The 58496-nt window shown below is 38.0% G+C and overlaps 5 protein-coding genes across 8 annotated transcripts; all 5 read left to right on the top strand.

The window, feature by feature from the left end:
• The first annotated feature begins 5373 nt into the window (after positions 1-5373).
• On the top strand, positions 5374-6093 carry LOC104415855 (histone H3.2). The gene has a single exon (XM_010027241.3). It carries the CDS (start codon positions 5465-5467, stop codon positions 5873-5875), a length of 411 nt encoding a protein of 136 aa, XP_010025543.1. The 5' UTR covers positions 5374-5464; the 3' UTR covers positions 5876-6093.
• A 137-nt stretch (positions 6094-6230) lies between these two features.
• Positions 6231-8028, top strand: LOC104415856 (probable pectinesterase 8). The gene is made up of 5 exons (XM_010027242.3): positions 6231-6662; positions 6746-6917; positions 7002-7208; positions 7290-7549; positions 7679-8028. Exons 1-5 carry the CDS (start codon positions 6259-6261, stop codon positions 7818-7820), a joined length of 1185 nt encoding a protein of 394 aa, XP_010025544.2. The 5' UTR covers positions 6231-6258; the 3' UTR covers positions 7821-8028.
• A 4233-nt stretch (positions 8029-12261) lies between these two features.
• Positions 12262-13987, top strand: LOC104415854 (neurofilament heavy polypeptide). The gene is made up of 2 exons (XM_010027240.3): positions 12262-12734; positions 13497-13987. Exons 1-2 carry the CDS (start codon positions 12498-12500, stop codon positions 13749-13751), a joined length of 492 nt encoding a protein of 163 aa, XP_010025542.2. The 5' UTR covers positions 12262-12497; the 3' UTR covers positions 13752-13987.
• Positions 13988-21788: 7801 nt separating this feature from the next.
• On the top strand, positions 21789-30971 carry LOC104415853 (probable cinnamyl alcohol dehydrogenase 9). 4 transcript variants are annotated; one of them, XM_010027238.3, is made up of 6 exons: positions 21789-21968; positions 22204-22327; positions 27804-27917; positions 28761-29274; positions 29546-29699; positions 30444-30971. In XM_010027238.3, exons 2-6 carry the CDS (start codon positions 22263-22265, stop codon positions 30641-30643), a joined length of 1047 nt encoding a protein of 348 aa, XP_010025540.2. In that variant the 5' UTR covers positions 21789-21968; positions 22204-22262; the 3' UTR covers positions 30644-30971. The 4 variants fall into 4 exon arrangements, with proteins under 4 accessions (XP_010025540.2, XP_018717443.2, XP_010025539.2 ...); XM_018861898.2 differs by lacking the exon at positions 21789-21968 and having other exon boundaries at positions 22187-22327; XM_010027237.3 differs by lacking the exons at positions 21789-21968; positions 22204-22327 and adding an exon at positions 26472-26745.
• A 22368-nt stretch (positions 30972-53339) lies between these two features.
• Positions 53340-55221, top strand: LOC104417842 (tyrosine N-monooxygenase-like). Its single transcript, XM_018860526.2, has 2 exons — positions 53340-54311; positions 54592-55221. The coding sequence occupies exons 1-2, from the start codon at positions 53346-53348 to the stop codon at positions 55219-55221; spliced, it is 1596 nt and encodes a 531-aa protein (XP_018716071.2). The 5' UTR covers positions 53340-53345.
• The last annotated feature ends 3275 nt before the right edge of the window (positions 55222-58496 follow it).

Below are 58496 nucleotides of genomic sequence, written 5' to 3'. Positions count from 1 at the left end.
AGTCAAACTGCATCAACGAACTTCCCGATGGCGTCCCTGCTGTGAAGTCCTACATGCGATGACACGTCTCAGGGTGTGGACTTCATAAGGACAGACGCCGACGTCTTCAATTGGTCTTGCCTTGGGATTCCCTTGGTTCTAAATTGCGAACGGTATCTCGTGGTGTCGCGTTGCAGCCCCCGTGATCTCTCGCCGGACCTCGCCCTGCTCCAAACGGCGACCTATCACCTCCCGGTGACCCACCGTCACAGCCACCATCCTTAGCCGTGCCTAGTTTCCATCGTGGTTCCCTGATCTGAAAATTTCCAATTTAGTTAGAGATTTACTTTATTTTTAGGTAGATTTATTTTATATTATTTAGTTTTTGATATTTTGTCTCATTGTTTAAAATATTTCTCCATGTCTAATTGAAATCCCCGATGTAGCATCCAATTTGTAGCCACATGAATAATTATTCCATCTATAAGGCTTTAGATAGAATAATTATTCACGTGGGAGTAAAATTGATATCTTGATATTTAAGGCTTAAGATTAATTTATCGATTTTATTAGTGAAATAATCAAATTTCAATTTCAATTTGAGTGGTGGATAACATTTTCAATGACCATGGATAATTTAGTGTTTATCTCTTAATTGTTCTATTTATCTCGAAAATACAAAAAAATCGCATTTGCATCCCATCTAGATTAGAATTGACTGCATGATAGGTTAGTTAGCTTTTTCAAAATGCATATTCAGAATGTATCTAGAATAGATAATATTTCACTTTAGTTAGATTTTTATTTTTAATTACAAATTTTCATTAAAAAAAATACAAAAAAAAATCAACGTGTCATGTAGGATTAGGTTTATGAAATGCATGTCATTTAGTAATTGTTGCTAGGTTTATTTAATTTGAAATTGTCTGTCATTAGAATCAGGTCATTTGGTTAATTTAGATTGCACATTTAGATCACAACTTTCCAATGTTGAATTTCATGAAAAAGGAAAAAAGAAAACTTAGAGTTAGGGCATTCTTTGTACGTCATTGCATATTAGGATAGACTGCATGTTTATATTTTATTTATGTCATATAGCTTTGGTCATATTGACATGCTATATCATTCCATGTTAGATTAGTAGCATTGCATTGCATATAGATTAGATCCTCGTTAATTAAGTGAAAAAAAAAATTGCGTGTTAATTAAAAATCATATTTAGGACTGTCGATGTGAATTTTGATTTAATATTGCAGATGCTTTCATTGCTATAAGGTAAGTCTTGTAATTTATTCATTGCTTTATTTGAGTGTTAAATTGGTGGTTTGCAAACCCACAAATCACTTCACATGTTAGAGAAGCAAATTAAATCAATTCAAGTTGCTTGCCAAACATTTATTTTTCAAAATAAAGGAGAAAAGTATCGAAAGGGCGTTAGAGAAATCTAGAGTAATCAAGTCTTCGAACTTACAATCTCTAGTTTGTAGGAGTAAAGTAAATCTCCCGTTACTTTACTTGAGTTTCTAATCGACCCACCGAAAATATATTAGTGGTGACTCTTGATTGAAAAAATCATTTGTATGTTAAAATTTGAACTTGAGTTGCTAATTGGTATGGGCTTGAGAGAGTCCAAGTTAAGTCTAGGCTTAATAATCCATTAGCCAAACACTAGGTGGTTCACCCAAAAATTTGGTCGCAACACATAGTATTAGGGGTGAGCGGTTCCCGGTTCCGGTTCGGTTCCGCCTAGAATCTGGAACCTACCCTCAGGTACAGGTTCCTCATTTTTTGGAACTTGGAACCTACCCTGTCACAGGTTCCAAGGTCGGTTCCAGGTTCCAACAGGTTCTTTTTTTTTTTTTTGCATTTTTAATTTAAAAAACGAAAATGAACGCAGCAATAATAAACAATCTTATACCTCTTAATCCTCACTTTTTTTTTTTTTTTAGCTTATCATTCAAATCATAATTAACACAGAAAAATAGCTTGAACACACCATAATGGGGTCCGACATCTTGACAATCCTTCAAGGAGCAGTACTTTAAAACTGTAGATGTCTAATTTTTGTGTGGGTTTCCTAGTTTTCATGACTTCAGGAGCCCGATAACCTACCCTTCTAGTTCTAGGAGGCACTACAGGAGTGTAGATCAAAGGAGTCAGGCCAAACTCTGGGATGCAACCTTCAAGGTATGTTGCCATGGATAAACCTCTCGCCTCTGGCCGAATGGATGTGCACAATGCCTTTAGCCACTCCTAGTGAAGATGCCCAGTCCAATGGTTGTCTCCCACCTTCTGCAAATCATTATCAGAAGGTAACGGTCAACAATGTAGCGAATAGGAGACAACCTACACTTCTTTCAACAAACCATTTCACAAGTCACAAATGAATAGAAGGAAAAGCTTGTGCTATACTGAAAGAAAAAGCAAGAAGACAAGCTCAGTTGAGACCTGTCGAGGGGCATTATGGCCAGGAGGCACTCAGAAAACATTGCTATTTAGAGGCATGTCCACAGTTTTCTCTACTTTATGGACAAAAGTGCTGGTCTTCCCTCCATTGCACAAATAAGCCCTATTCAAAACCAGAACAAGAACAGCCCCAACAATAGCCACTGAACAGCAAGATGGAGATCCCAGAACAGCCATCTTGGTCTTATTAGGATATGGAAGAGCTTACGTGACACAACCCCACAAATTCCCTTCCCTCACTATGTATGTACTTGGATCGAGGCACGCAAGCATGACACTCACATCTCAGAAATTGACCAAATAAAGCAGCTAAAATGTTAGAATATATCTAACAGTTAAGAGCAGAAATAACAAGAGATTAGACCTGTGATTGAAGTTGGAGGAGGCGAGTTTCTTTGGTGTCGAGGGCGGCGAGCGGTATTAAGGGGATGTTAGGTGGCGTCGAGGGGGCCGTGCGGCGTCAAGGTGCTAAGCGGTGTCGAGGGGGTGTCGAGGGGCCGAGAGGCGTTGAGCGAGCATCAAGGGCATCAAGGGGGCCGAGCGGGCGTCAAGTAGCATCGAGGGGGCCGAGAGGCATTGAGGGGCGGCACGGATGGCACGACAGCTCGTCGGGCTCAATGGCGAGACGGCTCATCAAACGAGCGGTGGGTGGTGGTGGTTCGGTGGCCAAGAGGTGGTGGTGAGTAGGGCGTGGGGCGGCGGTGTGGTGGTGGGTGAAGCAGCAGCCATCAAGAGGAAGGAAGAAGAAGAAGAAGAGGAGGAGGAGAAGAAGGGTTCGGCTGAGAGAGGGGAAAAGAGAAGAGAGAGAAAGAAGAAAAGAAAAAAGTTGGGGGGCAGGAAGTGATGTGAGAGGAAAAAGGGGATAAAAAAGAGAGAGAAAAAGAAAATGGAAGGGGGAAGAATCGGCAGAAAGGGAGGGAAATTACGTTGGGGGAAGTGAGGGGCTAGGGTTTTTTTTTTTTACTTTGACCGGTTCCGATTCCGGTTCCGGCTTCCAGTTTCCATTGGAACCGAAACCGGTCTCTTTAGAACCGGGAACCGGAACCAGTGTCTTTAGAACCGGGAACCGAACCGGACCCTTTGGTGCGGTTCTTCGGTTCCCGATTCTACCTGGGAACCATGCTCACCCCTACATAGTATGTTCATTGTTCGGTCACGAAACTGGCCTAATGTATGGCACACAACGTTTATCTATTCAAATAAGAAACTTTCAATTAATTAAATTTTGGTGGGAAAATATTATTGAAAGCTATAGTGTATTGCCAAGCCATATATTCACATAATAATAAATAATACTATGATTAATATTTCCTCAATCGTGTGAAATTATTATACTTTACTTAGACCAGTCAAGATAGGTTTTAAACTCATATAGGACCCATTTAAAACATAAATTAGTCACTCAATTTTGAAGAGCCTACCTTAAAAAGGTTTAAAATTTTAAAAGCTAAAATAAATTTGTTGTAAATGGGTTGAGTTTATAACCCATTTTCAACCCACTAAGCTCACCCATACTCTCTCTCCCTCTTCATCCTTCCAAAATAATTTTTAAAAAATCAAAATTATTATTATTATTATTTTTGTTTCTTTTTCCTCTTTGCATCTTCCTTGGTTAGTGGCCAACCATAGCAATGATGACGGCTGACCAAACGAGGGACGCAGCAAAATAATTTTTAAAAATCAAAATTATTATTATTATTATAGGAGGTGGCCAACAAGCTTGAGCTCATCGGTTTAGTGAGCAAGCTCACCAACCTTGGGTGAGCTTGAGCTTGTTGATCTAGCTTGTCGAAATTGGACGAGCTCGGGCTTGTTGGCAATCACCATGGTTGGCGACCAACTAATGAACAAGGAAAAAGAAAAAAAGGAAAAGAAAAAAAATCAAAATTTAAAAATGAAAATAATTAAAAGATTGATATTTTCAAATTAAAATAATAAAAAAATTAAAAGGAATACAGAAAGGAAAATCAAATTACATTTTTCAAACCAAACAATGAAAAATGTTTTTCAATTTATTTTCAAATTTTAGATAAACATAAAAAAATATTGTTATTTTCCTAGCAAATGATCCCCTAAAAAATTTTAAAAAATGAAGCCTCATTTAAAAAAATAATTATAAACATTGTCCACTGAATTTGTACTGAATGAAAGTGTTTTAACATTACTTTTTATTTTTTTTAAGATCAAAAGAAATAAGTCTGTCCTAGATTTAGAAGTATTTTAACAATATAATCTTTAAAAAAATCATAAGAATAATTTCTTAAATTGAGTTAAATATGAAAGTGTTTTAATAATATAAGTCGGGTTGGGTATGGCTAAAAAATTTACATGCATAAATGGGTTATAAATGGATTTTTTTTTTGTCTAGATTATAAATGGATTAATAGGTCAATTTGGGTCTAACAATTTATGATTCAATCCAAACCTGACTTAGCCCGACCCACCCATTTAACAAGTCAACTTTACTCAATAAAAACGCTTGGAAATTGTATGCCAAAAAAATTAATTCAAAAGGGAATTAGTTTTGTTGGATCTCTCATTAAGAGATAATTAATGCGAAAGTAAATTTTAAGTCAAGAAAATTTTTGATTTTGGTAATTACAACTGTCATTGTCATGCCAAATGCATAGGTTAATCACTAGCGAAGTCATCATTAATCGATAAGCACATAAAGAATAAAGCAATTAAACATAACGGGCTAACCAACACAAAAAAAAAAAGAAAAAAAAAAAGAGCAGGTCAGGGCCGTGCCAGCGTGGCAATCCGCGTGCTTCGCCTGACCCGAAACACGCTCCGTCCATTTGGTCCCTCAATCAACGGCCGCCATTTAATTCCCAAACGCCGCCCGCCAAATCCCCCGAAATTTTCATCGTACCCCCCGAAAATTTCAAACCTCCGTTCCTGTCCTATAAAATCCTCGACGAAACCCTCCAAAATCAGTGCAATCTCTTCAAGCTCAGCTCTCCAGTTACTCATCGAATTCCACTTCTCTCTCTATAGCAGAAGAATCTCCGGAGAAATGGCGAGAACCAAGCAGACGGCGCGGAAGTCCACCGGCGGCAAGGCACCGAGGAAGCAGCTCGCCACCAAGGCGGCGCGGAAGTCGGCCCCGGCCACCGGCGGGGTCAAGAAGCCGCACCGCTTCAGGCCCGGGACGGTGGCTCTGCGGGAGATACGCAAGTACCAGAAGAGCACGGAGCTGCTGATCCGGAAGCTGCCGTTCCAGCGGCTGGTGCGGGAGATCGCGCAGGACTTCAAGACGGACCTCCGGTTCCAGAGCAGCGCCGTCTCGGCGCTGCAGGAGGCTGCGGAGGCCTACCTGGTGGGGCTTTTCGAGGACACCAACCTGTGCGCCATCCACGCGAAGCGGGTCACCATCATGCCCAAGGACATCCAGCTCGCGAGGCGGATCCGGGGCGAGAGGGCTTGAAGGACGGCTGCTGCTCCTTAAGCCCTTTTTGTTACTATGGCGAGTACAGTAGGGAGAAAAAGAATGAAGCTTTAGGCGTTTTCTAGCTTTCCTTTCCTTTGGGCTTTTCTTCTGATGTGATGTATTTTTCATGGCGATTAAGGAGATTGATAGGAACATGTTTCTGGGTTTCTTCTTCAAGCTTTCGAAGTTTGGTAGTAAAGATTGCTGTTTTTCTTCTGGAATTTACAAGATTAAAAGGGGCAGGGTGATTTGCAAGGCATGCAACCAATCCGTGCACTTCAAGAGCATGTCTCTTGCATTTTCTTCACCAGTCCTTATAACTGGACCCCCTTTCACCAACCTCCTCAAATTCGATCTATCTTTCGCCACCCATCGTGGCAATGGGGTCCAAAAAGACAAGCCTTGCCGTCCTTATTGCTGTTCTTGCCGTCTTTTCTTCCACCAATTTCATGGTCCCGGTCTTGCTCTCTTCCCTTAGGGATCTTTCCCTTGATGCAGAGCTCTTTACCTGTCTGTCGAGTGGTCTTTCGCCCCTTTTCGGGTGGCACCTCGGTCGCCATCACCACCGGCACCGCCACAAGCACCCTCATGATAGCCAGAGGACGGTCTCCATCTGCGACAATTTCCCACCCGACATACCCCCTCCGGAGACTAACACGACGGTGACCCTCTGCGTGGACCGGAACGGGTGCTGCAACTTCACCACGGTTCAAGCGGCTGTGGATGCGGCCGGCAACTTCAGTCAGAAAAGGACCGTGATCTGGATCAACAGCGGCATTTACTAGTAAGAATAATTTGGTTAGCCGTTTAGCTTCCCTTTAGACAATGGTGTTCGTAATCTGGTGAATTGATTGTTTGTTCCGGCAGCGAGAAGGTGACCATCCTGAGGACGAGGCCGAACATTACGTTTCAAGGACAAGGATACTTATCAACTGCAATCGCCTGGAACGGCACGGCTAGTTCTTCTGGCGGAACGTTCTATAGCGGCTCTGTGCAAGTCTTCTCGAACAATTTCATGGCGAGGAACATTAGCTTCATGGTGAGATACCAGATCGAATTTTAGGAAATCAATGTTCAGGCTATGCTGCGACTGTATTGTAATTGATATGCATTACCGTTTTAGAATATTGCTCCAATCCCGAACCCTGGAGATGTCGGCGCGCAAGCGGTGGCAATTAGAATCTCGGGCGACCAAGCCTCCTTTTGGGGTTGCGGGTTCTTCGGAGCCCAAGACACGCTCCACGACGATAGGGGCCGCCATTACTTCCGGGATTGCTATATCCAAGGTTCTATCGACTTCATCTTTGGCGACGCCAGGTCTCTGTACGAGGTACGGGAGTCCTTTCTTACGTAAATTACGTGGCCAAAGCAATGTCAATGATTCTAGGATGACCTTTCCATTGAATCACAGAACTGCCAACTGATTTCCATTGCGGCTCCAGTGCCTCCGGGGCAGAAGGTGATCAACGGGGCGGTCACGGCGCACGGCCGAGCCTCCAAGGATGAGAACACGGGCTTTGCATTCATGAACGCCAGCATTGGGGGCACGGGGAGAATATGGCTTGGCCGGGCATGGAGGCCGTTCTCTCGGGTTGTCTTTGCGTTCACGACCATGACCGACATCATCGCGCCCGAGGGCTGGAACGACTTCAATGATGCCACTCGAGACCAGTATGTATTGGAACGATGATCGCGACCCTTAGCACAAATTATCTGCACCATGATTCATCATTTTCCTCTAACAAGTTGAGTGGTTGATCGATTACCAACTTTTTCACCGGGCTTCTAATTAAAATGCAGGACGATATTCTATGGAGAATATAATTGCTCAGGAGCAGGAGCTAACATGAGCTTGAGAGCACCATATGTTCAGAGACTAAACGATACTCAAGCTTTACCTTTTCTCAACATCTCCTTCATCGACGGGGATCAATGGCTGTGATGACCTCTCATTACAATATTGATGCTATTTTTCAACTTCCAACCGAAGATTTATTTCGCAGGTCAAGAAAAATAATCAATAATTCCCACAAAAAAGTGTTCAAATACATTGATTCATGTACATTCTATTGACTGGTGAAGTTCTCTTCTTCAAGATTGCTTGTGCAGACAACTTGTTAACTTTAATGTAATTTGTCTCGTCACATGCTGCAATCTGTCCAGGGGTGGTGGTTACCTACGAATTTTCCCAATTTGGCATAAATCAATCAAGACAGGAGGATTATCACTTGTCTTCTGATGCACTGAGAACGTACCTGTCTTGGCTTTTTCCTGTCGGGAAGAGCTTTTTCTTTCCCGGGATGGTGCGATTTTGCCACCAGATTAATCGTTCGACTACTAGGGCTTCTTGGGTTTTCAATGATGATTGTTCGTTCGCTGGGATGCGTACGATCAAAGGAAACCAGCTCGCGGATCTTAAACCTCAAATTAACCACCTCCTTTGAGGCCTCCTTTACAATTCGTTCATAACATTGTGAGATAAACGGGGATTAAGGGTGCGTTTATCTTACTGAAGATTTTATGATAAATAAATGTATTTTATAATATTAATTTTTATCTATTTAGTGATTTAGAAATAGTTATTTTCTTCTTATAAAAAGGGAAGTTGTTTTCCCACCATCAGAGCTTGTTTTTAGTCCATGCATAATGATTCCATAGATTGATTATTTTCTATCATCTGAAAAAGTCAGGAAAAAAAAAGAACTTTCAGAAACAGCTTTCCTTTTAACAAATAAACCTTAAATTCTAACTTGCTTGTGCCAATGTCATTTGGTAATGTATGACGCCGAAAGATGACACAGTAAATGCATTGATTAGCTAGTTCACCATAGTAGGATGTGTTTCTTTCGAGAAAAAAACATCATAATGAAGGAAAGTGCATTCTAGGAAATCATTTTAAAAAAAAAAAGTGTTTTCCTCTTTTCAAATTGAGGAATTCATTTTTCTGACTTTAAGCATACATTTTTTTTTTTTACCATAAATGAATTTCGGTTGACTAATCATTTTAAACAAACTAAAAGGGTGAACGTTTAGAAAATTAATTCACGAAAACAAAAAAAAATCACCAAACAAATGCACCTTTGAATTCCACTTCTCGTTGAAAATTGTTATATAAATTCAGTCTCATCTTCTCCGAAGCAAGTAAATGCCATGTCGCTTTCCTTTCACATATGCAAGCGACGTGTGATATGCGCATTAGGTGGGGGCCCTCCCTAATTAAGGCTTGGATAGTGACGGAAATGCGTGATTAAGAAAATGATTTATACCGGATACATCGCCAGCGCAAAATATCTTTCAAATCGAATAAAACCGATCCTAGCACCCTTTTTCCGGAAGTCGCCAGATGCAATAACCATGCTAAATATATGGCCTTCTTTGACTTTATATAGACCAAAATCGAGATATGAATATCCATTTTTGGCAATTTAAAGGTAACACCCAAATAAGTTCTAGTCAATCTAAGTAAAATGGCTAAGGGTTTATTTGGTAACCATTCAATTTTCCGGAATAATTTTTTATTAGAAATCATTTTTCTGGTTCTATTCCTAGACGAGTTTCTGAATATTCAAATGTGTTTGGTAATTATACAAAATTTCCATTCCTGAATAGAAAAAAAAAACATAAATGCGTTTGGCATAACCCTCATATGTTTTTTTTTTTTATTGTACAATTTCTTTTGATTTTTAAATAAATTTATAGATTTTCCTTCCCCTTTTTTTTTTTTTTTTTTTCCCCTTTTTTCCTTCTCTTCTTTCACCTCTAGCCGACAACTTTATCGAGCCTCGAGAGAGCCTTGTCCACCCCCAACGAGGTTGTGCCTTGCCTGATCTAGGTGAGCTCGAGGCCCACCCAACCAAGGTGAGGTCGATCTCGCTCAGCCATGACGATGCTTGACTTCATCTAGCCATGGTGAGGTCACCAGATCTCATCTCAGCCAAATGCCAGTCATTGTTGAGCTCGGTGATGGGCTAGAAGAGGAAGAAGAAGAATAATAATAGAAAAAGAAGAAAAGAAAAGAGAAAAAAAAAAGAAAGAGAAGAAAATGGCTTGATTTTACAATTGTTTCCAAGAATAAAGTTGTTTTTTTTTTTTTTTTTTTTTCTGTCTTGATTCTATTTCAAACCTCTTCCCATGAACATATCTGTTCCTTAGGGTAGAAAAATTAATTAACGTTACCAAATAAATTTATGTTTTTTTTCATAGAATAAAAGAACATCAATAGTCAATAATCGGCAAATTACCAAATAGGCCCTAAAAGTACTATCCAATCATATGCCCACGTGAATAATCTTTATATAAAAATGAGCATCATGAAATATAAGTGATGTCATTGAAATTAATGCTTATGGTTGGAGTAATATCACCTTTTTAACCGCATAACCTATTGGTAGACACCAAGGATCAAACCGCGCAGATAGAATATGATAGGAAAAAGGTGATGCTAAAAGATGTATATGTAGCTCTTGTTGAATGGTACGCACGACACATTTATTTGGACACCACACTTGCAAAGTATTTTTATATATTTTTCTCTTATAATAAGATTGATCTTTGGTCGTCTTACATTATATTATTCCCATAATTTTAAAAAATAATCTTATTATATGTGTCCAGTCTAAAATATGTATCGCCTCAAGATTCTTCGTATATCAAGTCTCCCCAAATGGAAATGAGTATGGCCACGTCCTTGATCAACCGCCGGCATTCGCTAAGTGCTAGATGTTGGGCCGCACTTTATGAGGCTTCAAAATAAATTTTTATGTGAACGTACTGTTGATTTTTCTACTTTTCAATTTCTAAATGCTATTAGCGACGGTCTATATTGATTAAAAGGTTATCCTCCCAATAGATTGGCTAGCAATTCACTTAACCTCTATTTATTTTATGGAAAATAAATAATTTAAAAAATATTTTTCGAAAATTAATTACTAATATTGCTCGAAATAACTAATTAATGAAAAGTATTTTTATTATTGACATAGTTTGGTTGATATTAGAAATAATTTTCAATGTTTCATTTTTATACTATATCATTTTTTCGAAAAATATTTTTAAAGTTGTTCATTTTTTTTAAAACCAAATACAATTTTAATTAAGGTGATATCTCATGCAAACTTAATTTGACATGCCATGTAGTGGACATGTTCTTATCAGTCAAGGTGTGACATACGATGATGTTGCAAACGTGAAGTGATGTATCTAGAAATGTACCTTATAATGCTCATTCAATCCGGCAACCAACTACACCAGACAAAAATTGATGATCTGCACATAAACAATGTCAATCCCTGAAAGGAATATATCACCCCATCCTATTCTTCTGTTTTTTTGTATAACTGGACACACACACACACACACACACACACACACACACACATACACAGGTGCGTTCTGCCACTAAATGAAAATGCCTGCAAGTTCTGTATGCAATCAACCCTCTTCATTAGATAATAAATCTAATGCCAAGATATGCTACGGTTTTTGTATTCTCCACATATAATTTTTGACTACTGACCATATAAAAACTCATATAACATCTGCTATGTGTGCAAAACAATGTAAATCTGTTTGCCGTGTTAAAAAAACCAACCCAAAAATCGAACATGATGCAGCACATGAAATTTGGGATGGACGTGCATTGGCGAAATGGGTATTATTGGCTCCAATAACATGTTAAAATGTCTCATCTAAAAACTTAAACTATTAAGTGGAGAGAGGCCACGTGTATATAAGGAACACATAAGATCTGTTGTCGAATGATGTTTCAATATTTGAGATGAAGTGACACATATATATTCTCTTAATTTAAGAAATTTATCTATTTGGATTTACCCTTTGAGCTTCGATGCCAAAAGAAGATAATTTGCTTACCCAGTTTTCCATGGACTCTCATGCACCACCACCTTCCTACATCGTATGAAGAATACAAAGGCAGAAGACAACGCGAAAAAGACAGAGGCCATAAATTACCGCGAAATGACGGGTCATTTTCTATGGTCCCCTAGCTAACGAAATATTCCTTCATGTTGTGCCAAACATACCTAGAAAATAAAACATTGAAAATACTTAAAAGACTAATCTATATATTGATACTTTGAGTGATTAATAAAACATCGCTAGATGTTGATAATTCACTTGTCAATCTGTCCATCACATCAATTAACATGTCGATATCGCTGATTAACATTAGTATTTTATATCTAGTACTGTTCACCTAGAACACGGCTATCATTTTTTGTGCTTGGATAAGTTATCGTGAAGTGCATAAAATAAAGTTTGATCTCTATTCTAATTTAAAAACTTGTGAAAAGCCAAATAAATTCCCTATTGTTAACAGGCTGTATTGTCAAGCCTCCATTATTAGGTCTTGTGTACATCCAGCACAAAAGAACTTGCAAAGCAGCTACCAACCATCAAATAGAACCCTCCCAGGGTTTTAAACTTCCTCTGTTTCTCTGTCTCCAAAATATATCATATATTCAAATCCCACTCTGAATCGGCCCACGGCCGGACTATAAAATCCTCCATAGCCCCTCTCCTCTGTTTCAGAGCTTCACAGAGAGAGAGGGAGAGAGAGAGGGAAGAGACGGAAGAGAGAGAGAGAGAGAGAAAGAAAGAGATGGGAGCGTGCGCCACGAAGCCGAAGGTGTCGATCTCCGACAAGGCCGCCGTCGATGCTCCGGCTCCGGCACCAGAGGAGGTTGTGGCAGGAGCAGAGTCTGAGACCACGGTCGAGACAGGGAAAGTGGAAGAGGTGGTGGTCGCGGCTGAAGCAGAGCAGAGCGAGAGTGTAAAGGAGGTGGTCGATGTGGAAGGAGACAATAAACCCCGTTCTTTGAGTCTCTTGCTCGATGAGGTAAATGACCTAGTTTCAGTTCATGAGACTCTCCCTATTTTCGCTTTTGTCGCCTTTTCGCTTTCCTTCGAATTTAGATTTTGATTCTTGCAAATACATCATTCCTAGTCTCGCTATACTCAGAAGAGTTTCGAGAAGCAAGATCCTGCTGTTCTTGTCTTGGTTGAGCGATTGGTTTAGGTCCGAATCCTTTCATGTTCTTAGTCTAATCTCTTCTTTAAACGGGTCGATGACAAAAGAAGACTTGGGGATTAGGCCAGGAGAAGATATTTGTAATCTGACGCCTCCACGCACATCGGAGATCTTTTTGCTAAGGATCTCCCGGTAGCTTCGACCGATGCAAGGAATCCAATGACATTCTCTGCACTGTTCCCATAGCTTTGGAGAGATGGAACGATTTCGCTGTCGACGGACCCACCGATTTAGCTCTCTCGTCGTCTCTTACTGGCCTGCACGTCGCGATTTCACTGTCATGTCTTGTTTCTTTCCCTCGGATGATGTCCCTATCATGCGTTGGGAGACAAAAGTAGCAACGCGTTTCTCGGTCCTTGTCCTGTCTTTTGGAGCGTTGCTCGTCTTGCTGTCATCGCTCTTGGGGGAAATGATTTGTTTTAAACGAGAGAGAGAAGTCGAATCCTGATCTCGTTATTGTAAACGTCGACCCCATGATAACGAAGAGGTGACTAATACTTTTGACAAGGACGTGTTCTCATGATTTGTCAATGGATTGAGGAGATAACCCCATCTGCTCATCCTTCGCAGGACGATCAAAAGGCCAAAGCAGGAAGCGAAGTGACGTCCTCCGAGACGACAAAGCCACTGGAACCGTCGTCGGAACCCCAACCCGAAACAGAAGAATCGGGGACCAAGCCACCCGAACCGCAAGAACCGGCCCCTGCCGTTGCTGCCGTCGAGAAAGAGAAAGCAGCTGAATCTTCACCTGCTCTGGCGAAGGCGCCCACCGAGAAGAAAACCGAACCGGCCGAAGCGATCGCCAAGGAGGAAGCCAAAGAGTGATAATGCAGGGCTTACTGGTTGGCCGGAGGAGCCCCTAGTCTTGAGCTTGTGGGTCCATTGCTTGTTGTCAAATATTTTCTTTATTTCTGGGATTGATCATAGCGTTTTGTTTAAGATAATTTGCTAGGAATTTGTTTTAATTTTCTCATGAGGACAACAATGCAGAAGCATTTGGAGCCTTTGTTTTCAGGTGGGTTATGGGATATTGGTATTTTATTTATATTCCCTTTTAATTATCATTATTATAATTTTTATTTTTATTGGGATGAGCCAGAGAGAATAATTTCGTCGACACTAATCAAGATTGTTGCATCTGCTAGACTGCTCCAAGCAAAATCCAATGCAGCAACTGCATATGCCAAACAACATCCATTGTCAAACTCCGACCGAACATCAACTGCGGTTCTGTTGTCCATTTTCTTTACAATTTTTTTTTTTTTTTGGGGGTGGCAATTTCCGTCTTCAATTTTGACTGGAGCCGCATGTTTTTTCATACGGTGACAAAAACACCCTTTTGTCACTTGTACTTACTAAGTAATAATTAACCTCACTATAAAAGAGGATTAATACTCTAAAAATTCTGAATTGATACACATATGACAAATTTATCCCAAATTAAGTTTTTGACCATTAAAAATCCCAAATTAATATACCTGTGATAAATTTATTTATTAACTTTCATCAAATTTTACCATTAAATTTGCTGACCTAGATAACATATGGTGACGTGCTATGTTGACGTAATCTATGGGGTTAATGTCACGAAAAATCTCAAATTTGTCACTAGTGCACATTAAATATATTACAAGAGTATCGTTAAATTTGTCACGGATGTATTAGTTTGAGATTTTTTGTGATATTTACCTTATGGATTTCTACGTGGACTTGCCACGCCACCATACTATGTTACCATATGTAATCTAGGTTAGCAAATTTAAACTTTAAATTTGACGGAAGCTAACGAAGGGTAATTTGTTATAAGTATATTGATTTGGGGTTTTTGGTAGTCAAAAAATTAATTTGAGATAAATTTATCACGTGTATTAATTTGAGGTTTTTGATGATCAAAAAGTTAATTTCGGATAAATTGATCATAGGTGTGGTGCATCCATTTGATTTTCTTAAAGGTATTAATTCTTAAAAAAATTAACTAACTTTCCATTCAAAATAGGGGCGGAGATTATAAAATATATTTTTCTTTGATTTATCTGTCCACCTTTATGGGTCCTCAATGGAAAGAGTGTATCCAAAAATAATTGTTTTTTTTTTCAAGACAAATAATCTGAATTCCTTTATTAACCATTCTTGTAGTTGACTTTTCCATTGAACTCGCAGATGGGAGAGTATGATTGTAGTTTTTATTTTTCTGGTATTGAAAGGAGCGAAACCCAAATGTTACACCAGAACTCTCATAATGAAACTAGATTCATCCTGATCTTTTATCAATAAAGGAACCAAACCTATCAGTGGCCTATTTAAAATTAAGGTTACATTGGCATCAAGAGTGAATGACTCAATTTGCTAATTGGTTAGCATATGAGTTTCTTTCCCCAAAATTATGCAAAATTTTAACATGTTAGAAATATATTAAAAGATTTTGAAACTAAAAAATGAGTGTGTCAACAAAGTTGAGAGCATGAGTTGAATTATGGAGTAACATAACAGCTTGCAAGTTCGCTTCCATAATAAGTTTTAGAGATAACCAAAGAAATAGCCATTTTAAGACCCAAAAGGATACCCCACAATTCTCCTTTGAGCAAAAAGCACGCTCTCAAGTTGCGTTTGGCAGTCAGGATAAAATTCAGGATATGATATAATTTATCATATCCTATATTTGGTGCTTGCTCAGGACATGATAAAGTCAGATATAATGGGGATATAAGTAGGATAAAATTATTCTATGGAAGAGGTGGGATAAAGGTGGATAGGATTTCTAATGTCCATAATAGGAAAGTTATTTTTCTGGAATAACAAACTTATTAAGTTAACAAAATTGAAATTATATTTCAATATAAATAATATTTGAATTCTAATTTAAGAAATTAAAAAAAAAAAAAGAAATTTATTTTAAATTAATCTTATTTTAATTTATATATTCAACTTTAATTATATCTTATAATAAACATTCAATCTATAAATTAAATGTTTATATTTATTATATATTTTAGGTATGTTAGTACAATTTACTATTTGATAAAATTTTATTAAAGAATGATGAAAGGGGAAAAATAAATAATAAAGAAAATAATATAAAAAAGAGGAAAAATATAATAAAAATAAATTAAGGAATAATGTTATGAGATATTTTCACCATCTTCATGTATGATTAATTTATAATTACATGCCATTTATATCAAAAAAATATACATGATATTATGTGAATATATCCGACTTTAATACCGCGATTCACCAAATAATGGATATGATATACAAAAATCCAAGGATTTCATATCCTATTCTATCCAGTCCTATCTCGATTAACAATTCGGATGACCAAACGTAGCCTCATAGTCTAAGCAAATCTAGCAAGCTAGCTACATGATTCATTATGCAAAAGCCTAGCTGAAGAGAGGCCCAAGTGGCCATTAAAGGCCTCATTAGTATTGAGCTTGACCCAACTAGTTGGAGGGGTAGTCCAACCCACAAGCTTATGTCTTTTTTCCCTTTGAGGAGACAATCTATGCTTTGTCAGTCGAGTCGATATAATATTCTTAACATAATATAGAATCAAGCATAAGGGTCTTTGGTAAGATAAAAATCCTTCTTAAATAATTGTTTATTCCTCCAATTTCAGAAATGCCAACAAGTAATAGCATATATAAGCGACCAATTATCTTGAACCCCGTTAATAAATCAAATAGATTTGTCATCTAGATCTTGGAAAAAGAACTCACTCCGAAAATTTGTAGGTAAAATCTTTTGCCAAACTGCCTTTTTGTAGTTGCAATCTTTGAATACATGGAAAATTGTCTTCGAAGATTGTGGGCACACCGCATAGCAAGAATGTGCTATCAATTTACATTGAAATCTTTCATCATTAGCGAGACACCAGTGAGAGTCCAACCACGAGAAGCTTTTGATTCTTTGTGGCCCATCCCATTTCCACACTAAACTCCACAGTCGATTAGTCGACATTTATTGTGTTGGTGTGATTAATTCGTAAGCTTCTGAAGGAACCATTGTTATTGCTGCCCCAAATTACCAAATCCTCTTCAGCACAATCAGAGGGTGGAGACATTGAGTGGATTTGCATCAAAATTGATTGGGGTAAAATACCTATTAGGATTGCAAGGTTCCGTTGGCTTTTGCAAAAGATATCATGAACATTACAATCAAGGTCTTGAGTTGTAGAAGATGGAAGAATCCAGTGGGTCAGTGGACCAACCTCGACAACCCAATTATCCATCCATAATTTAACTGAATGCCCATTAATCACTATGCATTTTATATCCTCTAAGTCATCTCGCCCAACTTTGGTGAGAGCTTTCCCAAGTAAAGGATGGGTAGTACGAGTTGCTAGAGTAAATGGTACTAGTTCACAACATTTGTCCTAGTCTTGAATAAAAGATACTCATGTTGAAGTTGGTTTCGAAATTAAATTCCATGCCAATTTCATTAAAAAAGTTTTACTACTATCTTCTTTATGAAGTCCCAACCCTCCACAGTTATTTGGTCGGCAAAGTTTACCTTGAACATCTTTCGGAACAAAGTTTCAGCATTTTCTCTCTATTGCTTCATGCGTTATAGCAAGTAACCTCGCTTCTTGCATCGAATACAATGGCATAGTCATAAGAATAGACTGAACTAGGGTGATTCTACCAGGTAGAGATATTCAGCTTTCCACCCATTTAGGTTTTGTTTGTTAACGTTCCCATTTCCCTCTTTTTATGCTCTTTTGTTCCCAGAATATAAAAAGAACATAAATTTATTTGGTAACTTATTTAATTTTTTTATTTTTTAAAATAGAAAAATGACCCGGGAATAGATTTGAAATAAAAACAAGAAGTAGAAAAAAGTTGCTTCTTTTTCCCAATAACAATTTTAGAAATAAGTCATTTTCTTTCTTTTCTTTTCTTCTTCTTCTTCCTCTTCTAACTGGTCCGTCGGTTGCCACTGGTTGCCGCTGGCCATCACTGGTGACCAGCTAGAGGAGGAGGAAGAAGAAGGGAGGAAAAATAAGAAAAGAAAAGAAATTCTCAAAAAATTAAAAGAAATTACACGTCAAAGAAAAATTTTTGTAGATCGTACCAAATGCAATCTTGTTCTTTTTCTATCTTAAGAATATAAATTTTGTATAGTTATTAAACGTGTTCTTTTACTCAGAAACTATTCTAAGGAGTAGAAAATGGAAAAAAACTATTTCTAAAAAGAAATTGTTCTTGGACTAGAAATGTTATTAAATATACAATTAACTTATTATGCACTTTATCAACAATGGGAAGAAAATTATTCAAAAATCTTAAAACTTATTGCATTTTGCTAATTCGAGTTACAAATTTTTCAATTTTGTCAATTGAGTCTTAAAGCTTTTTACTGTTATCAATTGAGTTTATTCGGCCAATTTTAACTTGAAATTGCTGATGTGGAAGTCGACAATGCCATATAGGACTGTTGGCACTGAAGTGGACAAATTTTAATAATATTTTAATTTTTTTGAATGTTTTTATTATTTTTATGATATTTTTCTTTTTTTTTTTTGCTTCTTCTTCTTCCTTTTGCTGGTGGCTTGCCATTGGCTATGCTAGGCTGAATGACCTCACCTACCATAAGCAAGGCACGGATGGGCAAGCCTTGATGAGGGAAGCCCTTGCCTAGGCAAGGCTCGACGAGGGTCGGCCTCGCCTAGGCTAGGGCGACCTCGCTACATCTAGCAAGGGAGCCCTCACCGGAACTTGCCCATCTAGGCGAAGCAAGGCCAACCGTCTCTAGGTCTCGTTGACCGTGCCTCACCCATAATAGGTGAGGCCAATTGTGATATGGCCGATGGCTGGCCATCGAAAAAAGGAAGAAGAAGAAGCGAAAAAGAAAAGAAAGAAAAAAAAAAGGAGGAAAAAAAAAAAAAAAAATCTAAAAAATAATAATTTTTTGAAAATTTAAATATTATTAAAATTTGTTTACTTCAACGCTTACAGTATTATGTGGCATTATTGTCGATCCATTTAGTGATTTTTGGTCAAAATTAGCTGGATTGACTTAATTGGCAAGAAGTGAAAAGATTTAGGATTCAATTGACAAAATTGAAAGATTTACAATTGAATTGATAAAAGTGTAACATATTTATGACTTTTTGGATAATTTTTTCAACGACAGGGTGGTAAGTTTTGTGAGTAGCTCTTTCATGAAGCAAAAGCACTCCTAAATATTTGCCACGATCAATAGTAAGAGGGTAGCTACCCATGGTGCTAATAAGTGTCATTCTTTATTGAGGGACGTTCTCAGAACAAAACGGTTTTTGTTCACCCTTATCAACCAGCAGATGAGAAAGACGTTCCATACAAAGGACAAATAAGAAAGGCGAGACTAGATCCTCTTATCTTAAGCTGCTTTTAAGCTTAAACATTTCAGTTAGTTCTTTATTCCAAAGCAGTTGCATGCCGCTGGTTGTAACACATCGCATGATAAGATCCACCAGTGATTCATGGATGCCAGTTAATTGAAGAGTCTCACGATTTCAACTTAGTCAATCATATGCCTTCTTCAACTCTATCTTAACTAGCATGTGTCCCTTCTTCCCCCTCATCGTGTCTGTCGAGTGAATGATTTCTTGAGCGATGATACTATCTTGAACGTATCGGCCTGAAACAAAACTCACTTGGTTGGGCAAGGTCAAATGAGGCATATTTGCATTCAGTCAGTTAATAATAATCTTGGTGATTATTTTCAAGGAAACGTTGCAATGACTAATACACCATAAATGCTCCAATCTTTCAAGAGCATCAACTTTAGGGATCAAGGTTATAGGTGTTTTCTCAATTTTAAGATTTACTAAGTTGCTCACTTGTGGCTATTGGTTTTTGTAAAATATTGTTTGAAAGCTATCTAATCGTGGCACTATAAGGTAGCGCATGTGAACGTTTTCGTTCTTCCGGATTTTTATTCTTTTGTTCCCCTGGAATAAAAAAAGAACAGAATTCCGTTAGTAATGCCAAGTTTTTTTTTTTTTTTTTTTTTTCTGTTCCTTGGAATAGAAAATTAGCTAAGGAATAAATTTGGAGCAAACGAGAAATAAAAAAAGTTGTTTCTTGTTCTTAAGAACAATTTCTAGAAATAAGCCAATTTTCTTTTTTATTTTTCTTTTGTTCCTCTCTCTTGCCATGGCCACCTCCAACCGCTTGGAGCCATCGGCGACTGCTGGCCGACTGCCACCGCCGTCGGTCGTCGCCGCCGGCCGCCACCGCTCGTCACCGCCGCTCGCCGTTGCCCATCGCCGCTCGTTGCCGTCGCTGCATGATCATTGGCGGCTGGCGGTCATGCCAGCAGCGGTGGGCGGCGACGGGTGGCGATAGGTGGCGGCGGTCGGTTGTTGGCGATTCGTGAACAAGTATAAAAAACAAATAAATACAAAAAAGAAACTTTTAGTATCAAACGCATTTCTATTCCTTTTCTATTTCAAGAGTAGAAATTTTGTATAATTAACAAACACCTTATTTTACTCGAAATTGTTCCCCATAATAGAAATAGAAAAGAACTATTTCTGAAAAAAAAAAAAAACTCTTCCCCGACCAAGAAACGTTGTCTTGCGCAGCCTAAATGGTCCCATTCCAAACAATGCAATATGAATTTCATCCCCATTAAGATGTCTTGAAAACCTCTTATTGCATCTAAATTTGGCTATTTTATTAAGGGTTTTATCATATGGAAAATTAGGGATTAATCTTTAACCCCTAAATAAAAATTAATTTTCACTAAATTGCATCTCATATGTATTAGGAGCATTAGCATCACTAGATTAATTAAAAAGAAAATTTGAATCTTTTTAAATTACATCAAAAAATTATCATTAAAAAAATTTATTAATTAAAAGAAAAGTAAATAAATAGTTTTCATCGTGTATGTTTTCATTAAAATGCATTGCACTTAGACATTAGGAGCATTTCTAATACTATCACTAATGATTAAAATTTAAAAAAAAATCGAAAATTAAAAAAAAAACCACAAAAAACCCAAAATTTTGCCAAGAGTGACAAATTTACCTCAATTTTTTTTTTTTTGCAATATGAAAAACCACAAATTTTGCAAACTGTGACATATTTACTCCATTAAGAGCATTTTTGTCTTATTCTTTCTATTTTTCTTTTTTTTTTTTTTCTTCTTCTCTCTTCCCTTTGTCGGCCATGACGGAGGGAAGCCGGCGTTTAGCGAGGGCTGCCCTTGCCGGCGTCGGGCGAGGGGTGCCCTTGCTAGATCTGGTGAGGGAGGCCCTCGCCTTACGCCGATGAGGGCTGCCCTTGCTCAACGCGGGTGTGGGCCTAGCGAGAGCACCCTCGCTCGATGCCGACGAGGGCGACTCTCGCCGACGCCGGGCGAGGGCAGCCCTCGCTCGGACCTGTGAGGGCGACCCTTGCTTGATGCCGGCTTCCCTCAGCTAGCTTTGCCATGGCCGACGGAGGGAAGAAAGAAGAAAAAAAAAAAAAAAGTTTTAAAATTAAAAGATCAAATTGTCCCTATGATTTAGGGTAAATGTGTCACAAATAAAAGTTTAGGATTTTTTATGTTACAAAAAAAAAGTTCGGGATAAATATGTCTTAGCAAATTTCGGGATTTTTCATGTTACAAAAAAAGTTTGGGGTAAATTTATCATTTGAGCAAAATTTGGGTTTTTGGTATTTTTTTTCCCAAAAAAAAAAAAAAAAGAAAGAAAGCCGAGCTTGGCCCGATCCTTTTCTTTTCTCCTCTTGTCTGTATATCTTTTTGCTTGGGCCAAGCCCAGCTTCATTTGCTTTTCACCAAGCTCCTCGCGCCGATCACGCCTAAGCAAAAGAGGAGAGCACAAGTCACATAGAGAGAGAGAGAGGATGGTGAGCGGCGAAGGGTAGCGCGATCCGCGGGTTGGGGCCAGTCCGGCCAGCGAGATGGTGACTTGCCAGTGGCCCTCAAAAGGGGAGGGCTCGAGAGAGCGGAGGGAGAGCGCGGAGGGAGAGCCAAAGGGAGAGAGGGAGACCGAGAGAGCGTTTCGCCGTTGCTTGAGATTCACCCGTTGCTCGCCGTCCGAACCAGGTAGGTCCTCCGAACCATAGGTGACCCGTTTTGAGAGGTGTCGGGCCGGAACTCACGACCGATCAGTTCGCGCAAGCTCCGGTCCTACCGATGGTTGTTTCTGTGTGTTATGGTATATTTGGCTAGAAACGTAGGCTTGCGTTTGAGTCTTGATCGAAACAAAAATCTCTTGTTTTTCTTTGTGTCCAGCGCTTGCTGCTCTTTTGTTAGTACTGAGTATAATCAGTTGTTTCAGTGCCAAAGTCGAACCTCGCTTGCTGACTTTGGTCTAAGCGGACGCCCTCCAAGTGCTCGATGAAATGCCTGAACCAGACTCACAAAGTTTTCTTCGATTCTAGATCTGTACCGAGAGCATTCTGGTTAGTACATATGGTCTTGTGCTTTTCTCCGGCGTGTCGCTTTCATGTGCGATTCTTGCTTCGTGGTTTTGTCATTCATGGCTTGAGTGTTGTTTGTCGGGGGAGGCTTCGGTTGAGAGGGAACGTGGCTCGGGGAAGTGTCGGGTTTCGGGTTGTTATGGTTATTATGAGAGGTTGGGTGTTAATGGGCCGCGGGCCGTGGTGGCGGTGCTGGTTCCAGCAGGGGAGCTGTAGTGGTGCGTTCGGTGAGGAGGGGAGTCGTCGAGGAAGAAGACAGATTTAGAGAAGGAGGGGAAAACGGACAAAGAGAAAAAAAATAAAGAAGAAAAACAACGTAGAAAAAGCGAAAAGGAGACGAAGACAGAAGTGGGCATCGGGAAGAGAGAATCGGAGAGAAGAGGTGCAGGGAATAGGACAAAATAGGGAAAAGACAGAGAGAAAAAGAAAAGAAAATAGAAAATTTTAAAATATATATATAGAAAAATTTCGTTTTTGTAAGCCAACTAGGTTGGATCCGAGTTTGGGTTAGGTCAACGAGTTAGATTAAGTTTATCGGTTTGAACCCCTTCCGAATATAATAATGTGGAAATGCTACACGAACTGATATATAAAAAGAAAGAGAATCACCTTGATAATAAACCAAATTGAGCTGTACCAGCACGTCCTCTGTCACCCCCTATTGCGCTTACGGCTCTATACCCCAACCCAATTTGCTCTGACACATAGGGTCTGTTTGATTCGGCGTTAAGATTCTGCCGGGCTTTCAACCCCGAAAGCTGGGAAAAATTTCAACCGTTTGATTCAAAGATTTGGAGCCATACTTGGGAAATGCTAAAGATTTGGAATGCTCTGGAATCTTTGAAAGCTCAGTTTCTATTCCTCAGTAGGCGGACCGTGGCGAATCATAGCCTAGTTCCTTGGTACTTGAGAGATGAGACTTGCCAATGATGAGATTGTCACTGCTTGAGAATATGCTCTGGCACTTTCATTTCGGAAGGGGTATTAAATATTAAAAATATGTTAAAAAACTTTAGAATTAATTTTTTTAAATGAAAAATAAAAATTCAAAAACTTTCAGAGAACATTAAAAAATTCAAAAACTTTCAGAAAATATAAAAATTTCGAATTTTTTTAAAATAGAAAATTCAAAAAAGTTTAAAATAGAAAATTCAAAATTTCATTTGAAAATTTTTATAAACAAAATTTTTGAGCTATTTTATAAAAAAAATGGAAGCTTTTTGACTCTAAAGTTATGCTAAAAAATTGAGTAAGCCCTTAGGGCTTTAACTTAGGGTTTTAATTGTTCTCGAAGACAATTACCCTTGTTTGTATGTTTTTGCTGTTTGTGACTCCCTTTAGTCTAGTTAGGATTATCATTTATCTATTTCTTTGGCGTTAGGTATTCTTTCTCTTGTAATCTATATGATGCTTTCTTTAGTTGCTGATTGTTACGTAATTATTGTGCACTCGTATGATCACTTCACATGTTAATGGATAAATATAAAATCAAATTAAACTACATGACAAAAACATCATTTCTTTTAAATGAACAAGATTAAGTATCGAAAATGACACTAATTGGTTAATTAGTGTAATTAGGTCCTGATTCTAGATTTTCTGGTTGCGCAGTAAGTGGAAATAAGTGGAGTACACTTTCATACTTCATTTGGTTTCTAGATGACCCCAAAAGATTAGCGGCGACTTCATATTACAAAGTTCTTAGGAACATTCCCATGGCACATGATATATGAGTTTGGGAGAGTTGGTGCCTAATCATGGGTCTTAAGCCTGTCATTTAGGCAATATTTCTAAACCTATTTCCTCCCTTAAGGAATAGGTCACGACACCTCTAAATCTTATCTCGTGATAGGTAGTTGAATTTCCAAACACAATTTATGGATGGCCTGCAAAATTCTAGGTGGCTCGTATATAATCCATTTATATGAATATGGGTTAATAAATGGGTTTTGGACCCATTTTAACGGGTATACTTATGAGCCTGCTATTAACCCTTTTTTGTAAAACTATTGAGGAAATATTTAAGCTCGACCGATACTGTCTAGAAGAGTTTAACCAATTGTTTGATGAATAGCAGAAGTAGAGCTTGTAGTGAAGGCATTGATTAAAGCACATGCAATCCCACAGGTGGTGGCCTCGGTGGACCCATTCTTCAAGGCAACAAGTTAGAGAAAGAAAAAATTGCCAAGAATCAAATCCTATGTCGAGTATGAATTGCTAAAATTCTTTCGTATAAAAATGGTTCAATTTGAATTGTACCATTTTCGACTCGATCTTGCTCACTTATTTCAAACATACATAAAAGTATCGAGACTCCCGTAAACAAGACTCGTATCTTAACGGGTATTTCATGACTATTTTTGTCGTAATACCATAATCAAAATTTCTGCTCCGACTTTCTCCATGGAGTATTTTAGCTATCTTTGATAGTCTTCTCTCAAACCTTATCTTTGGTACTCAATGAGTGTAAAAGAAGTGACAAGGCACTTGTTGAACAATTAGATCGAAAAAAAGTGTATGATTTCTAGTGTACTAATTTTTCTAGCATTATGTGTAATGAATTATCTAAAAGTTAAGAAAGTTCGTATTTCAATATAAGACTATCTAAATACGAAATACTTCAGAAATATCATATTAATGTAACGATGTTGCTCTATCTAAGAAACTAAAGGGAATAATCAAAAGAGATGAATAGATCAAATTGCAGAGTACTTTTATTTGAATTTAATGCAACGTGTCTTGATGTACAACTAAATCATTTTACTAGAAAAGAATGAACATTTTTTTTCATAAATTTGGTTAGCTTGCAGCTTTTCATCAATAGTCCCTAATAAGTCTGTTGGACTTGGCTCAGGAACATTCACAAATTGATCAAGTATATGGGGAAAATTATAAAAAAAGTCATAAATTTATTTTACTATGGTTCTAAAGATTTCATTTGCACTAATTTAGTCATAAACATTTTGATGGTTTATTAATTTAGTGCATTCAATCAATTTTGATTGTAATTTGTTAATGCAAATGCTAGTTGTTTTAGCTCGCACGACTATTTCTAATGTGGACGTTTCTGCAAAATTTTCGATTTTTAATTTTTTTTTTCTTTTCTTTATCTTGTTATGCACATAGTTTTGTAAGAAGTACTAGCAGTCTCTGAGAGCTTTTGTGTCGTGTCATGTCGGACACGTAATTTCGACACGTGTCCAATACTCGGTCAATACGTATCGAAAAATTCGACACCTGATCAACTTTCTCGACACTTTCCAACACTTGAGTTGGAATTCCGATATGCGAGTTCTTGATTTTGACACGCGAGATTAATTTTAAATTTTTTTAATAAATAAGGGGTTAAAGTGTATATATATGAAAAATAATAAAAATAATAAATAGAGAAAAAAAAGAAAATTTAGTCTTTTATTCTCTTTTGATTCTCACTTTTCATAATACAAAATTTACACCTCAAGTTTTATTTATTTATTTTCTTCCGATACGTCTAACACGTGAATTCATGATGTGAATTGCTTGTTTTCCTTATCCAAATTTTATGAATTATTGGAATAAATAATGATATTAATAAATGATAGATTAATATTTTTAGTATAAATTCATTCTAGACTTTTTTTATTAATTATTTATTTATAAATTTGAATTAAATTAATTTTATTGAAATAATTATAGAAATAATAGTTTATTATGTATATATAATATTTTTTTATATACAACACATTTCTTTTTTTTTTTTTTTTTTTGGTGGTCCCTACGTTTACTATGTCACTCTATTTTTTAAAAGTAACGTGAGGCGGGATTCAACCTCACCTCCCCTTCCGTATATCGTGTGCATTTTATAACGTATCGCTACTTAGGTTCGATAAGGCTCAAGCCCTTGGTCAGACCAGGCGAGCCTCTTGTGCTCCGACGACTGGTCATTCCACGCCGCGGTGATCGAGATTACTCAGATCCTCGAGAGACGGCTCCCCGCACTCTAGAAGGACTCGGGCGACGACACGTGGCATGCTGACGTGGCGGTGGACTCGTAGAAGGGCGGGGCGAAGCCGAGGGCGGGGTGTGGAGCGGCCGAGGTAGAGAGAGAGAGAGCCTTAAAAGCTCCACATTTACGTCCTCACCTGTCGCTCTGCCACCACTTCATTTCTGGGTTGGTCCACCACCCTTCACATCTCCATAAAGCAGTGCTGCCAAGAAAGGGAAGAAGAAGAAGACCCTAGGGGACACACACACACACACACTCTCTCTCCTCTCTCTCTCTCGTTTGCTTTTCATTGTTTGGTAGATCCTAGAGGCGAAGCGATGGCGAAATCGCCGGATCAAGAGCATCCTTGCAAGGCCTTCGGCTGGGCTGCCCGAGACAAGTCCGGCCTTCTCTCGCCCTTATGTTTCTCTCGCAGGTATCGTATCAGGCGACGAGCCCGGGTTCACGTTTTTTCTGTACGAGTGACTCCGCGGATGGTGGGTTCCCTGTGGTTTTCGCGGCGTTTCGTCCGCGCGAGTTCCTGCATGTGATGTATACACAGAGAGAGAGAGAGAGAGAGAGAGAGAGACTATGGACGTGCCCGATCCATGGTTGTTTAGTTTAATCGGCTACACGTGACGATGTTTTACTTGCGGGTTAGGTGATAAAGTATTCGGGTGTGGGTCCGGGTTCTACTTTTGGCCGTGTGTTGTTGATTAACACAGTTGGTCTCCGAGTCCAGGGGGTTCCACAACCAAACAGGTCTTTATCAGATCTCTGCTGTGTGCAACGGAGTAGATTAGATCGTTTCTTCCTGAATTAAACTGAGAAGGACGCATCGCTTTCTTACGCCTTGGACTTATATGGCCCAATTATTGGTCATGGACATGTGGTGAAAGTTCTGTTTCAGTAATTGACCCTGAGGTTACCCTCTATTTCAAGTTTTAGACTTGCCTCCTGTGGATCGCCTGAGGATGGCGAAATGACGCATGGGTTGAGGTGATGGGTTTTTCCAGATAAAAAAAGAGTTTATAGGGATGAAAAAAGGGGAAGACGAAGGTTGAAAGGCATACAATTGATCTCAGGGAAACAAGAACGAAACTTGGGTTGATTTCCTTTTTGAAAGGACTTTCCTTTGAGCTGATGTTCTCCTTAGTGAGATGACGGCTAGAGCTTTTACAGGGTTGGTTTTCCATCGATATTGAAACCTCTTTGACTTCTCCCTCATCCCTGAATTGGTGTTTTTTCTTTGCTATCTTATTTTGAAATTCAGTTAGTGCTGCTGAGGCTTCTATCTTATTTTGGAATTCAGTTGGTGCTGCTGAGGCTTATGGAAATGTAGTTCTTCTGATGAGCTAATTTAGTGCAGAACAGTTTCAACTCAACTTGTGAACCAAACACTTTTCTGAACATACAAATAAGAGTCTGCTTCTCAAAGTAAGTGATGCAATTCATCTGAAGAGCGTGTCTGACACTATATGTACCATTTTGCAGGGAAAATGGTGATGAAGATGTCACCATTAAAATCCTCTTCTGTGGGGTTTGTCATTCTGACCTTCACGTGGCCAAGAATGAATGGGGGTTCACAAATTACCCTGTTGTCCCTGGGTAGGTTCTGTTAATGTTCGAGATCTAAAATTATTTTCTTCTGGCTTTTCAATTTTACAGCCTAATAAAATCATTTAGATGGGGGCCAAGGACTGTAAATTGTGTAGCACTCTTAAACAAATGAAGTTTATTTGAAGTCATGTTCACAGTCTGATGCCAGTGTGAATTTCCGCATGGTCAATGGATTAAATTCAGACTTCAGACTTCTAAATGTACCTTTCAACTTTACTCTTTTACAATTTCTAAACATTGTTTCTATCAAGGTATGCTTTAGTGGGTCCATGCATATAAATGTAAAAAGCACCAGCTTGTGACGAGCAAATCCAAAGGTATTGTTTAAGATGTTACCTTAACGAATTAATGTGGATGTTGGAAATCATATCTCCAAATGCATAATGCGCATGCGCATAATTTTCCTGTAAATCCTGCAATTTTTGTCCATGATAAAGTTCTTTGTCTAGTTCTTGTGTGGCCTCCTCTTATCATTGCATGGGAGGAGATGTCAAGTATCTGCTCCTTTTGCATCATAACTGATACAAAAAGGAAAAAAAACCTTGTTTCTGATCATGTAGTTTGGTTATACACTGGAAATTTTGAAAGAGAACATGTATTCCCTAACTAAATTCATTTGAATGCATGCTATTTATGTTTTCAGGCCCAAGGTGTTTCTGCATTTATTTTTGTTTGTAATTTTGTGATGTGAAATGAAATTGAGAGAGTGACTAGTTTTCACTAGTATGATATTGATGGTTGGATTAAAATGTTGATCTCAACAGTGTTAATTGAAGTATTGCAAGTTTGCGAGGAGCTTGTGCACTTAGTGTTCTGCTTATGTGTCTACAGGCATGAAATGGTTGGAACTGTGATGAAAGTGGGGAGCGATGTGAAGAAATTTAAAGTGGGTGAGCGAGTAGGTGTTGGGGTCATAGTGGGCTCCTGCAAGAAATGTGAGAGCTGCCAGCAGGATCTGGAAAACTACTGCCCCCAGACAATATTTACCTATAATTCCCATTACACAGATGGAACGAAAACTTATGGTGGTTACTCTGATATGATAGTTGTTGACGAGCGTTATGTGCTTCGTTTCCCCGACAACTTACCATCGGAGGGTGGTGCACCACTATTATGTGCTGGAATCACGGTGTATAGCCCAATGAAATACTATGGCATGACAGAGCCTGGGAAGCATTTGGGTGTGGCTGGACTTGGTGGGCTTGGTCATGTGGCCGTGAAAATGGGCAAGGCATTTGGACTAAAAGTTACTGTCATTAGTTCCTCTCCCAAAAAGGAAACTGAGGCGATTGAAAGACTAGGTGCCGATTCCTTCCTTGTAACCAGTGACCCTGCAAAAATGAAGGTACATGAAGTTTGGAAATAGTAACTGGTTCTTTTGTATTCATAGGAGTACTAGCACGTCAATCATTGCTTTATCCAGCCCTGCGATGCTCTTCAAGCCTACAAAATTTGAATTTTTTTTTATGTGCACATAGATATGCTTGAACTCACCAATGTTCCATCAAAAGCTGGAGATGACATAATGTAGACATACCCGAATAGAAGGGGATTACAGAGTCAGTTACAGAGAGAGTACCTTAAATTCTCCTAATGGAATTACTTGCTTCTTACAGGCAGCTCTGGGAACCATGGACTACATCATTGACACAGTTTCTGCTGTGCATCCTCTTCTTCCATTGCTTAGTCTGCTCAAGCTGAATGGCAAACTTGTTACTGTGGGATTGCCTGATAAGCCCCTAGAGCTGCCCATCTTTCCCTTGGTTCTGGGTAAGTGATAAACTAGTGCCACATTGAGGGGCAGTTAAATTGTTTAAATGGAATGACAAATTCAAGTTAATACTGGAACTCAATATAACTCAATTCTCCATTGCTTGATACACAACTTGAGCTCAATTGGTCAACTATGATTTCTCAAACTGAAGCTCAACTTGATTAAGTTTTGTATAAGCTCGAGCTCAAGCTCGATTCCACTTGTTTAACAGCTGAATTTTAGTCTATGATTGAGTTAAGCACAAACTTGATCTCTCATTCTGAGAATATGGTGAAAACAAATAATAATGTTTTATGCTTCTTTATAGTATTTACAGACATATAGCTACCGTTAAATACAGAGAAGTACAACCACTCGATTAATCCGAGTTATATGTCTCTAAACTCAAGCTTGACTGGATTAAGTACTCAAGATAGTCGAACTCGAGAATGATCTTGCTGAGTCTGAATGTTCTATGTTTGAAGCTTGAGTAGCTTATGAGAAGCTCGACTCGCTTATACGAACAAAAGATTCTTCCTTAACAAACTTTTATTTTCTTTTCTCTTGAGCTTCCTCTCAGTTGATTAATTTTGAATTTTGGCATCGTATGAGCTGAAAAGGTGCCATAGACTTATGTTTAGTCAGTATAGAGTCGTATTTTGCACCACTGGAAATGGTAGAAGTTCCAGCTTATGGTCAATACTCGAGTTGTAAGGTGCTGAACCAAACTACAAAGATTTTGATTTCGTCGATTCTTTCAGGCCGCAAGCTTGTGGGGGGCAGTGATATAGGAGGCATGAAAGAGACTCAGGAGATGCTAGACTTCTGTGCGAAACATGGTATCACTGCGGATGTTGAGGTAATCCAGATGGACTACATCAATACAGCTATGGAAAGGCTTGCGAAGTCGGATGTGAGGTACAGGTTTGTGATCGATGTGGCCAGCTCCTTGTCGCAGTAGATATATGGTGATGCGTCCTGAATATTTCATCTGCCATTATCGAGGACTTTTTATTAGAATAAAGGGGAACTTGCCGGTGCGAAGAATTTGCGCTCTTCCTTCTCCGCAGTTTGGCTTAGCTTGATTAAATGTACTAGTTCTGCTTTCTTGTGTGATTACTTTCGCTTGTTCAATCATCTTTGATATTCTGCTGGATTTGGGGAGGCTGTATCAGTTGGTCAGGGACTTCTCCCAGGTCGGCCATCTTCCCCTAGATTCAGCAGAAGAACATATATTCGGTTTGGCATTTACATCAGCCAGAAAGTCTTGAATTTCCTGCTTAAACAAAGGATATTGTTGCCAAATTAAAATTTTAGAGGCAACATGTCACTAATTATGTTTTCAAAGGCTTGTGTGCTAGATCTTAGATAAAAAACCTGATTTCAAACTTTAAATTTAAAAAAGGATAAAAGCCAAATTCAAAAGTGAAAGACCCATTAAACACTCTTCTCCGTTTGAGTTGAATCCACTTGATCATCGAAATGAAGTTGCTAGCCAGCATGACACTGAACTTTTAGCTTTAGGCTCCTTTATTTTGCAAAAAATATTTTTGAAAAATGATTGTTTATATGCTTACAAAAATGAATAAATAAAAAATAGTTCCGTTTATAAATTGTTGTCAATAATGAAAATATTTTTTATTAACTAATTATTTCAAATGATATTGTGAAATAAACACACCCTTAATTACGTTTTCAAGCCATACAAGTCTATGTTTGAAAGGAATTCTTATTACTTGAACTTGAATTGAACTGAGCCGTACTCAAATCAATTGCAAGTGTGAAGTAGGTTGCGTTACGAGCTATTGAATACAAGATTCAGCCGATTTCTTGTGTAGCTAAAGTCTCTTAACTTTTTACTTAATGTATGTTGGCAAATCGATTTGTTGCCATGATGGGAACTGCCTGTTACGCTCCATTTGGGAAAATGGAGTGAGGAAAATCAAGAGAGAAACTGTAGCAAATTTCAAATTTCCTCATTCTTTTCTTCTCACCAAATTATCAAAATCTTTTCCATCTCTCGTCCAAGCCTCCATCCTCAATTTCCTTGGTTTTTAAGCATCGTATTCGGGCAAATAGAGTAAATCACTTAAGGAGAGCATGGGTGGGGGAAAATGCGGCCCCTCCACCATTGGGCCATGATATTCGGCCCTAGAGTATGGTTGACAATCGCTGACATAAACGTTGGCTAATCTACTTGATATGGTGGTCGCTCGCCTAGGAGATCGGCGGAGGAAGATAGGAAAAGAATAAAGAAAAAAAAGAAAAGGATAAAATAAGAAAAATTGAAAAAAATATAAGAATTTAGAAAAATTAAACAAAGAAAAATTGACAAATATCAAAATATAAGAATTTAGCCAAATTGGAAGGACTATATAAATAAATCGTCAAAAGATTTGAAATTAAATTGATCAAATTAAAAATTTTAAAACTAAATTAGTATCCATATGATATGTTTTATGTTTATGACTTTTTGATAATCTTTCCATTTGTATTAGAAAGGCCATTTGCTCCCTCATTTTGATTAGAACAACATTTTTATTTACGGTGACAAAAACACCCTTTAGTCACTTATACTCAATAAGTATTATTTAAACTCACTTAAAAATTTCAATTATTACCCATTTAAAATTGGGATTGAAATTATAGAATATCATTTTCTTTGATTTATCCATTGGCCATTATAGGCCCTGGACAAAAATTGTGTTTCTACAAAACAACTCGTTTTATTGTTTAAATAAAAGAGTCTGCATTCATCCGAGTATTTCCATCATTCTACAAACCATTCTTGAAGTTGACTTTGCTTTTGAACTCACAAATGGGAAGAGTGTCATTGCAATTTTACTATCAACTTCTCAGTTCCAATCATACTATCCACCACAAACTTTCTGCACAAACTTTCTTCATGGGGTATTTTAGCTATCATTGACGATCTTCTCTCAAACCTCATCTTTGGGACTAAATAAGAGTAAAATATTTTACTGACAAGGCACTTGTTAAACAATTAGATCGAAAAAGTATACAATTTCTAGTGCAGTATCTTTTCTTGCATTATTTGCAATCAATTATTTAAAAAATTACAAATTTCTTGTTCAGAAAGTCTGAAGTTTAATATAAGACTATTGGAATTACGAAATGCTTAAACAATATTGTGATTTGATCTACGCAGCCATGTACCCTTCTAAACTAGCGAACTTTAGGTTTTCATAAGATTATCACAAGAATCACGAACCCTTATTATGAAAGGATTACGTTCATAACCATACTTTCTCAAAAAGGGACAATCAATGTAACTTTAAAAAGAAGTCTGAGCCAAGGTCACTAGCCGTTGCACTTCACATAATCCAAACCTGATTGTTAAATGTTTGATGCTATGTATTATCTTGATAATTTTCGCCAATTATACTGTTGTCTTTGATCATCACGACATAATAATATCTTTGATGTAGAGAACCAGAACTTCTTGTATAGACAAATAAGTCTCCGAGTCTGATGATTAAGGTCTGAACAAATTTCCTCCAAGATTAACACTTGGAAAAACTAATCATCAAAATCTTAAAACACAAAGGAAAATTTTGTCAATCTTCAAGAAGTTTTCTCAACACTGCACTGCACCGGCAGCGTCCCCTAGCAAATTTTTCGGCGTGCCGAAAAGCTCTGGCTCTCCCCTACGAACTTCCAGCACAATCCTCCCCTCAGTTGCTTCAAAATGTGCATTCTATGGCATCGGTATGTGTAAGGATATAAACTCATCCATCCACGCAACAAAATATATGGAGTGACACACGTCTTGCGGGCAATTAATACTCAAAATTTTCATTTCAAATATACTTAAAAGTATCGAGACTTTTGTTAACAGGACCTGCATTTTAACAGGTATATCATGAATACTTTGTAAGCAATTCTATAAGTAAAATATCTCCATCATCTTTCCCCATGTAATATTCTGGCTATCTTTCCCGTCTTCTCTCAAACCTAATATTTGGGACTAAATAAGTGTAAAAGATTTTATTGACAGGGCACTTGTCAAACAATTAGATTGAAAACTAGTGTACTAATTAAAATATCTCAATCATCTTTCTCCATGGAGTATTCTAGCTATCTTTCCCGTCTTCCCTCAAATCTCATATTTGGGACTAAATAAGTGTAAAAGATTTTATTGACAAGGCACTTGTTAAACAATTAGATTGAAAAATTTGACATTTTCGAGTGTACTAATTTTGCCAATTATGTGTAATTATTTGAAAATTACCATTATAAAGTTTGTATTTCAATATAAGACTATTTTATAACAAAAACTTCACAAATGTTATATTGACCTGAAGATTTTGTCTTGTCTAAGAAACTAAAAGAAAGAGATGAATAGATATCTAAATAACGAAGTACTTTTACTCAAATATAATGCAATGTTTTGGTATACAACTAAATAATTTTACAAGTAAAGAATGAGCATTCTCTCATAAATTTGCTCAACTTGCAGCTTATAATAATTATATTGATAATTCCCTATAAGTCTATTGGAACTAGCTCTGTATAAATAGTTCGAAAAAAATATTAAAAGATTCTTACAAAAATTATCCATGTTAATGCTGTTCGTGCCACCTGAGACAACTAACATTTATGTTAGTGCTTTCTGGTTAAAATTGAATGGATAGACTCAATTGATAAAATGTGAAAACAATTATGATTGAATTGGTATAATTAAAATGTTTATGATTGAATTGGTAAAAGTATAATAGATTTTGCACTTTTTGAATAATTTTCCGAGTTCAAATGGCACAAAAAGAAAACCATTTAAGAGATGAATATGGACAGTGAAAACAACTGAGAGGGACGATAGTGCACTTATATGTCACTGCTTTGAAAAGGGAAAAATAATCGTTTCACTCGTTTTCTATTTTTTCTTTGGGTCTATATCATTTCACATAGTAAATAGTGTGAGCATAGTTCAAGAGTAGAACTTGTGGAACCTAGGACAAAGAAAACCTAGCACCACATACCCTTGATCTCCGATGTGTGGAAGTCCCTAACCTCATTTGGACCTTTTTGGGTCTATCACCCATGGATCTAGGCTTAAAACCAAAGAAGACAGAGTCTATTTCCTACAAGTATCCCTTCCCGATAGGCAAACCTCTCATCCAAGTCCTTTAGGGACAACTTTTTAACATAAAATTATTCAAACTTTTAGTTCAAAGCCTAGAGACATTTAGAGATGCCAGGATAGTAACATTTCTAAATATCCGAGTTGCATTTGTCAGAGGATCCTACCAAGTTTAGAAAGATATTGAGAATTATTTCATAAACACTTACTTTACTTGAAGGGACTCTACTCAGCATATTACATCCTCTTTGCCTTTTATAGGCATTCATATGTCACAAGCAAATAAAAACTAGACTCATGGGTTCTAAAACAGATAAGGGCTCTGGAAAATCCGATAAGGAATTATTCTTGGCAATATGAACAGTGACAATGAATAGTGACTTTCCTAGCCTATTGCTATAGTGACTTGCTATAGTGATTTACTACAGTCAACGATCTCTTTTGTCATGGGCATTGTAGTTATAGTCTAAGTCATCAGAATTATATATTTCTGCTAGAAGATGTTCTTCGTATTTCTGTTCAAGTTCTGCAAGTCAAATATCAGAGGGGTTTCGAGTATTCCACATGTTTGCATCATTTGATGAAGATGCTTCTTCATGAGTCTTGGAGGATCTTGGAGTGTCGGCAGGTAAGTTTGGTTGAGGCCAATGATGGTTGGGCATAATAAGATGTGTCCATCTCTAGGGATAATGACAGAGGTCCTTGATCATAGGAGTCTTGAGAGAGGGCTCTCCATTGGGTATAGGGGTGTTGTGATGATTGTGCAGGATCATCCGTGTTTGTTATTTCTTGCTCATGTGATGGGGTTGTCTTTGCAAGTCTGAATTCTTCGAGTGCTTTTTTGACTTTTGGTACAAGGCTATAATGATCCCTATACAGTAGGTACATCGTAGTTCCATATGTCTTTAGGGATGATCTTGTTCTCTTGGCACAAAACTTTTTGGAGCTCTCGGTTACTCAAAATTTTATTTTGTTAATGTTTTATTTTCTTTGTGTTTATATATGAGTTGTGGTTAGTGGATTGTAGCAACAAGTGATGGCAATTAAAGGTGATTATTCATTATAATCGTTCAATTAATAATATAGATGGAACTAGGAATCAACCCTAGAACCTATGACAAGATGGGTTCTAGGTTTCTAGATGCCAGGTTTTGGGGTATGCAGTGTAAGTAAAAAATGAAGGACCTGTTCCAACGCCAGGTTCTAGATTTGAGATGAAATTTAGAACTGCTTACCCCTAGTACACAGCTCAAGAGTTAGGCCCATAGGAAAAATGTGGGGCTGCAAACTCATTTGTCCTCATCACGTATGTAGAATCGTTTAAAACCAAAACCTGGGCAAAGAAAACTCAGGACCACATACCGTCGCTCTCCGACGTGTGGAAGTCCCTAACCTTATTTGCACCTTTTTGGGTCTATCACCCCCAACACTTAACCGATAGTAGTATCCCTTCATCTCGCGGAGCCCTCTCGTGATGCACTGATCACACCCCAATCTTGATTAAGGGAAAGAAGGTTTGCCCGGATGATGATGGGTGAAAACAACCAAGGGCATGGAGGGTTTCCCTCATTATGCATTTCCACATCTTATTTGTTTTCTAATTCAAAGCGTACTAAAACAAGGAATGACAAAGAATGGTCAAAGTGAAACAACCCAATTGTTTTAGATGATGGTGCGATACCGAATCTGGAAAGTTTCGCATACAATGCAATGAACTCAGACCCGGTCGTTCTGCTGAGATAACTACTTTCTGATGCCTTACTGCAAATAAAGCACTTGCGCAATGATCATTCTAGAGTGATGGAACTCTCAGCTCATTAAGGGTATGTTCGTTTCGCGGAAAATGGACCAAATTCGGAAAATATTTTTGAAAGTCATTTTAGGGAAAATGACAATATTTTTAGGTGTTGCTAAAACCTGAAAATGTTTCGGAAAATATTTTCGGTGTTGGGTAAAATCTGAAAATGTTTCGGAAAATGTTTTTCGGTGTACTTGGACTCGTCACTCCCCAGATACACAACAGCCTTCGCCACATCTTCTTCCTGTAGACTCACCCCCATCCAAGTTAGAATACACTTGGACTCCTGCACTCTCGTCGATTTTGAAGAACTCCTTCGTCAATGGCGCTAAAATGAAATGAGGCGAGACACAGTTCACGCGAATTCCATATCGCCCGAGCTTCGTGGCCACGTTCCTCGTGAGCCCCATGACGGCGTGCTTGGAGTTGGTGTATGCGTGGGATGCAACCCCGCCCACGCTCGAGCTGACGCTGCCGACATTGATGATGCTTCCGCTCCGCGAGGGCATCATGGCTCGAGCAGCGTGCTTGGTCCCTAAGAAGACGCCCGTCAAGTTCACGCTTATCCCCAACTCTTTCTCACTAAAATTGTTAAATTGCGTGAGCAGTGGACGAATTCTTAGAAGACTTTCCGATATGTTCAAAATGAGGTGTGCCCAGTAATCCAGAGCAAACCAAGAAAGAGAAATCTGAGTAAAAGCTCCACTGAACTCCTCTAATCAAACAAGAGGAAATAAAAAAGAGAGGGGAAAACCTCACATTATGTCCAATGATATGACAAAATACCATAACTTGCTCCATAATAGAAACATTTACAGTAGAACACAATAAGTTACTTGCACCAAGTACCTTACAAAAACATCTTATACCAGATCCTGAGAGGAAGGCGATAGCTACAAACTACCCATTATCCCACAAAAACAAACAAACGCACCTGAAAATGTTCTTACATCTTGAGAATAAATCTTGAGCCAGCTTAGAGGAGTCCTCTTGTAGGGCAGAGTAGAAGCTGAAATATCCTTACTACCAAGCATCAAGAAAACCCACAGAGGAGGGACAACCAGAAACAAAAACAGAGTTAGCAAAACTTGCTAATGGAATGCAAACACAAGAGCACGTACTGAAAATAAAGGCAAAAAGTAAGCATTCAAAAATCCTACAAACCAAATGGGACTGAAAACAAAAAGTCGAAAAGTAAGTTGAGAAAGTGACTCGGTGGATGTCTTTTCTTTTGTCAACAGGGAATGTGATCAATATCACTAGATTTCAGTCTCTTCAGACAATAAAAATAGCAACCAGGCCACTCATATGGCTAATAGTCGAAAAGTTGATATTCCAAATGCTATAATCACCTTTTGTTGGTTAAAAAAGAGCTATGCTCAAACTTTCGGTGGGCAGCCATAGTGAAAAGAATGATCAAACAATACTAAACAAAGGTGTAGAAGAAGTGTTTTTGAGTATAGAATCATGGAGCTGTAATCTCATTAAATAGCATGTGATTCTTATAACTGGCACATGCTCCGTAACTCTTATCACTCCCTAGACACACACAGAACACCGCTGGACCACCAGCACAGCACCTATTTTTAAAGGCGAAATTTTTCGGGCCGATTGCCAAATTGCCTGAAACAAGGGTATGTAATGATAATTGCAGCACATAGAGAAGCTATTTTTTCTCAGAGAGCATCGAATCGATTTCCAGGGGAAAGGTGATTGCCCCAGAAGTAAACCTCCGGGACGTGCGTCGCCATGCTTAGGTAACCGACCACGAGTCCCATCATCAAGCAGCCCAAACGGCACAAAGAGAACAAGGGAGAACTAGAACTTCAAAGCTACAAAAATCAACATGATACGACAGTGAGGTCCACAATGAAGAAAGGATCATCACCAAAAAAAAAAAAAACAATGCATATTCACTAAAGCTCCAAGCGAATGACGAAAAGGCTGATGATCCTAGACAAAATTAGTGGACATCCGCGAACGAGAGGCATATGCATCCCGAAGACACAATCTCCTCCTGTCCATACACCATCATCTCTGCACCTCCCGACAACACAATCTCGAAAATCCAGAAAAAACGGAACGCATCACTGTCCAGAGACGTTCCGCGCATTTAGGAAACACCTGGGCGGGCGCGGCTCAGACCACAATCACCACCGAGATCAAAGAACAACATAACAGCAAAATCACATCCACAAACAATTTCTGCAACATGAGTAAATCGAGAATCCGAAACATCCGGGCAAAGGAAAGAAGTGAAAACAGAGTAGAGACATGAAATCAAACGCCGGCAATTCACGTGGCCGACCGGGGGAAAACCATCCGGCAGCCGAAGCGAGAGGCGCGTACTTGGATCGCGGATATTCTTTGCTTCCGGCAAGGGAAACCATCCGAGGCGAGTGTGCGACTCAGCAGAGTCCGTTGATCGTGCGATGAGGGGATGCTCCGAAGGAGGAGGAGATGAGATCAGAGAAACCCTAGGGAAAGAAGCGCGCCAGAGTCCATGTGTAAGGGAAAATGATTTCCTCCGCGCGAGAGGCCGTGCATAAGGGAAAATGATTTCCTCTTTTGAAAAGGGAAATCATTTTCCACAGTGTTACAAAGGAATTTTCCGTTGACCGGAAAATGTTTTCTTTGACCGTCTATTTTCCGCCCATCCGAACACCGGAAATTTCGGAAAATATTTTCCCGGAAGTTATTTTCCGCGAAACGAACGGACCATAAGTTTCGGTTGAAACGTCAACTCTACGAAAAGGAGAGGTTGGGAAAGATAATTAGCAGGTCCAAGTCCAACTCTAGCCTTCATAATTCAGAAGTGAAACGGTCCCAGAAAAAAGCGAAGTTTGCAGTCGAAAATGGCACTTCTAAAACGTGAGAGTAGTTGTACGTTGTCGCTATTGATGGATCATATTCCTTTGAAAAACAAGGAGAGGATGGATTGGGGGCATGATAGTCGGCCTCAATTCATGTTCGGCATTTTGTGCTCATGGCTCATCTCAACAAAAATTACTGGCCCTCGCCCGTCCACCCGTTGCTGAGAGGCGATGGTGCTACTCCTGGATAATAGTCATGTTATGTGACCGGCAACGTTAAAAAAGATATATATATATATATCGGTCATTACAGAGTGGAAGTTTCGAAATTTAACAATAATGTTAGTTGGGATACCTATCACGCTAATAAAATGATTTGGTTGGCTACACCATCTCAGCCTTCTGATCAGTTAAAAACTTCAGCTATTAAATGATAGTAACATGTTAATTTTGACGATTGATTTATGCATTCGTTGCGTAAATCACTAAGAGTCAATCCTAACCCCTAAACAATAATACATAGTCAAATTGCATATAAATACGAGTAGCTTAATTAAATCCATATAAATTCACATTGGACTAGAGCTAAGGGACTTAAGTGAATGAGGCTTTGAGCTTAATTAAATTAATTTAACTAAGCCCATAAGGTGAAAAATCTTCATGGTGGCCAAAAATTTTATTGATAAGGGGTGCCGAGTTGGAATTGAGTTATTAAAAGTAAACTTGGAGAGCAATTAAACTTGATATTATCACAATTTGAATCATAAAAGATAATATGAGAGTTTCCTATTATTAAAGATAGGTTATACCTCTTGGAGTCCAATATAGGAAAGTTGTGAAAGCTAGTATGAGCACCTAGAGAGAGGTGAATAGGTGTTGAAACAATTTTGCGAGATATGTGCAGTGCTGATCAACAATAGATTATGAAAAGGAAATTCTCTCTTGTAAACAAAACGAGTTACGATCAAAATAAAAGAGTGTAGAGAAGAGAATATGAACACAGAGATTATAGTGGTTGAACTTAATCCAAGCCTACGTCAACTTTTCCACACCGACAGCCCACTGGCTAGATTTTACTATGAACAAAAGAGTTGTTATAGTTAGGCTCTTCATTGATTCCACAGTGTAGAGACTCTACTACACTTCCTCAATGTCTCTCAATGATATAGACTCTCTTTTGTGTACAAGATTTCGCTCAACAGTTTAATTGACTAAGAACAATGAGCTTCAGACTTTGGAATTCTTCTATCGTGCACAATCTCAAACAACTGGAACGTCTTCCTTATATACTCCTTTATGCCATCATACCCGTTGGCACTTACCAAAGGAATTCTTCCAATCTACCCATTTGATAGAATCAATTAGGAAGATCTTCGAGCTATTTAAGGAATATGACGATAGCCCATCAATCCTGCTCGCCTATACAATTAGGATCTTGGTTTCCATAAGTAGAACCTTCCAAGTATACTTCGTCAATCAACAGATCCACATTTCCCGAATCAATCTTGATTAGAATAATGGATTCTGATATGCTATATTCAGCCAAGAGATCTTTCTAGTCGATAAAGTCAAATCCTTGACGAAACATCCAGGTTCGGATAAGTCTTCTTCGACGGACTAAACCGTCAATGAAGATAGACTTTGAGTCTTAAGTCACAGTAGTCAGGAGCGCGGGAATTTGATGGAAGAGTCTACAAGTCGGACTAGATTAATGGAAACGTTTTGTCAATTTCAAAACACTCAAGGAAGTTTTATCCAACAAAAGTAAGGGATTTTAATCTTAAAAAAAACCTGGACTTGTATCAATATGTGCTTTGAGGTTCACAAAGAAGGTTAGCCATTGAAGGAAAAATAAAATAAAATACACCAACTCTCTCTCTCGTGGCCCCACAGAAACATTCCAGGGCGGTTTCACGATTGGTACTCATTCGTTATCCATTGGACCACCTTCAAATTTTGTGGAGAGTACGGATAGATATTTTTCTTGAAATTGTCCAGTGGGATTGATGAGAGACTGTCTAGAAGTATATCTTTAAAGGAGGAAGAGCGCGGTCTCACGAAAACTACGAGTATGTGCTCGTTTTAAGTTGGAATGCAACAGAATTTTGAGGAGATCTCCACGACACCTAGCTCCTCAACTTTACCAAAGGGATCGAGCATCAGAGATCCAGAGATTTCCTTGTGATGTTAGTAGTCCTTGACATTGTTGTCTGTCACCTCTTGCCATTCCTTGCCGGTTACCCCGACGGTGAATCTTACTCATGACCTCTCGCTGTCTGTCGTCCTTTGAGTCGGCAATCCAATGCAGGTAATTTCCTAAGTTATGTTTGATTTAATTATTCAAATACCTAAACTATGATTAGTTGGTTCCAACACAATTTGATTTGAGATTATAGGCACATCTCGAATGAGAAATTTTCTTATTTAATTGTGCATATACTCAGGAATTCGATTTTTAAGACTTAAGATCGGATTCCCCATTACCTTCGTTTCCTATACTGGGATAAGGTCAATTTGTGAATTATATGGGCCTATCATTTTTCATGTTGCTAATTTAGTTTATTTTCTTATTATGAAAAATATGAAAAAAGAGAAGAAGAATTCATTGCATCTAGTTTGGATCCATTCGTGCATGTTTCGTAATTTAAAAATGGCGTGTATATAAGATACATGAGGACTCATATAGTATTTGAATCTAGTATTAATCAAGAATATTATATCTACACCATAATTTAATAATTGAATATCTTTGATAGATATTGATGAATATTGAATGATATCGCATAATTCCATAAGCATTGATGCATAGATTATTTATTGTCTGATACTACAGTTTTATTAGATAGTTTGTGCTTTCATCAAATTCTACGCTTTTATCAAATATTCATGCATGTTGCATATTTTAGGTCATACTATAACATTTAAATAATTCAACCTCATTTCATTAGTCTAACGGTTCATCCATGTTAAATTAGAATTCACATAAACATTATTTAGATTAAAATTGCATTCAGTAAAAAGAAAAACCCAAAAAGCATTAGTTAACATTGCATTATTGTTAGCTTCCTAGTTAATAACTTGCAGAACATTTGTCTCATTAGATGAAGATAAAGTTCCGCTTTTTCTTTGCTTAATGCATTAAGGTTTTTCCCCTTTTTCTAACAATCTATTTATCGCCTTGATTATTGAATTTTAAATAATTCCTTTCACATTCGCATGATCACCCATTGCATGTTAGTGGTTTGAGATTAAAATTCACCAGAATTGTTTGTAAAATATTTTTTAAGTAAAGAGAAAAAGATATCGAAAATGCATTAGATTATCTAACTTAACTAAGTTTCCAAAATTATGACAACTCTAATTCGTAGAAATAAAGTGTTTTCCCACACTTTACCTAGTTCTGAATCATCCAAAAGTAAATTAGTGGCAATATATTAGTGGTGACTCCTAATTTAATTAAATTGTTTGTTGAGTTGATTGAATCAAACCTGAAAGTTGCGGTTGGCATGGGCTTAAGAGAGCTTGCGCTAAGTCTTTGAGTTTAATAATTTATTAACTTTTCTTTTAGTAGTTCACCTTTAGGAAAGTCCTGACAAATGAATGTATGGTTTGATATCTAAATATTTTAATACTCCCACTCACACCTAAGCTGGATTTTGGCTTATCATTAAAGTATAGAAATATATAATTGGGAAGGCAAATAGATTACTTAATAAATTTGAACACGGGATCTTCTACTCTCGTACCTTGTGAGATATTTTGTAGAATCAGTACTAACTATTTAATAAGCTTAAATTATTAGATGAATGAGTAGTTTAGAATTTAAATTCTAACAATTTGTTGCACAAAATCTCTCATCAATATACAAAATAATCCGAGTCCCACCTGTCTCATTCCGACATGCGGTGCCTTGTCAGTATCACGTGACAATTTTTGCCACGTGATCAAACCAAAGAAGTTGCTAATGTGGGGTCAGGGAAGAATTCGACCACACAGAGGAGCATGAGTTGAAAGGGTTTGAAGGGCACAAAATAAACGTTTGAGAGATGAAATTGGACAAGATCTGAGAGGGTCGAAAATGCACTTATGTGCCAACGATCTGAAGATGAAAAAGAATCGTTTTCCACGTTAACCAATTCGAGAGACGAGATCATAGGACAAAAATGCTGAATCGAATGCAAAAAGCCAAAGTCTACATGGTCCCATAATAAGCGAGAGGATCAAACGATGGAGGGACGATTTTGATCGGAATGTAACAATTTTGTGAGGCCAGAAGAAGTTCGAGCCCAGGCCATGGTAAAGTGATATCCTTCTTGCTAGAGTGTTCGATCAAATAGGGAAAAAAAAAAAAAACTGTACATTTTGATTAGCGTCCCCTATATGATAGGCCACGGACCCACAGTGGCCTAAATAGTTTAAATTCTGACAACAAATATGCACGACCCAATATGCAGGAGATTATGATTGGAGCGGTGGACAATCCGTCAAACGCAGTCTAATGGGCAACGGCGGAGATGATAAATCAGCCCGAACTCCTTAACAAAGCCACAGAAGAATTAGACAGAGTTGTGGGTAAGGAAAGGTTAGTCCAAGAATCCGATATCCCCCGTCTCAACTACATCAAAGCATGTGCTCGGGAAGCCTTTAGGCTCCACCCGATCGCGCCCTTCAACGTTCCACTCGTAGCCATGTCGGACACCGTGGTGGCCGGCTATCGCATTCCCAAGGGCAGCCACATCCTTTTGAGCCGGGTCGGTCTCAGTAGAAGATAACTGTAAAAGATTTTATTGACAGGGCACTTGTTAAACAATTAGATTGAAAAAGTTTTTATTTTCTAGTGTACTAATTAAAATATCTCCATCACCTTTCTCCATGAAATATTCTAGCTATCTTTCCCGTCTTCCCTCAAATCTCATATTTGGGACTAAATAAGTGTAAAAGATTTTATACGCACTTGTTAAACAATTAGATTAAATTTTTTTACATTTTCTAGTGTATTAATTTTGCCAATTATGTGTAATTATTTGAAAACTACCATTAGAAAGTTTGTAATTCAATATAAGACTACTTTATAACAAGAACTTCACAAATGTTATATTGACCTAAAGATTTTGTCCTGTCTATGAAACTAAAAGAAAGAGATGAATATCCTTACCAAAAAGAAAAAAAAAAAAAAGAAAGAGATGAATAGATATCTAAATAACGAAGTACTTTTACTCAAATATAATGCAACGTGTTTTGGTATACAACTAAATAATTTTACTAGTAAAGAACGAGCATTCTCTTGTAAATTTGCTCAGCTTGCAGCTTATAATAATTTTATTGATAATTCCCTATAAGTCTATTGGAACTAGCTCTGTATAAATAGTTCGAAAAAAAATATTAAAAGATTATTAAAAATTATCCATGTTAATGCAGTCCATGCCACCTGAGACAACTGACATTTATGTCAGTCCTTTCTGGTCAAAATTGACTGGATAGACTCAATTGATAAAATGTGAAAACATTTATGATTCAATTGGTATAATTAAAATGTTTATGATTGAATTGGTAAAAATACAATAGATTTTGCACTCTTTGAATAACTTTCCCAAGTGTGAATGGCACAAAAAGAAAACCATTTAAGAGATGAATATGCACAGTGAAAACAACTGAGAGGGACGATAGTGCACTTATATGTCATTGCTTTGAAAAGGGAAAAATAATGGTTTCACTCGTTTTCTATTTTTTCTTTGGGTCTATATCATTTAACATAGTAAATAGTGTGAGCATAGTTCAAGAGTAGAACTTGGTACCGAGTAACCAAATAGGTGGGAACTTGATTGTATCTAGATTCCAAAATATGCAGGGTAAGTTTTATGTTCCAAAAATTGGAAAACCAGTTTCAATGGATAAGTTTTAGGTTTGAGGTGGAATCTATACGAAATCTCGAACTTCTTACCTTTAATAAATAGCTCGAGAGTCAAGACCATAAGAAAAAAGTGGGGTTGCAAACGAACATGTCCCCATCATGTACGTACAATCATTTAAAACCAAAACCTAGGATAGGTAAAAGAAAACCAAGGACCACAGACATACTATCCCTCACCAACTTGTGGAACCTAGGACAAAGAAAACCCAGCACCACATACCGTTGATCTCCGATGTGTGGAAGTCCCTAACCTCATTTGGACCTTTTTGGGTCTATCACCCATGGATCTAGGCTTAGAACCAAAGAAGACAGAGTCTGGTTCCTATAAGTACGCCTTCCCAATAGGCAAACCTCTCGTTCAAGCCCTTTAGGGACAGCTTTTTAACATAAAATTATTTAGACTTTTAGTTCAGAGCCTAGAGACATTCAGAGATGCCACGATGGTAACATTTCTAACTATCTGAGCTGCATTTGTTAGAGGATCCTACCAATTTTAGAAAGACATTGAAAATTATTTCATAAAAACTTACTTTACTTCAAGGGACTCTTCTCAGCACATTACATCATCTTTGCCTTAATATGTTACAAGCAAACAAAAACCAGACTCATGGGTTATAAAACAGATAAGGGCTCTAGAAAATCCGATCGGGAATTATTCTTGGTGATATGAATAGTGACAATGAATAGTGACTTCCCTAGCCTATTGCTACAGTGACTTGCTACAGTGATTTGCTACAGTCAGCGATCTCTTCTGTCATGGGCATTGTAGTTATAGTCTAAGTCATCAGAATTATGTATTTTTGCTAGAAGATGTTCTTCGTATTTCTGTTCAAATTCTGCAAGTTGAATGTCAGAGGGGCTTCGAGTATTCCACATGTTTGCATCATTTGATGAAGATGCTTCTTCATGATTCTTGGAGGATCTTGGAGTATCGGTAGGTAGGTTTGGCTGAGGCTAATGATGGTTGAGCGTAATAAGATGTGTCCATCTCTAGGGATAATGACAGAGGTCCTTGATCATAGGAGTCCTGAGAGAGGGCTCTCCATTGGGTATAGGGGTCTTGTGATGATTGTGCAGGATCATTTGTATTTGTTATTTCTTGCTCATGTGATGGGGTTGTCTTTGCATGTCTGAATTCTTCAAGTGCTTTTTTGACTTTTGGTGCAAGGCTATAATGATCCCATACAGTGGATGCGTCTTTAGGGATGATCTTGTTCTCCTGGCACAAAACTTTTTGAAGCTCTCGGTTACTCAAAATTTTATTTTGTTAATGTTTCATATTCTTTGTGTGTCTATATATGAGTTGTGGTCAGTGGATTGTAACAACAAGTGATGGCAATTAAAGGTGATTATTCATTATAATCGTTTAATTAAAATATAGATGGAACTAGGAACCAACCCTGGAATCTATGACAAGATGGGTTTTAGGTTCCTAGATGCCAGGTTTCGGGATATGTAGTGTAAGTAAAAAATGAAGGATCTGTTCCAACGGTAGGTTCTAGATTTGAGATAAAATTTAGAACTGCTTACCCCTAGTACACAGCTCAAGAGTTAGGCCCATAGGAAAAATGTGGGGCTGCAAACTCATTTGTCCTCATCACGTATGTAAATTCGTTTAAAACCAAAACCTGGGCAAAGAAAACTCAGGACCACATACCGTAGAATCGTTTAAAACCAAAACCTGGGCAAAGAAAACTTAGGACCACATACCGTCGTTCTCCGACGTGTGGAAGTCCCTAACCTTATTTGCACCTTTTTGGGTCTATCACCCCCAGCACTTAACCGATAGTAGTATCCCTCCATCTCCTGGAGCCCTCTCGTGATGCACTGATCACACCCCAATCTTGATTAAGGGAAGAAGGTTTGCCCGGACGATGATGGGTGAAAACAACCAAAGACATGGAGGGGTTCCCTCATTATGCATTTCCACATCTTGTTTCTTTTCTAATTCAAAGCGTACCAAAACAAGGAATGGCAAAGAATGGTCAAAGTGAAACAACCCAATTGTTTCAGATGGTGGTGCGATATCGAATCTGGAAAGTTTTGCATACAATGCAATGAACTCAGACCCGATCGTTCTGCTGAGATAACTACTTTCTGATGCCATACTGCAAATAAAGCACTTGCGCAATGATCATCCTGGAGTGTTGGAACTCTCAGCCCGTTAAGTTTCGGTTGAAACGTCAACTCTACGAAAAGGAGAGGTTGGGAAAGATAATTAGCAGGTCCAAGTCCAACTCTAGCCTTCATAATTCAGAAGCGAAGCGGTCCCAGAAAAAAGCGAAGTTTGCAGTCGAAAATGGCACTTCTAAAACGTGAGAGTAGCTGTACGTTGTCGCTACTGATGGATCATATTACTTTGAAAAACAAGGAGAGGATGGATTGGGGGCATGATAGTCGGCCTCAATGCATGTTCGGCATTTTGTGGTCTTGGCTAATCTCATCAAAAATTGCTGGCCCTCGCCCGTCCACCCGTTGCTGACAGGCGATGGTGCTACTCTTGGATAATAGTCATATTATGTGATCGGCAATGATAATATATAAAAATAAAAATAAAAATAAAAAAAATAAAAAAATAAAAATCAGTCATTACAGAGTGGAAGTTTCGAAATTTAACAATAATGTTAGTTGGGATACCTATCACGCTAATAAAGTGATTTGGTTGGCTACACCATCTCAGCCTTTTGTTCAGTTAAAAACTTCAGCTATTAAATGATAGTAACATGTTAATTTTGACGATTGATTTATGCATTCGTTGCATAAATCACTAAGAGTCAATCCTGACCCCTAAACAATAATACATAGTTAAATTGCATATAAATATGAGTAGCTTAATTAAGTCCATATAAATTCACATTGGACTAGAGCTAAGGGACTTAAGTGAATGAAGCTCTGAGCTTAATTAAATTAATTTAACTAGGCTGTGAAAAATCTTCATGGTGGCCAAAAAATTTTTGGATAAGGGGTGCCAAGTTGGAATTGAGTTATTAAAAGTAAACTTGGAGAGCAATTAAACTTGATATTATCACAATTGGAATCATAAAAGATAATACGAGAGTTTCCTATTATTAAAGATAGGTTATATCTCTTGGAGTCCAAGATAGGAAAGTGAGGGATTTTAATCTTAAAAAAAACCTGGACTTATATCAATATGTGCTTTGAGGGTTCACAAAGAAGGTTAGCCATTGAAGGAAAAATAAAATAAAATACACCAACTCTCTCTCGTATCCCCACAGAAAAATTCCAGGGCGGTTTCACGATTGGTACTCATTCGTTATCCATTGGACCACCTTCAAATTTTGTGGAGAGTACGGTAAGATATTGATCTTGAAATTGTCCAGTGCGATTGATGAGAGACTGTCTAGAAGTATATCTTTAAAGGAGGAAGAGCGCGGTCTCACGAAAACCATGAGTATGTGTTCGTTTTAAGTTGGAATGCAACAGAATTTTGAGGAGATCTCTACGACACCTAGCTCTTTAACTTTACCAATGGGATCGAGCATCAAAGATCCAAAGATTTCCTTGTGAGGTTCGTAGTCCTTGACATTGTTGTCTATCACCTCTTGCCATTTCTTGCCGGTTACCCCGACGGTGAATCTTACTCATGACCTCTCGCTGTCTGTCGTCCTTTGAGTCGGCAATCCAATGCAGGCAATTTCCTAAGTTATGTTTGTTTAATTATTCAATTGCCTAAACTGTGATTAGTTGGTTCCAACACGATTTGATTTGAGATTATAGGCACATCTCGAATGGGAAATTTTCTTATCCAATTGTGCATATAATCAGGAATTCGATTTTCAAGACTTAAGATCGGATTCCCCATTACCTTCGTTTCCTATACTGGGATAAGGTCAATTTGTGAATTATATGGGCCTATCATTTTGCATGTTGCTAATTTAGTTTATTTTCTTATTATGAAAAATATGACAAAAAGAAGAATTCATTGCATTTAGTTTGGATACCATTCGTGCATGTTTCGTAATTTAAAAATGGCGTTTATCTAAGATTCATGAGGAGTAATTTGAACTTAGTATTAATCAAGAATATTATTCTACACCATAATTTGATAATTGAATATATTTGATAGATATTGATGACTATTGAATGATATTGCATCATTTCCATAAGCATTGATGCATAGATTATTTATTATCTGATACTACAGTTTTATTAGATAGTTTTGGCTTTCACCAAATTCTACGCTTTATCAGATATTCATGCATGTTGCATATTTTAGGTCATACTATAACATTTAAATAATTCAGCCTCATGTCATTAGTCTAACGGTTCATCCATGTTAAATTAGAATTCACATAAACATTATTTAGATTAAAATTGCAATCAGTAAAAAGAAAAACCCAAAAAGTATTAGTTAACATTGCATTATTGTTAGCTTCCTAGTTTATAACTTGCAGAACCTTTGTCTCATTAGATGATGATCAAGTTATGCTTTTTCTTTGCTTAATGAATTAAGGTTTTTCCCCTTTTTCTAACAATCCATTTATCGCCTTGCTTATTGAATGTTAAATGGTTCCTTTCACATTCACATGATCACCCATCGCATGTTAGCAGTTTGAGATTAAAACTCAATAGAATTGCTTGTAATTTTTTTTTTTTGAAATAAAGAGAAAAATGACATCAAAAAGCATTAGATTATCTAACTTAACTAAGTTTCCAAAATTATGACAACTCTAATTCGTAGAAATAAAGTGTTTTCCCACACTTTACCTAGTTTTTAATCGACCAAAAGTAAATTAGTGGCAATAAATTAGTAATGACTCCTAATTTAATCAAATTGTTTGTTAAGTTGATTGAATCAAACCTGAAAGTTGCAGTTGGCATGGGCTTGAGAAAGCTTGCACTAAGTCTTTGAGTTTAATAATCCATTAACTTTTCTTTTAATAGTTCACCTTTAGAAAAGTCATGACAAATGAATGTATGGTTTGATATCTAAATATTTTAATACTCCCAATCACGCCTAAGCTGGACTTTGGCATATAGTTAAAGTATAGAAATATGTAATTGGAGAGGCAAATAAATGCCTTAATAGATTTGAACTCAAGATCTTCTACTCTCGTACCATGTGAGATATTTTGTAGAGTTAGTACTAACTATTTAAAAAGCTTAAATTTTTAGATGAATGAGTGATTTATAATTTAAATTCTAACAATTTGTTGCCCAAAATCTCACATCAATATACAAAATAATCCTAGTTGCACCTCTCTCTCATTCCGACATGCAGTGCCTTGTCAGCATCACGTGACAATTTTTGCCACGTGATCAAACCAAAGAAGTTGCTAATGTCGGGTCAGGGAAGAATTCGACCACACAGGAGGAGCACGAGTTGATAGGGTTTGAAGGGCACGAAATAAACATTTGAGAGGTGAAATTGGACAAGATCTGAGAGGGTCGAAAATGCACTTATGTGCCAACGATCTGAAGATGGAAAAGAATCGTTTTCCACGTTAACCAATTCGAGAGACGAGATCATAGGACAAATACGTTGAATCGAATACAAAAAGCCAAAGTCTGCATGGACCAGGGCCAGAAACATACGTCGCTATCCGCACCACCCACGTTCGGGTCCCCGACACTGGTATCTCTTCATCGTACGGAGCTCTGTCGAGACGACGTGTCCGTCACACGTGAATCTTATGGTCGCAGAGTAAGAGATTGAGAAGTTCCCTCTCTTTGTACTGACGCCTTGACTGTACAATGGTCGAAGCGAAACAATCCTGTTGTTTATTTATTTGTTTGCAGTTATTTTGCTAATCTTTATTAGGCATCTCTCAACCTTTGAAATGCTATATTTGTTCAACCGGTATTTTTCAGAAGTTATGGAATTCAGAATTTTAAAATTTTATTTTTTATTATTAATTTTTATTCTGAATTTTCAATATGTCTTTTCAACATGTCTTTTGGGAACATAATTGTTTACTTTGCAACTTTCTTTCCCGAAAAGTTGCTCCTACTTAAAAGACCAAGATAAGTACATCGGTATTTGGTCTCAATGATCATCAAGTCTCGTTGAATTTTCTCTCCAAAAATACAGCCTTCTTTCCTATTGTTTCTATTTGAAAGTTTATTGAGATATAATAGATTTGCTATGTGATATTCTCATTTAAAAATTTATTGTATCTTGAAGGATTTAATAACCATTAGTGATGTTATGAGGCAAATAACTCTTTAAAGAGAGTGTTATCACATTTCAAAATCCGATTCCATTTCTTCCCGATTTGGAACTTTTTTCCCAACAACTAGCAATGCCTCAAGCACCACGGGCATGGCTCCAAAAATCAACCTTGTGTTCAAGTAAGCCTAATTATATCAGCATTCAAGCTCCACGCGATTCAGAACCCAAAAACAGTGGACACAAGCTCGAGCTTGAATACTTAACCTGAGTAACCAGCTGAACAAACAATTGTATATTATAACTATAGATGTACGCTCATTAATATGAATTCACTATTAACTCTTCAATTATATGTATATTCAAAATGCAAGTTTGAATTTGAGTTTAATCTGTAAAATATTTTCCTCAATTAGAGAAATCATGATATTTTCGACATTAATTTTAACTTAGTATCAGAGTAAGAACTTATTCTTTTACTAATAGTCAAAATTCTATGTGAGGGGGTGTTGAAATATTGTCTCATATAGCCTGACAAATGCTATTTATTTTATGTTAATTTCCTACGCCTATTGGTTTAAGCTTTAAGTAAAACTCTCATTTTGTTTTTCTATATCTCTCAAGATTGTGCGTGTATCTTTCTTCCTTGATTGTGCATGTATTGATTAATGTATTCAATTGTTTATACTAAAGCATATAAATAGGTTAATGTATTCTTCATTGATATACATCGAAATATATAAAAATTCTCAATTCTTAACATTGGTATCAGACTAAGAGATCTTAAGTTCAAATCTTTTTAGGCACATATTTATCTCTCCAGTGGTTCAAATCTTTTGAGACCCATATCTATCTCTCAAATTACATAATTTCATGCTTTAGACTGGCAGTAGTAGAATATATAAATATTAAACTAGGCCTTCATTTTACAAAATCTCATATGGTATCAAAGCCATTGCTATCCTTTTCGCGAATATGTATGGTCAAAATTCCACGTGAATGTGCATAGTCAAAATTCCACATGCTGCTCATAATCCAACTTGCGCGTGAGAGGGGCTATTGAAGAATTGTCACACATCACTTGACAATGGGTCCTAAATGTTTTTTTTTTTTTTTTTTTTTTATTTCATGCGGTCTCTCCACCTATCAGTTGAAACTCTTGGATTAGGCTTTCTAACTCAGTATCGTTGCATCCTTTCTTGAAGCAACCCTAGTATACCAAGTGCACTTCGCACCCTGTACATCCCATGCACCCGTAGCAAAATAAATCTATCCTCACCGCTTAACAGTGTTCATCTAAGTGCATCATTCCTATCTAAATAAGCGCCACATTGGTCAGATTATGAAGGTCATCCTTTTCACGGAGGCATTTTTCGACACCATAAAAACGCATCTTCGCACAGTAACTTTCGCTTGGCAAAGCTTGGCATATTCGAATTGCTGTAGCCACGCCATCCGTATCAGCCACATTTATTTAGTTATTATTCCGACAACAAAGTTGACCTCAAAAGACGCATGCTATTTGGGTCCAATAGCGAAGTCGACCGCAAAGTCTTTGGCCTCCGGATATCAACTTTTCACTTCTCGTTTTGAGAAGCCAGGAGACTGGCAGCACACTATCTCTATCATCTCTATCTTCATCCGTGGAGACGTGAGTACCACGCGCCTTTGTCTCGAAACACGCAGTGTTGCACACATTGTCATTAGAATGAATTCGAACGCTTGTTGGGAACAGTCAGCGCATCAGTTGGCCTCCGACTCTATATATAGGCGTCATACGTGCATATTCACTTCACCACGAACTCTCCCTTTTCCTTCTTCATAGCAAAAGCCTAGTGGTCGAAAACCTCCACAGGCAAAGATATATGTAGCAATAGCCATCGACAAAAGCTCCAACTGCTGCCGCCACAATGAGCTCCGCCACCCTGGCCACCATTAACGCCCTACTTCTCTTGGCACTCGTCGCTTTATACAGCATTGTGAAACAGCAGCTTTGTCGCAAAACCTTCAGAAAAGACAAAAATCCACTCCCACTCCCTCCAGGCCCCACCCCATGGCCCGTGGTTGGTTGTGCCCCGGGTATGCTTCGTAACAAGCCCGTGTTCCGGTGGATCCATCGCCTGATGAAGGAAATGAACACCGACATAGCGTGCATCCGTCTGGGGAGCACGCACGTCATTCCCGTGACCAGTCCAACAATCGCCCAAGAATTCCTCAGGAAACAGGACTCATCATTCGCCTCAAGGCCAGTTACGATGGCGTCCGGCACATTGAGCCGTGGCTACTTGACAGCAGCCCTCTCACCCTATGGGGAGCAATGGAAGAAGATGAGGCGGGTCTTGGTGTCGGAGGTAGTATGCCCGGCTCGGCACAAGTGGCTCCATGACAAGAGAGTGGGGGAAGCCGATAACCTAGTGAAGTATGTCTTTAACCTATGCAAAACCTCAGGTCATCAAGTGAACTTGAGAACCACTACGAGGCACTATTCTGGGAATGTGATAAGAAGGTTGATGTTCAGCAAGAGATACTTTGGCCAGGGAAGGCAAGATGGAGGACCAACCATTGATGAAGAACAACATGTGGACGCACTATTCAATGCACTAAACTATCTCTATGCATTTTGTGTTTCCGATTACTTTCCATTCTTGAAGGGGCTTGACCTTGATGGGCATGAGAAGGAAGTAGAAGAGAGTGCGAGGACTCTTAGGACATTGCATGAACCCATAATAAGCGAGAGGATCAAACGATGGAGGGACGATTTGAGCTCCGAGAGAAATGAAAAAGAGCCTCAAGACTTATTGGACGTTCTAATTATGCTTAAAGACTCAAAAGGGATGCCAGTGCTGGCGCCACAAGAAGTTCGAGCGCTGACCACGGTAAAATTATATCCTTCTTCCTAGAGGATTCGATCGAATATAAACTTTAAAAACTTGTCCATCTGAATCGGTGTCTCCATATATTTACGCCATCCGCACAAAGCAAGATCACTTTATAAACTCGATTGCTTCGGTAGCTATTAGATATCGTAAGAACATATAGTAGCATTTTTGGAATCAGTAGGATATTGATAATTCTAGTCTATTTGCCCATTCATTTGCAGTGTTTTGGTCTAAATAGTTTAAATTTTAACATAAAGTTGCACGACCTAATATGCAGGAGATTATGATGGCCGCGGTGGACAATCCGTCAAACGCTGTCGAATGGGCAATGGCGGAGATGATAAATCAGCCTGAGCTCATTCACAAAGCCACGGAAGAAATCGATAGGGTTGTGGGAAAGGAGAGATTAGTCCAAGAATCCGATATCGGAGATCTTAACTACATCAAAGCATGTGCTAGGGAAGCTTTTAGGCTCCACCCAGTGGCGCCCTTCAATGTTCCCCACGTAGCCATGTCGGACACCGTTGTGGCTGGCTACCGCATCCCCAAGGGCAGCCACATCCTTTTGAGCCGCGTCGGCCTCGGTAGAAACCCCGAGATTTGGGACGAACCCCTCAAGTTCAAGCCGGACCGACACATTATGAGGGACCAAGCGGAGGTCGTACTCAAAGAACCTGACCTGCGCTTCATATCTTTCAGTACTGGCCGCCGTGGGTGCATTGCCGCCACGCTTGGTACGACAATGACCGTGATGCTCCTCGCCAGGCTAATCCAAGGGTTTAATTGGAGTAAACCCTCCAATTTGTCGAGCATCAACCTCGCCGAGTCAAGGGATGACCTATCCCTCGCCAAACCATTAGTAGCTCAAGCGGAGCCGCGCTTGCCAAGTCATCTCTACCTTGCTTAGATACAAGTACAAAGTCCTGGTGACATACTTCGGTTGATATATTATATGAATAATCGATATTAACAAAATAAATCCGAATGTCCATCGGATAAAAGCTGGGCATCCCAAATAAGAAATCTCGAGTGTGAATTACAGGCTCATAGTTAAAATATATTCTAACAGTGATGTAAAGATTCCCTGTCTTGAATATAATCTCTACCTCTTGAAATTGAGTAAGTCCAACATTTTTATGTGTGTTACCACCATTATTTATGAAGTTGTTTGGAGCAGTTGCTATCTCTACCTCTCTCTTCAAATTGTTTTTTTTTTTTTTTATCAGGTCAAGGGAAAAAACTGTAATTATTTTTATCACATATTTTATTGGTATCACTGTACAAATGATTCATTACACCTGACAAGATATTATCTTGCCTCGCATCATGTTATCACTTTGCCTAGGGAAATTTATTAATTTTAATAATGGTCTCATATTTTTAATCACAAAACTACTAAAAGATTAATATTTTTATTTATTTATTTATGATGGCTTAAGAACACAAAATTAATTGCCTATTTCTGTCTAATAGTTTGAGCGAAACTATATATCTAATTATCTAGCCAATCTTGAAAAAAAAAAAAATTTATCAAAATATGGAAAAGCTCAATTTGTTAGAAGCGTTATCAATTGTTAGACATATTATATATGGATCATATTTAACTATTAACAAAAGACCAAAACTTAAGAAAAAAAAGGAACTTCCTAGTGTTCTACTTGGGAACTTACCAAAAAAGTCATAAACCTATTGCAATTATGCTGGTTGAGTCTTAATTTTTTTTTTTTGGCCAATTGAATCATAAACCTTTTTTTAATTGTATCAATTTAGTCAATCCGACCAAATTTAGTTGACTAACACTGACGTGACCGTTGACTGGTGTTGGAGAAAACTTCCGTATTTGATTTGAAGCTGACATAACTTTTCCATCAGTCTAGTTTGAAGATTTGTAGATTCTTTCGTCAAAGTCTGAAAGACTGCCGAACCTCTAGAATCAAGATTCAAAGTCTATCCTCATTAATAGTTTCTAGACCGTCAAAGAAAACTTATCAAAAACTAAGTATTTCGTTAAGGATTTGATTCTATTGACTAAAGAAGATATCTTGATTGGATATAGTATCTCTGAATCTATTATTCATTTTGATTTCAATTTGGGTAATTTAAATCCATTGATTGGTGAAGCATACTTGGAAGGTTTTACTTATGGAAACCTAGATCCTGATTGTATGGGCAAGTAGGATTGGTGGGCTATCGTCATATTCCTTAAATAACTCGAGATCTTTCGGAATTGATTCTGTCCAACGGGTAGATTGGAAGAGCTCATTTAGAAAGTGCCAACAGCTATGAAGGCATGGAGGAGTATATAAGGAAGATGTTCTAGTTATTCGAGTGTGTGTGCGATAGAAGAATTTCAAAATTTGAAACTCCTTGTTCTTTGTTGTTGAGCGTAAACTTGTACTCAAAAGAGAGTTTATACATTTGTGAGACCTTGAGGAAGTGTAGCAGAGTCTCTACACTGTGGAATCAAGGACGTGATACTATAACAACTCTTTTGATTCATAGTGAAATCCAGTCGGTGGGCTGTCAATGTGGGAGAGTAGACGTAGGCTTGGATTAAGCTGAACCACTATAAACCTTGTGTTCATATTCTCTTCCCTAAACTCTTTTACTTTACTCATAACTTTATTTAATTGTTAGAGTTTTGTTTCTATTTTAAAGTCTACTGTTAAACATACTCAGGTTAAAAGTAAAGTTTTACTTTGTCCTTCGCAAAAGTTTGTTTTCGCACCTATTTACCACCTTTAGGTGCTCATACTAGCATTCGCAACTAGCACTGACAATAATTTTTTAATTACTTTATTAACTTTTTATCTTCTTTTTTTCCTTTATTTTTTTCTTCCCTTCTCCCTCCTTCTTTTTTGGCTTATACAATTGGCCAAAAAGGTGGGTTGGTCAATCGCTGAACTAAGGTAATCGAGTGAGCTTGCCTCACGGTTGTTGGGCGAGGGAGAGCTCGCCCAGCCATTGGCAAGGCAAGCCCCACCAAATCCAACAAGGGCTCATGTTACCAAACCTAGTGACAGCGAGGCCCTCTTTGCCAAGTCTAGCGAGGGCTTGCTTGGCCAATGGCTAGGTGAGCTCACCTTTGCCTAGTGACCGTAAGGCAAGCTCAACGATTCTTCTACTCCTACCATGAATGTCACGCCCCCATCCTCGGGCATGTGCCCATCCTGGCTTGGTCGATTTTATAGTAACATCCCAACACGCATCGCCAACCCTTTCATTTTAATACCCATGCGAAATCATATAAATAATCCTAGACAATAAACCAATGGGATAAGAAAGTAGGACTAAAAATCTCAAACCTGAAAAATCAACACACTTATATACATTGCAAACCGGTGCACATATATACAAGGCAAACTACTAAGTCAAGTTCAACTTAAACAAGCTTAGAAAACAAAATCTGTAGACCGGGGTGGGGTTTTAATCCTCTCTTGGATCGTCTTGAGGGTCTTCATCCTCCTTGATGATCTCTCCTTCCTCTTCGCTCCAATTGGCGCCCTCGGCTAAGTACATCGGAGAGTTAGAATCATCATCAAGCTTAGGATCCTTTGCATCCATCACCGATCCACCCTTAGGATTTGTTGTCCCCTTCCCGAATACTATCTCTAAAACATATAGAGGTATATCAGATTCGGTACAGGGCTCACCCTTTGTCCATCATTGTAATGGTGATACCACGACCGGTATTTATGGGGCACCTTTTGGGATTCACCCACATCAACCCGGACAATGGATTTCACAATACATATTCCAAGCCTTAAGGGTGATGGTGTATCGGAATATGATAACCTATCTTAGTGATTTCCTTAGGTATACCAAAATGCACGGGAGAATGGGGAAGTACTACCATCTAGGGACTTGAAATGTTGTCCCACAACAGGATGAGATTATATCTCAGCAAGTTCTACCATACTAACATTCGATTAGGAAGAAAATACGCCATAAAGGCTGCCTAAGCATAATCATAGGTTGGAGGACTTACTTTTGCCTCAGTTCCTTCTTGCAAGTCAGTATATATCAAATATACCAAAACCACATCAATTCACCCATCAGATCTAACTATCGATCAATCGATTACATGTCATCATGACCTTCCCCTAGTCGGTACATTCAATACTATTTATAAAGTCATATTAAATCAAGATTATTAACCCAAAATTGATAAATAGATAATAT

The sequence above is a fragment of the Eucalyptus grandis genome, chromosome 8, assembly GCF_016545825.1.
Source record: "Eucalyptus grandis isolate ANBG69807.140 chromosome 8, ASM1654582v1, whole genome shotgun sequence".
Lineage (NCBI taxonomy): Eukaryota > Viridiplantae > Streptophyta > Magnoliopsida > Myrtales > Myrtaceae > Eucalyptus > Eucalyptus grandis.
Note: the sequence above shows the minus strand (reverse complement) of the source record. Positions and strands in the feature narration are given on the sequence as shown.

Bases quoted from the DNA above. Each gene is read 5' to 3' on its own strand.
- LOC104415855 (XM_010027241.3), top strand. From the start codon at position 5,465: ATGGCGAGAACCAAGCAGACGGCGCGGAAGTCCACCGGCGGCAAGGCA.
- LOC104415856 (XM_010027242.3), top strand. From the start codon at position 6,259: ATGGGGTCCAAAAAGACAAGCCTTGCCGTCCTTATTGCTGTTCTTGCC. The intron at 7,209-7,289 runs GTACGGGAGTCC...ATTGAATCACAG, and splicing joins ACGCCAGGTCTCTGTACGAG to AACTGCCAACTGATTTCCAT. The intron at 7,550-7,678 runs GTATGTATTGGA...ATTAAAATGCAG, and splicing joins AATGATGCCACTCGAGACCA to GACGATATTCTATGGAGAAT.
- LOC104415854 (XM_010027240.3), top strand. From the start codon at position 12,498: ATGGGAGCGTGCGCCACGAAGCCGAAGGTGTCGATCTCCGACAAGGCC. The intron at 12,735-13,496 runs GTAAATGACCTA...CATCCTTCGCAG, and splicing joins TGAGTCTCTTGCTCGATGAG to GACGATCAAAAGGCCAAAGC.
- LOC104415853 (XM_010027237.3), top strand. From the start codon at position 26,648: ATGGCGAAATCGCCGGATCAAGAGCATCCTTGCAAGGCCTTCGGCTGG. The intron at 26,746-27,803 runs GTATCGTATCAG...ACCATTTTGCAG, and splicing joins CCCTTATGTTTCTCTCGCAG to GGAAAATGGTGATGAAGATG. The intron at 29,700-30,443 runs GTAAGTGATAAA...CGATTCTTTCAG, and splicing joins CATCTTTCCCTTGGTTCTGG to GCCGCAAGCTTGTGGGGGGC.
- LOC104417842 (XM_018860526.2), top strand. From the start codon at position 53,346: ATGAGCTCCGCCACCCTGGCCACCATTAACGCCCTACTTCTCTTGGCA. The intron at 54,312-54,591 runs GTAAAATTATAT...CCTAATATGCAG, and splicing joins AAGTTCGAGCGCTGACCACG to GAGATTATGATGGCCGCGGT.